This window comes from Corvus cornix, chromosome Z (genome assembly GCF_000738735.6).
Source record: "Corvus cornix cornix isolate S_Up_H32 chromosome Z, ASM73873v5, whole genome shotgun sequence".
NCBI classification, from domain to species: Eukaryota; Metazoa; Chordata; class Aves; order Passeriformes; family Corvidae; genus Corvus; species Corvus cornix.
In genome coordinates, this window is record NC_046357.1 from 51,496,715 (window position 1) to 51,568,803 (window position 72,089).

Consider the following 72,089-nt stretch of genomic DNA (forward strand, 5'->3'; position numbering starts at 1 on the left):
CAAAGATGCTAGAAATACAATAAGAAACTGCTACGTGTCTTAAAACCCCAATTTTATCTCATAGTGAGTTTTCTTAAACTCCAAGACCTCCCACAAGAACTGCCAACATAAGTAAGTAAAAGTCATTTTGACACGTGTGTATTTTTTTGGACACTCTTTAGTGCCTGTTTAAGCAGATCTCAAAATCCATGTAAGAACATCCCATTGATATCAATAAATCCAATGGTTTTTTAACTTTATTCTCAGCAACCTAACACACTCTTATGAAAAGAAGGCAAGATGAAGGTTAATGACTTGCTCATGGCAGGCTAAAATTAAATTTATTCTGCGCTTTCCTGCTGTGCTTCTCTCTCCTCCCACCATTAGTCTGGAGAGTTTGTAGGATAGATAATCTGCCATGCATTTGTATAGTGTCAGCACAAGGGGAGTGCAAAGGTCTTTTAATGATAAACCATGTAATGACAAACTTTGCAATGCAGCCTTGAGAACGATAGTGTCAGTGCCCTCGGTGTCAAGTTCATTCATCACTTGACAAGTTGATGAATAAAGGTGCCTTCAAACACAAATTCAGAGGACATTTGTGGTGTTATCCTTGATGCACATAATTCTGCCTCTGTGAAGTCTTATCCCAATACTCTCAATAGTGATCCTCTTAGCATGTGTTTATTATGTACTTTGACTTAGGTTGTTGGAGCAGAATATCGTTCTGGGGACACATTTCTCTGAGTTAACAAAATTAAATTTTCTCTGCCTTTCATTTTCCTGAGGTTGTTTTCTCTTTTTCTGTAGACCATCTCCATTGAATGAGGCTGCCTACTTCTGGTAGGTCTGGTACCTCAGCTGGCATCTATTCTCTACTGCTACACCCTTCTAATTCCAGCACAGAGGCCGAGGACTGATGAGACAGTCTGAGATTTGAAGATCTTAAAAGGTCTTTTCCCACCTACAAACCCAACCTCCTGTAAGTTAAACTTCTGCAAGTGATTACATCCCGCAGGTTGGTTGCAAAAAGTGAGTTGCCAGACACTCTTAAAACACTACCAGACACCTTGTCGAATCCCTCACCGCTTCCCAGGGAGTAACCGGGACCTCAAAACCCACCGGGCATCGCTCCGGGCGTTCGCGCCTCTTGCACGGAGGAGGACACACCCCCGGGATGGGGGGCTCAGCGGCGGGGAGGCCGAGGGCTTGCGGGGCACCCTCGCACCTCCCGGGCACCCCCGGCCGCCTCCCGCCCGGCGGCGTCGGGGGAAGGCGAAGCGTGGGCCCGGCCTCCCGCCCTCCTTGCGCCGAAACCACTCCCTGAAGAGAAAGTCACCAGGGGGTGGGGAAATGGTGACAGCTCCAGGAAGCCGGCGGCGGCACCGGGAGACACCGAGGGGACGCAGCCCGCGGGGTGGCAGCTCCCAGCCCGCGCCCGCCAAGCCCGCCGCCGCCATGGGCTCCCCGCAGCGTCCGCCGCTCGCCCACGTCTTCAAGGGGACCTTCGTGCACTCCAGCGCCTCCGCCCCCATGGAGATCCTCCACGGACACCTTCTGGGGGTGGACGATAACGGGACGGTGAGTGGGGGGCGGGGCGGGGTGTCGCGGCCGCGGGCGCGGTCCGGGCGGCGGGGGAGATGCGGGGCAATCCCTGCCGGTCCGCTCGGCGGGGGCGGTGGTCCCCGGGAGCCCGCTCTTCCGCAGGGTCCATCAGGGGCGGTGAGAACGACCCTTTTCGGCCCCGAGTCCGCGTCCGGGGGTGGTGAGGCGCAGGGCCGGCTCCGGCGGTCTTTGGGGAGAAAGCGAAAAATTTTTTCACTCCTGTCTATCGGGGCAGGCGCCGCGGAGAAGGGTTTTCGCACTTGCGGGAGCTGGAGGTAACCGGGATGGAGCATTTCGTCGGCACGAGTCTGCAGTTGGCGTAGATCTGCTTTTGAGGTGTGCTGAGTGTTCCCAGAACAGCAGCGTGCCTAAACCTGGCATTCTTTCAGATTTTCTGTTTTCTTTCAGTTTCACAAGCTGTTTTGTTTTTCTTAGGGTATCTAAACAGGGATTGTGACTAATTGCTGTGTACCCACTGCACGGCCGTCTAAATGAGGCTTTTTTGTCGTCTTGTCACCAAAAAAAAAAAAAAAAAAAAAAAAAAAAAAAAAAAAAGCCCCACGACATATACCCATAAAGAATTACAAAAATGGTGATGTTGGCATGTCAGTAGTATGAGCCAAGCTTAAAACAAGCATTGCACTTGCTGAAAATGCAGGATAGAGTCTAGCAGGGAAGCAGTGTCATTCCCTTTACAGTATCACACTTGAAACTCAGTTTCACAGTGCAGGTTGTGGAGGCAGACTGGTGATTTCTTATAGACTCCATAACATATATGGGCACCCTATACAAAATTTTTAAAAGTAATTTTCTTTCTTGTGGCTAAATAACAGGCTTCAGTGTGCCAGGCTTCAGTAACATTTGAAATCTGTGCAAAGCACATTTTGAGCCCTAACTGTTTGTTTTCTTTATTCACACCAGTCCGTGAGGGCCTGTTTCAAGACAGCCCTTTTATAGCTGTTGAGGAGTCTGGTGCAAGGTATATCAAGTCTGTGAGGAGCTGTATTTTGAGGTACAGGAGGGGAGTAAAAATTTGCAGAGGTATGTATGTATTGGCTGGTATTCACTAAAATAATAGATTTGAATGAAGAAAGGTTTGGGCGGTGTAACTCAGATGCAGAAGACAGAATTTCATACCCCATCACACTCTCTTTAATGGCAATTTCTGGAAAAGTGTCTCATCACAGCACTCATAGCAAATCAGATTTTTTAGTGATTTTCTTGAAAAAGAAGTACCTTAGTAAGCTACACCTAGGGATCTGTGCTCTTACTTATTCTCTCTCCTTCTCCTAGGGAACAAGGATTCACAGTACACTGTTTTCCTTGCATAAATTAGCAGGTGGTTTTGGTTTTTTGTTTTTTTTTTTTTAAATTTCCATTAAAACACTATCTTCTTAAAATAAAATTCCCACCAGAATACAGAAACAAGCCCTTTTAATTTCTTCTCTTTTTATTAAAAATTCTTGGCATTTTAATATTCCGGGGGTTGATACAGTGAGTATCCCATATGCTCTTTTCCTTCCCTATTACTCATAGTGTAGCCACATGCAGAACAACCTCTGGAATCACAGAAGAGTTGGCTTTTTGAGAAGGACATAGTGGCTAGAAAATGTCTTACCTTTATTCTTCAAATTTACACCAAAACTGCTTTTCCTTTCCTCCCAAAGATGTAAATTTAACTAAGCAGGTGCTTTTGCCTCATGTCGCTGACTCCATCATGGAAGATTCTTGCATGGTCTCTGATACTGTGAACAGGTCAACTTGTATGAACGGCTGGGTCCTGTTGTGTGAGTCCCTGCATATTCCCCAAGGGATGTAAAATGTCATCTTTCTCTGCTTTGACCCAGATGTAAAGGGAGTTTTATGAAGAAAAACATTGCTTTTGGGTATAAAAACCCAAATTATCATCAATTTAGCAAAGTAAAGGACCATGTTTAACCAAGTGGTTTGCAGAGCAGTGTAATGTCTCTCTTGAGGAACAGCAAATAGAAGGAACATCATTCCTTAGGGTAAAGAAAACAGACATGAGTGCTGTTCAGTAACATAATTGTTATTGAAATGTTGGTGTAATTATCCTACGTGAGTAGAATATTTAGTAAATAGAAAAAATATTAAAATAAAAGCTCCTGTGAAAGTCATGAAAAGCGCAAGAGTTGAGTAATAAGGATTTTAAATCTGAGGTTTGATTTAAGCCAGTTGGGACAGCAAGTGGACATGTGTCAGCTGTAAAAGGAGGAAGGTACCAAGGTACCAACATCCATCTGGAGTTCATTGCTTAGCCTTTCTCAGCAGGCTGGGCAGTTCCTTTAGCAGCTGGGTCTAGTAAGTGTTGTTGTCTCTCATTTAGCCTCACATTCTAGTTTTGGGAACCAGTCAAACAATAGGCGTCATGTCTATAATTGCAGAAGTAATTTAATGACTGTGGGAATAGGGAGGGAAGAGATCATGTGGGAGGGGGAAGAGGGATCACCCCTTCTCATGCTCACCTGTGAATGTCATAGCCAGAAATAAAGTAAGACTGGCACTGTTGGGTCCAAACAAACCATGTTTCTTCAGCCAGTATCATTCATTTTCCATTCTCTTGGCAGCAAAATATTTGCACTGTGGTGCTTGGAGGCACTCATGGTTTGCTACACTGGGGTTGATGCACAATTTAGTTGCCCAGCTACGCTTTGATGGAAGAGCTTTGGGTATCACTTGGTATAAAAAAGACCTAAGTTAGTCACAAGCATAGGGAGGTCTTTACCCCTGATCTTTGATGCTTCAGCCCCATTACAAGGGTAACACATGAGAACTTACAGAAGTGTTTGGTGTTAGCAGCCACTGATTCTGAGTTTTTTGATATACCTTTCCCAAAGTGCCAATTATTCTACTTGACTTTCTTCTTTAAAGCTGAAGTTCTTAGTATTATGCAATTCCATTGACCCTGTAGTGACACTGCTGTAAAATTTTTTCTTGCTTCTACAGTGTTGAGGTGCAGAACTAATTTAAAGAACAGTGCATCTAGTTGGTTACCTTGAATGTGCAAGCAAATGCTGGAGCAAATATCCAAGCATAGGATCCCAAAGAGCTTAGAGCATTCAATATCAGAAATGTGTCTAAAGCAAATGCATCCTAAAGCAATAGGGTACTACTCTTGGCTGACTAAGGAGTTCCATTGGTAAGTTTGTTTGAAAAGAGTGTTGATGTCTTGCTGATTTACCCATAGTGTCATTCGACCATAATGGACCAGGTGTCAGGTTTAGAATTGATTTCATGTATCCAGCTTCCTTGAAACATATTTTCTTCATTTTTTCGTGATTCAAGTATTTTATTTTTCTGCGCCCTAAGAGTACATAACAGCCACTGCTTTTCCATGGCAACGCCTGTTTCCAGAATTTGTCGTCTGGTGTTTCATGTTTTTCTCTCTCTCTTTTTTTTCCCCTCCCTCTTTACCCATCTCCCCCCCAGCAGCTCTAACATTGCTCATTGTACATCCATTTTGACTTCAGTATCTGAATGACATTTTCTTTATTGCACATCAGATATTTCAGTAGGTCTGTGTTCCAAGCCTTCTGCAGTTATAGAGTTAATTAAGTTGGCTGTATTCCTCTTTGGAAGGAAGATGACACTGCTTTTTGCGAACTATTAATGGAATACTATAATGTTACAATTTTTGCTAGTGCGGTATTTATTTATTTATATGGCATTATTTTAATTTTTTTTTCTGACTAAAAATGTTAAACATCTGCTCTTTAGACAATGTAAATCATACCAACCATAACTAATTTAAAAGACTAGGCAGCTGATAACTTCTTCTCTACAGTTTAACAGCCTTTAGAGTTTAGCAGCTTTGCTTATTTTTGTCTATAGAAAGAACAGAAAATGGTAAATTTCTATGCAAAAGAAACATACACATAAAAAAATGGCATGCAAGTAACTGCTAAACAATGCTTTTTTGGTCCTCTTGCTCTTCCTCCTAAGTTTCTCCCTATTGACATTTTACAAGTACAAGTACAAGTCTTGCCTTTTTTAAATGTGCTATTTTTTTTTTTTTCTTTTTAACTGTTGCCCTAGAAACTGCTGTCATGAGGGTGATACAGGCCCTCAGCGTGGACATCTTCCCAGGAGGAGAAGTATACTGGTAGCAGAAATAGTATTCCCTTGAACTTAGAGGAATGAGCTCTTACACCAAGGGAGTTGGAAGACCATGAATTGGTTTCTGGCGGAAACTGTGGTTAGGCAAGAATTTCTGTAAGCTCAGATGGGCAGTCATTGGCCAGGGGAGACTTTTGAGTCCTCTAAATTGTCAAGCCTTGAGGAAACCTGGATCCCACCTGGAGCCTGTAGCAGGGCTTGCAGTTCCTAGGCTCCACAATCTCTGTTTCCTGGGGAGTTGTCATGACTATTATTGACAGACAAGAGAATCAAGGAGTTGAGAATTCAGCTGCTAAGAGTCATTTTGTAGATTAAAACACCATGGAATTTAAAAATAAGTAGGAAGTATGCTAAAATTCTGACTTGGCAACAGCAACTCGTCATCAGTAGAGTCGATGTTCTCTAGGAGTCAAATGGGGTTGAGTTTGGCTCCAGATTGCAGTTTTTTGTTGTTTTTTTTTTTAATAAACAAAGATCTCAGCATCCTTTTAACTTGTTCTGTAGAATGAAAATATTATCCACATTTTCCCCCTCAATTTCTTTTCTTATCCTAGGCACTGAAAAAATTAATAAAGCCCAACACAAGCAGAAAATTAGAAAATACTTCGCTCGATGTCGGTCAGTTGTAGGCAAAGCAAGTAATTTGACCCCTCTGGTTGTGAATACTGTAACCTAATTCCTGTAAGGCTGTTGTGCACCTCCTCAGCAAGTGACTGTACTGCTAGCATGATGTTACGTTACAGGACACCAAGGTCTGTGCTGTTCTGCCTGTTATTACCTGAGAAGAAATTAATTGTTTCATTACAAGTTACAAGGTGGGTGCGATTATGAGAAGGTATTTCAAAATCATGCTTGACAGTCAGGAGGAGCAAGTGTCTCAATGTAAACCTAACACCTTTGTAGTAAGCATGTAAAATTGGTTTTAAGATATAACTTGTTTTGCCTTCACATAAACCTGATGAGGGATGCACGTTTAAAGAACCTAACTGTGTTTTCTTTTTTTTTAGATTGTGTTTGTGGAACAAGCTGATCAGCTAGAGGAACTGGCTAAGACGTGGGGGTTCAAAACATCTGACATAAGACAACTGAGTAAAAAGTATGTGTTTTGTTAAGATTAATTTCAGCAAATGCAGTTTATTCTTTGAGTGAGGGCAAGTGAGGCAGGGAGCACATTAAATCCACATAATACCCATAAATACAATGGGCAAAACTCTGTTTTGGTGCAGTGACATCTCTTTACCCAAAGGTGCTTGTGCTCTGGAAGAGACTTGGAGGATGGACAGTCCATGTTATTTTTGCGTTCCTTGGTTTGGGATGGCAGACATGGCTGAATTGTGCTGGCTGACATATGCTGCACAGAACAAAATGCCATATTTACTTTTCAGGCATAATCTCTTCTGTGCTCACAGAACTAAGTGCCATTCTTTCTTGAGATTACATTTTATATCCATTTTGTTAGCAGTGGGCTGTGCCTAACATGAAACTCTAGACGCAGTAAATGTAGGTAACACTGACACTGCAAATATGAAACTCATTTGCTTGGACTTTGACATATTCCATAATAAAAATTAATACAATTAGAAGATTTAAAACTTCTACACACAGAACTTCTGATTTCTCACTATACTGCAGCTAGAGGATTTCTTTTTTCTTCAGCCAGTGAAATGCCCCAACTTTATGGTGAAGTGAAATAGTTTTGGACTGTATCTACTATGCTTTGCATGTAGTAGCACTGTGAACAACTTGTGACTTAGAATTGAGAGCTGCAGCATCCTTCTAGTAATCAATTGTTAAAAAACTTGTATGTTTTGCTGAAAGGCTAATCATATAGTATATACATCAGTCATCAGATATTTTCTTCACCTGAAATAGCCTGAGGAAAGTGGAAGGTGCTGAGAATATGGACCAGGTTGAGGAAGACTTTTCAGCATTTATAGCCTGCAAGAAGACAGAAAGAAGGGGAATTAAAAAGAGATAAAATTCAGATCATTTAGTAGTCAGGAAGAAGGAAAGAGGAGTGAGAGAAATGTTATGCAGTAGGGAATTTCAGCACAAACCAAAATAGTCATAGCAACTTCCTAGTAATGTTGATATATTCATCCCTGTTATTGCATGAACATTACATGACAACATATAGTTTTACAGTTCCATTGTAAACATGCCTTTCCTGTCAAGATATTGAGCAGAGCTTTTTTCACCAGTGCCTGTGTCTGCATTTTTAGACACAGTGTCTGTTCTTCCATTAAACCTTGAAATTAATTGATTTTATATATCTGTATAGACATACAAATAATGTAGAGGAAAACTGGCATATAGAAAGGCACATTTTGTAAGTATTATGGTCTGGAAGCTAAAAGCATTTCATATATATCCATACTAGAAAGCAAGGCTGTGTACAAATATCTTTTTCAGGTGGATTCGACAGTGGAATAATTTTAGTTATTGTGAAGTCAGTTTGCCTTTTTGGCATTTAGGGTGGGTCAATATTAGAGATAATTGGATTCATCATGCTCTTGCACTGTTTTTCTCAAAGGTAGATATGTGTATTTTGCCATGTAAATGTACTACTCAATTGCTTCGTACCAAAAAATGGGTGTGGGTAGAGGTACAGCAGGAGTTACAGGCTGAAGCTGGAAGAGACAGGTTAATCTATACTTGCTATTTACTCTGGTGGATTTTACTCAAATATACTGTTTAAAACAAAGCTACTTACCATGGAGAATTTTGAGACATTTTGGATTACTATAATTTTATTTTCTTTCCTTAGTGAATTCTTCATGCCAGGATTGGTTGATACACATATTCATGCCCCTCAGTATTCATTTACTGGTACAAGAGTAGACCTGCCTCTTTTGCAGTGGTTGACTTCCTACACATTCCCAACAGAAGCCAAATACCAGGACAGTGGTTTTGCAGAAGAAGTGTACACCAGAGTTGTTGTAAGTCCTGCAAACAACATTTACCTGCTTGATGACATTAATTTTTTTGTAATATAGGTATGTTTTCAGAAGGTCAGCAGAAAGAATAGCGCATGTTTTACTGTCATGGAAACCAGATAAAACCAAGATAGCCACTCTTCTAATTGCTAGCCAAGATTGTCTGTTACTAGTTCAAGTCTCGTTCTGTTGTTGCTGGCAATAGAGCTCATTTAGTCACAAGGTTAACAATGAACTGTTTATCACATTTTCTGAATACAATGACCAACATTTAAGACTACTCGCAGAATTAGTACAGCCAGCAGGTGCAGACATAACCAAGCATAGTTAAAAAAAAAAAAAAAAAAAATTCAGGGGGTGTTTCCTTTGCTACACAAAAATCATCTATTAGGAACTCATCTTTTGCCAAAACCACATGAAAGAGAAGATGCTTCTCATAGACTACAAATCTGGGGTGTTTTGGAGAAGTAAAGGAAGACACTGCTGCTGCTGAGGTCCTTGTAGTAGGAATGTCTTTCACTGCAGGGCCTTTAGATGGAGTCTCTCAGTGGTATTGTGGGACAGAAACTGTGAGCTAGGCTGGTTCTGAGCAATGTGAAGCCTTTTTGTCCACTGGATGGACAATAAGCAGCTAGGTCATATTGCAGAGTACTAGTTCCGTCCTATAACTGAAATTTATCCTTTAATATGTGGACTGAAATATCTTCAACAGATTAAATTATTTGGCCAACATAATTTGCCTTGCATTTGTCTATTACTGTGACAGCATCTGTTGTCAACATAATATAACAAATCTGAAATAGTTATATTGTTCCTTGCCACACAAATTTAAAAAGAAATTACTTTCTGCCATCTGCCATGATAAAAACACGTGGGAGCAGCTTGGTCATAAGCTCTAGTGATAAACACATGTGCCTTCAGCTGCTTAAAACATCGAGGTGACCTCACCTTCGAGCTCTGTGCCCCCACATGCTATTACAGTGCAAACTGAGTGACCCCAGCACAGCTAGAGAGCTCACCGTGCAAGGTGTGTCACAACATCATCTGGAAAAGAGCTGCCAGAGAGAGGTGGAAGTCAGTGGTGGGAGCCTGGACACAACAGTTAGGCTCTCCCCATGTGAATCAGATAGGACAGGGTCAGGAAAACATCTTCACCCACAGAAGATGCAGCATACTAGTCACTCTGCAGTGTTTGATGGGGCCAATAATAACCTTCAGCTGTTAGAAACAGGACTAAACCTGCACAGAACAGATGATTTTTCGTAAGTTTCATTGTACTTTTGAAGTTGTAGTGAAAAAAAAGGTGGATTTTTTCAAATCAAAATCCTGTTTCCACCAAACACTTTCTATACTCAGAAAAAAAACAATTTAAGGTGAAATTTACCTGCTTTTAGCTGGAACCTCCTCTTCGTGCTGATGATTTGGAAACAGATTGTTTTTAGATTTCATTTAATAATGTTAGGATTTCAGAAGTAGAGAATTCTGAATTTTAAAAGCTAAGAAAGACAAAGGTAACTTGTCTCAGTAATGACATTGTTATTTTTGAGACTCATTTTTGGAATTCTTAAAGATTTTCATTTGAGTATTGTAAGGAAAAGACAGAGTTTGGCTTCATGTTTGTCAAATAATTAGCTCTAGCTTTTCTCAAACATTGTGTTGGATGTCCCACCTTCTATCTCACTGAAAAAACTTAAAGAAAATTCTCAAATTACTTGGCAACCAGAATCCAAAAATATGGTTTAAACCTATATGTTGGATAAGTAGTCAATATAGTTTGCATCAGTCCCAAGGACAAGAGAAGCTACAAATTTCATCATGAATGAATGTAACTAAAATAGCTGGTCATTTACTATTATGTTCCCCAAAAGTAATATGAAGAAGCGTCAGCCACCAGTTCCTTTCAAATGATGTATTAGATAAATAATTAGCTCACAGTCTGAGTGGTTGTACTCAGTTTACTTTTACAGTAAGTTTGTTACTTTGTAATTGGGGACAACAAAGATTTTAGATACATGAAAACCTGACTTGTTTTTCCAGCTAGATCAGGAAGCTAAAAGAAGACGACCATGTTCCCCAAAAGCCTTGCCTTGCTAATGCTAGATAAACAGTGCTTCACTGTACTGTGAAAATTGGAGAGCCTTTCATAACAAGGAAATAACAAAAATGACTAGTTGTTTGTATTTCTAAATATAAATTGGAGTATTTCCAGTTTGGGGGAAGGAATATAGACTGGTTTATATGGGTTTAGCCTTTGCAAGAGTTCTGTGAGGAATTCTTTGTATTTATTAACACTCAGACTTAAAAAAAGCTAATATGAAATTAAAAATCTATATTTTTACCTTCCCACTTCACTGCACAATTTCACAATAACTAAATGTTCTTGCAGTTTGAAATGAGACTGCCTGTTCTGCATTTTGGCAGCTTTATTGAGTTTTTTTTCCAGACAGTTGAAACTGATTTCTTTTTTTAGAGACGAACTCTAAAGAATGGCACGACTACAGCTTGCTACTTTGCAACAATTCACACAGATAGTTCTCTTCTTCTCGCTGAAATTACAGGTGAGTCTAACAGTGAATTCTGAAGGATATTGTGTGCATCGTATTAGTTGAAGGAAACAATGTTTAGGAGTTTGAGAATACCTAGGGATCTGTCTTTGTCCTAATTTGTTTTTTATTCATTGTACCTGTCACACTGTGCCCCCAAAGCCCACCTGTTATCCACATTCACTTAAGCACTTCTGTCCTACTGTTGCTTCTCCTTGTCTCTTCACTCCCAAACCTGCTGCTGGCTGAGCTTGAATTAGGTCTGCTGGAGCTATTCTCCAGCTGCAGCTCTCTGTTCTTTCTAACCTTTTGTTATTTGAAGTTTAAAAGGACTGCATGCCAAGAGGCCCAGTCAGTGAATTAATTTCCTGATACTCCGAGGTTTCAGCTGATAATCAATGTCAAAAATCTTCACACAGCCTCTGAAATTGGAGAAGTGGAACCTGCATCAGAATCTTATCCTTCCCTTCTGTTCACAGTTGCAAATGCCTGCTGTTTGAAAATGCTGTAGTTCTTGCAGGATTTCTCAAGGCTCAGACAACTCCCAAAGCAGAGAAATTTAATAAAAACCTCAGATTTCATAAAAAATTACCTTGTCTTTCCGATTTAGTAGAAAATTTTGAAGCCATTACATTCAACAACTCAAATAGTAAAAGTGGACAAAAGATCTGATTTAGAAACACATTTGACAGCCTAGAATTGGGTATTATATGCATTTCTTACACATGAGTTCTGATTTATTCATCTATCATGGGTAAATCTCAAGAAAGAGGCTAGAATAGATCTGGAAATTTCTCCCTCTAACTGCATGTGGGAGGCATGTTGGCAATCTTGCTCCTTTCCCTTAAGAAGACATGGTTTGCTGAAATCTTTGTGCCTTTTCTTATCTCCAGGTAGTCATCTACTACAGCTACTGTACTTCCATGCTGGTGTTTCTCATCCTCTATTTCACAGCCATCTTCATATACAACCATTATGAATTCTAGTTGTGGTTAAATTACAGTAATCTAGTTCTCATTTATAAAGTTGGATAATAATGTAGAAGACAGCTCCTATTTAAGTGTTGTTTGTTTCCTTATTTCTTCTTTTCTTTTTATCCTTAAAAGTCACATGAATGAGCCCAACTTAGAGCTAAGAAAAGAGTATAAACTCTGGTCATCTTAAATGAAGCTGGGTGGGGTGGAATTTGTTTTTTATTTCAGTACAAGTTTTGATAATGGTTTCTGGGAACCAGTGATTCTGAGTTTTTATTCTAATGCATCTCAACAGATAAATTTGGTCAACGAGCATTTGTTGGAAAAGTCTGCATGGATACGAATGACAGTGTGCCACAATACAGAGAGATTACTGCTGACTGTGTCCAAGAGACAGAAAGGTAAAATGATAAAATTGATTGCATAACCTTTTAAAATAAGATTTTTCATATGTCTGAAAAGTGAATGTGAATCTAAGAGATTACAGGTGTGAATTTATTAGCAACAGGTTTTATTCTTCCAACAGTACTGTCCGCTATAGTCCTGGCAATTCCTGCATATCCAGTTGCTGCACAGCCCAAATGGCATCTCTCTGGCTTTTCCAAAGAGATGGAGAAGCCACAGATCTAGGGTTTGAGAGAATATGTGTGTTTTCTGCCTCCTCTTTTCCTTTTCACAGCTGTGTATGTGGAGGTGGTGGACTTGACATACAATGGAGAGGTGGCAGCCAGTTCCTTTGTCCCCATCAACTTCTGAGCTCTTTCCTTCCACCATTTAGGTTAAGGCTTTATTCAAGCTGTAGGAGTCAGCTTTCATATACTCCATTTTAAAGATCTCTTCTCCATCATAGCAGCATTCAAACTACTCCAACATGCAGCTGAGAGAATAAAGGAGAATCAAATCAAGGCAATGTTTGTAGTGGAGGAGAACCAAGACTGGATTATGGCAGCTTACTGTCGTATGTTTCTCTTGTCTTTCACACCCATGCTCAGAAAACAATTAAGCAGACATACAGCTCTTCTCATAAGACTATTTATTTACTTGTATAAATATTTCAAATGTCATGCTGAAAGAGAAAACCCCTAAGAGTAATAGAAATATCTTATTGCACTCGTGTGAGGTCACTACCTTGTTTTTACAAATCATTCTAAAGGCATGACAATAAAAGTTAGAAATGGCCATGGATTTCTAACAGTGTTTGTATTTAAAGGCATTTTTAAAACATGTAGTATTAGTTACCTTCATTCTACTAACATTTATTTTCTTCTATGTAAGTCCTCAGCTTTCATAATACAGCGCAAGTCCTGCCAAATGGGCCTGAAAGCAGCAGAACTTCCAGTTCTTACAGTTTTAAAAGCTTCAGAATGATCTAAATAGCTTTCTTTTAAATATCTATCTTGTGCCTCCAACTCATTCCTTTTTGATTGTGTAATAAGAACTATTTCTCAGCTTTGGGTGAGAGGTTGCCACAAGTACTCCATAGCTGACTAGGGAAGAGAGCCATGTGCTTCTTGGAATGGATCTGGAGTACTTACCTGAATCAAAGCAATACAATTGCAGAAGGATGAAAAAGCTATTTCATTAAGAGGGCAACATTTTAGTTGTGTTTTTGCAATTTGTTTTTTTAAGAATCTAAGAAATGTGATCTGTCACACGGACAGAAGATGAACTACAATAATTACAGTTACTTACAGTTAACCTCCAGAAATATTTATATTGTATGCATGAAAATAAGATACAATTCCAAATGCTTTATATATTAAATTTGTCAAGAATTTGAATCTACCATTCTTTGTCAAAGAGGATTTTAAAAAAAGTTACGGAATTGACAGCTAGATTACCATATATGGTACTCTTAGTTATAGCCACCTGCAAAGATGAGAACCGACGTGCAAGTCTGTTCTTCTGCTACAGAAGGCATTGATTTGAAGCAGAGCTTCTTTCCTCATAGAGAAGTCCATAAGCCAACAAACTATAGGGTATATTTGCGAAACATACTTCATCACAATTCATCAGTTTTGAAACAGCTCACACTGTTCAAAGAATGTGAAAAAGAATGAAAACAGCCGCATTGAAGTTATGGCTTGTCACCTGACTATTATACTTCTGTTGGAGTTTCTGTTCAAATGAGCATTTTATTATATCAGGCTAATCAGTAAGAGGAGAGACAGGCAGATGATACCTAATTAACTTTGCATTTTGGCTCTCAAAGTTAGACAATGGTGGGCTCAAACTCCTTTGGTCATTGCAGAAGTTGAGGTCAGGTCTCTCACTTCCATTTGATGATCTAGCACAAGTGCTCTGTACCCAGCCTCTAGCATTATTTTCTTTTCTCTCTGAAGATATTTGATAAAATTGATACAACACATGTTGTGATCAAAATTACACGGTTTTCTTACTATAAACTATGAAACAAAAATTCACAGAGATCCTGCCCAGAAAACATCTCAAACTGTCTTTTGGAAGTCACTTACATACACCGAAAAAACAGGCTTTCAAAGAATTTCCTTCTTCCAAAGTCAGAGGAAGTTTAGTTTGCTATCTGCAGTATCCGTAGTGACTGCTTGGAGTTCTTTGTAGAGGTCTGAGATAGCTTCTTTTATTTAACAGAGCAAGTAAATCTTTATTTTCCAAACGGTAGATCATCTGTATATTAACATTAATAGAAGCATTTCCAGAAAATCAAGGGTTCTTTAAGTGAACGAGGCCATATGCATCTCCTGTAAGATATGTGCTGCATCTTTTAAAAATTGGATTTGAAAAGATTTTAACACTGCAATTTAAATTCATGGACAGGCAAATCTAAGTTTGGTTTGTTTTTTCTTTCTCTAATATTGCAGCTGTAGGTTATAATTATGTTTTCAATTCATTTAATGTAGCATGTGTTTGGTTTTCAGGGAAACTCAGAATAATTACTGCTTGTCTAATGCTAAGCATTGCAAATGAAAAAGCAATAGTCTACATGTTCAGGGTCAAATTCAAAATTGGCGTAATTTGGTGTCACTATCCTGGCTTCATTGTGTTCCCTCTTTTTATTTCATCTGAAAATCTGGCTCAACTTTCCATAAAAAATTGATCTATGTCTGAAATGTTTAACAGGGTGTCCAAGTATATATTTTTAATATTTTCCATAATTTATGACATTGAGGACAGATTTATAGCAACTTTATTTCTACCCTTTTTCAGGTTTGTCAAAGAACTACTGGAAAAGAAAGTAAGTAGTGTTCTTTTTGGAATTCACTTCTGTATTTAGAAGACGCTGTGTGAATACATTAAATAGTTAATCCTCCTATCCAAAGCTGTTGTCTTGGTGACAAATCAATAAATATACATCTTTCTGTGTAATAGACAGATATCATCACTCTGATAAATATTCTGCTAGTTTCATTGAGAAATGGACTTGTAACAGTGTCAAGTCAGTTTTCTGTGCTCAGAGCAGAGCAATGTCACACCTGTATGTTTCTCTATTGAGTTTGAAATATCTCGCTTCCTAGAAAGGAAAATTTTCTGTTAAAGAAAGGTGGAATTCAGTTTATCACTCTGTGGTACATAAGTAGACAGACTAATTAAAAGAATTCTCACCAGCAGAATTCATTGTTTTTTCAGTACAGTTACTGATCCACTATAAAATTAGTGTTTTGGATCAGCACATGTCTTAAAGTGTGCTTCTAAAGAAATTCAGGCTTGCGTTCCTGTGGTAAAGATAGAGGTTTACGCTCCAATATTACAAGCAGTAGTACTTTTCTTATGAGCCTTTAGTTTTCAGTGGCTTCTTTTGACATCCTATCTCAAAATATTCAAGAGCAGATGCCTTGAGTTTAATGCCTAAGCCATAGGTATTACTGGAGTAAGTTGGCTGATTTGCAAGGACCCGAGCTCCTTTTTTCTGGGAGATAATACAAGGAACTGCAGTCCAAGTTACCACTTACTGGCTTGTGCAAAACTCTTGCCTCTGACTCATGACAGAATTGCAATCCTGTTGACTATTTTTTATGAAAATTTTAATCTAGAGATGCAAGGTGTAAATCTCTACAGTTCTTGGTGTCTTCTCCCCTATTTCCTACTGTGTAGTATATCTGATTATACCACTATTCTTCCTACCTAGGGAGGAGTATAGGAGTTTGTTGCTATTATAAATAGAGAATGTTGAACAAGAAAAGGGCTTTGGTTTTGCAGAAGCTTGCAGTTTTGCAAGCTTCTTCAATGGTCACAGAAATGGGACTCAAAAATATCTGGTCATTCAACCAACTTATTTCTCATCATGCATATGGGACTGTCAGCAAATGTGAAAAAGTATCCAGTGCTGCTGAAGACTGGTAAAATCACAGTGACTTTAAGAGAGTTCTAATGAAAATAAATCCTTTAATAAAGTTCATTAAAATTGTTGTAAGAAATCCCCACTTTAATTCTCTGTTTCTGCAAAGAAATGTCTAAGGAAAGCAAGGAAATGACTATACAGCTTAATTTGAGTTGGCACTGATGCAGTAACCAATAAGCAATGAAGACAAAATGTAATTGCCATGTAAATGCTAGTCTTACTTACGGTTACTGAAATATATATATGTGGAATACAAACCCTGTCTTTTTATTATTCTCAGTATCCCAGAGTACAGCCTATAATAACACCCCGCTTTGGCCCCTCCTGCACAGAGGACTTGCTGAATGCCCTTGGCGATTTAGCAGAGACTCACGATCTCCATGTGCAGGTAAGCTCTGAGAGCTCTGTGTGCAATTTAAATGGTGTGGACAGAACTGACAGCATGCTGACCATCTGACGACACCTTCAGGAGGAGCTACCTATCTGCTGCCGTGATCTCAGCATCCACTCTGTTGTGGGCTGCTTCTCTCTTTTACCTCACAATCACATCATGTGTTATTTTATCTATTATTTTAACATCTTCCAAAAAGTAAGTGGGCCATTGTGTCACCACACTATTGGGATGGACATGTGTACCATCTCGTATCACTTTTAAAGGAACAAATGGAGCTACTTCTTTGGGTCCCATGGAAACTTCTTTGGGTCTGATGAAAAAAGAAATCCAAGGTGTACATCTAACTATAGGCTTTACAAACACTAGTTTCTATGAATGTATGTTTAGCACCAGTAGATTGCTCAGAAGGTTGTAATGTCAGGTTCAGTGCTGTTTAAAGGACTAACTGCTACGCATTTTCTTATTTCAGAGTCACATAAGTGAGAATGAAGAAGAAGTCAAACTTGTGGAGAACATGTTTCCTGCCTACCAGAATTACACCGACCTGTATGATAAAAACAAGCTGCTAACCAGCAAGGTAGCCACATAAAAATTCCCCCACCATAACTTACATTAATCCATGTAGAGAATAGGATGGTTTACTGTATTTACCTGAAAAATCTGTATTGTTCTTTGAAGGTCAGTGACATCTGGGGGAAAGTAAATTTGTTTTATGTTCTCTGTTGAAGTGTTGGATCTTTAAACAAGCCCACACTGTTCCTAAGTATTTTAGGGGAGATGAAAAATAAACATATTTTATGCTCCCTGATCCGTTTTCCAAAGGCTCCAAAGAGAATTAGGGCAATGGGATTAGAAGGAGACTAGATAACTGGTATTGTAGGAACTGGTAATTCTTGGACAGTACCCAGTTATCCTTATATTCCAAGGATATTATCCAGTTTTTGCTAACTGGTTTGCCTGAAGATTTCTTCTGTGGTGTTATGGTAGGACCAACTTCATTTTTTCCTTTGGAGAAGCAACCCTCCTTGTTGAGTTCTGAGCATCAACCTCACTTGCAGACAAGTGCACCTTACTACTCTATCCAAAAGCACTCTCATCTCGTTTTACCAGCTGAGTCTACCAAGCTTTGAGAGGCACACTAGCCTGAAGAGTTGAAATTCATTAATGCTTTATGCTGGTGAGATAAATGTAATATAGCTGCCCACAGTAATTACAGGTCGGAGTGCCAAGGCACACGTTATTAGACAGTGGGGTGGCAGAAGTGAATATGAACAACCCAGCTAAAGTCAGAATACTTAAATATCAGTCAAGTTAATTAAAAAATTTAGGAGAGAATTTTCTGAGGCACAAGGGGCAGCTGGCAACTCCCTGGGAATTTGCTATTGAACTCCCATTTCTGTGTTTGAAATTGAACCCCAACACATTACTTGTTTTCTGTCCTTTTTGCTTGAAAAATCAATATGGACTACAGAAGTATGTACACAGCATTAACCTTTGTTTTCTTGCACAGTCCTTTGCATACTGATTTGGATTGTGGGTGTTAGTGCTCTAAAGAGCATATTCATGCTGCAAAAGCATAGGTCTTAATTCTGTCAGACTTTTATGCACACAAGTGAAAATGGTCATGAAAAATCATGATTACTGGTGCCTTCTGGACTCAGGCTCCTGGTTGTTCGGGAAAGCATTCTATTAAACACAGAACCTCAGATATCGTCTCCCCATCCACCCAAACTGAGACAGCAAGTCAATTTTTTAAAGTGTTTCTAAAGCAGGGTTTTTCTGGAGATGTTGCTTTTAAAAAAGCAATACAGATTTGCAGGAAGGTAGATGCTTCAGCAGCTACCATATAACTGAAGATGTGGCTATTCTCCTTGTGTTTTCAGCTACACTGAACTTGATAAGTAGAGATGGGAGGGGTAGGAGGGGTACAGTGCTATTAGGAGACGCTCAGTGGAAACTGTCTCCGTGCCATTCTCAATTTTATGTCCAGATTGCAAGATCTAACTGAGCTCTTGCTCTTCTCTTTCAGTGGGCATTTGGCATATGAGGTAATGCCAATTAGATTTGTGTGGAAGTAATTGTTTTATGTACTATTAAATTATCCTATCCTGCACCTCTATATTTTGCTTGTGAACTTATTTTTGAAGTCAGCTATGTAAGCTAAGAAAACTAATTTATCAGTTGCATAAAAAATTAGATTATTTTACTTAAAGAATATTTAATATCTCTCTCTCTCTCTCCCTGGTGCAAAGCTTTAGAGAGCCAATAGGAAGCATGCTAAGAGTACATACATCTTCCATTGTATCTGATGTATTCCTAGCCCCAGTACTTAGTCTCTGTGTTAGCTAAATATAAATTGTAAGGTTGCTACAGCACTAGGACAATTGAGGAATTCTTGCTTTTGTTCATTGAAGGTCTTTGGTCACAGCAGTCACTGCAAGAGCAAGCACCCTGTATTCCTATATTGAAAAATGAAAAAAAGCTGAAGGAATGACATGTCAGGCACACCGAAGTTAATCAGTTTTTTCCATGTTGCTTTTAAGAGCTTCGTTCAGGAAGTGCATTACTTTCACTTGATGGTAACATGTGTCCTTTTTGGCTATTTAAAGCAGTGCAGCAAAACTCACAGCCACAGAAGTAAATGATATATTGAGTAAACTGGTGATTCTCTTTTTCTTTAGACAGTCATGGCTCATGCCTGTCATCTTTCTGAAGAAGAGCTGAAACTTTTTAGTCTTCGTGGAGCTGCAATTTCACATTGCCCCAATTCTAACTTTTCGTAAGTTTAAAAAAAAAAAGAAAGTAAGAATGGTGTATAATTAAATAAAGCTGTTGATCATGTAGTACCCTGAGTTGGTGCTACCATTGCAAAGCTATTTATATGATACCTCATTACACCATCAATGACATATTGGATTGAACGTGACCATTCATCATCCACTTCTGCATAGCATGCTCTGGACTGATTTCTGGTCTTTCAGTTTAGTTATTGACTCTATATCTATATCTGTATCAATATTTCTTTTCTAAAAATTTGTTTCTTTTGACTGTTCTGTCAGTGGTAGATTCAAGGCATCTCCCTTCCCCCTGAAGTGTGTTAATGTTTTGGGGGAATGGGCTGTATAATCTTTCTATTGAGCAGACGTGAGATACTGCATGGTATCCAGCCAGAATAAATAATAAACCAGATCTTGCAGACGTTAAGGGAGAATCTTTGTCATAAAATGGCTCTGCAGCCCTGCTCTTCCTGAACTTTTTCTGCATGCATCACACACAACATGTTCCTTCTCCAATCCAGGTTGCGCAGCGGTGTCTTAAATGTGCGAAAGGTTCTTGAACACAATGTGAAGCTTGGTCTTGGCACAGGTTAGTAGTTTCCTGTAGAAGTGGTTTCTTCTGGAAACCATTGGGAGATACAAAAACATCCACCTGTTCATATTTAAAAATCAGCAAGTCTCCAACTTTTGGTCCTCCTTTGTTTTCCCCACTAGAGTATGGAAGTCTAGAGTATTGAAATCTAGGGTTGGTCCAAAACTGTTTAAAAAGAAAACAAAAAATTAGTGAAGAGTTTTGTTGCTATTGTGAGCTTAAACAGGGCTTGAATAACAACTTTGCAGTTTTCTGTTTTTTTGTTGTGTTCTATTCACTTGGCTGTGTGAGAGAGCACGTTTATTGGGAATTATGCCTTCAGAGACAGTGCTTAGCAGCAGAACTTGTTCAGTTTACCACATATGTCTCTTCAGGCCTTTGAATTAAAGCTTATAGAAATTTAACATGGGGAATTATACCCAAAGCTTGTTTCTAAAAGTCTGATCCCTTATAGATGTTGCTGGTGGATATTCAGCTTCTATGCTTGATGCTATAAGGAAAACAATGATGGCATCTAATAGCCTTCAGATCAATAAAGTGAATGAAACAGGACTAACCCTTGAAGAAGCTTTTCAGCTTGCCACTCTGGGAGGAAGCCAAGGTAAGAAGAAAATTTTTTTGAGTGGACACAGAGAGCTACAACCCTTTTTTATTATATCTCTCCCTGTCTTCATGGGAGATTCATGGATTTTCTGGTGCCAGAGTGAAGTCTAACTGGTGGGCAGAGATAATCCTTCAGTCTCTCATACCCGTACTAGGCTTTTTAGAGAAGAGTACTCTATTACTCTTGAGAGTTTAATAATAAAATCTTAACGGCTTTTCAGGTTGTACATTTGCTTTGCAATGATCCTCAGACTTCTTAGTCATAAGGTTATAAGTGGTTGTCTATTTATTGTACCAGCTGGAAATTTGTTTTCTCAGCAACCATCACCTAGAAGAAAAACTGCAATTACTGTAAAATCATGCATTCTATTTGTCATCAGTTTCTAATTTTGCTTGTGATTTTTGAGCTGTTAGCGAGGCAGTTTGTCACAAATCAAAACATCATGCAAATCACACCTCCCTCAGGGAAAACCAGAAAATTTAAACAGGCTATCCACCATGGTTGTTCAAAATGCATTTGCATCTGCAGAATACAGTCATATAGTATGTGGGTTATCCAGTTTTGGATAACCAGTTTTGTTATGATCAGTGTGCACATACAAATATACACAATTAAAAATGTTTTAGTGGAGCCGGTATGATTTAGCAGAGAGGAAATCCACACATAAATGAAAACCCATTACTGTTTCAGTTAGCAGAAATGAGCTCACTACCTGCTAAAGCATGAGTCCCAAATCTTTACAGTGCAGCCTCTCCATAGCTGCCAAAAACCTCCATTGAGAATTATAAATGGACGTTTGAAAGATGTAGTGAAAATGTCACCGAACAGGTCTTGTCAGGACTATATCTGAATTCTTGAAGAGTGCAATGGGGGAAGTAGAGAAGAGAGAAGATGAGCAGGGAACAAAAAGTAATCTTTTTCCTGCAATATATACTGTTCCACAAAGTGTGAGAACAAACTAGCTGAGACACAGAAAGGAAGACTTATAAAAATCCCAAACTCCTATGTGGTTTCCCTTCCCAGCTACTCTTGTGCTTTTTCTATATTAGGTTTCTCTAGTAAAGTGTTAGTTCTGTATATTGATTTTAAGCTGGTTTATCCTTACTGAATTACTTTTAAAGGTAGAATATATATTACTTCTACAAGCTTTCAGTAGCCTGGATACTGAAAGTGAAAATTTCAGTAGCAGAATTTTAAATGAGTGGTTCTTTTGTTGAAATAATTTGCTTTGTTAAGACTCCTAAACACTTGTCACCCTCTTGTGTTTAATCTAAAAATTGCATTCTGCTCAAAAACCTGAAGGACTATGAGATCATTTTAGTTGAAAGTAATAGGTAATCAAATATTTCATAATTTGTAGGAGTTTGAATGTCTTTAAGATACTGTGATATTCCTGCCACTCACAAACTTCAGTGAAGACTGAGATTCCTTTGTCAGAGCAATCTGAAAATAAATGTACAACTTATTTGTAGATATTATGCTCTTCGATAACTTAATTTCAGAGCATTGGAAAAATTCATTTAATTCACAGATACTTTCGACAACTTAAAACCATCCTAATTTATTTCTAAAGAGACGCAAAGGCCTCTTTTTAGGTATTCTAAGCACTTGCAAGCACTCAGTTCTCAGCTAAATAATAGACCACAAGCCAAGCCTTACAGGTAGATAGATATGAGACCTTCAGATCTGGCTGTGATTATTTTTCCATGCCATACTATTCTTTCTTCCTGCTTACAATTAGTTATCCTCACTGGACACTTCTTTTATTATCATTTTATTATATATTACTATTGTAATAGGCCTATACAACCTTTCAAAGTTGCTTAAACTGTTTAAAAAATGCAATCTAATACTGCCTTAGCAAGGTGAGTGTTATTATATACTTTACTGTTTCTCTGACTTATTTCATTACCCTGTTTGTAGGTTGAATATTTTTGCGATATAACCAATTGCTTCTTAAGTTTCTTAAGAACTCAGGTGATAACATACTCAGTATTCAATTTGGTTTTGGGTTTTTCCTCATAATCATCTAAATTCTTGTTTGTCTTATGAATATTTCAAGTAAGTTGGTTGGTGCTGAAGACGTGTTTGTGAACTTGTTTTCTTCCTCAGCTCTAGGACTAGATGATGTGATTGGAAACTTTGAGGTGGGCAAAGAATTTGATGCACTGCTAATCAACACGAAGGCTTCAGATAGCCCTTTTGACTTGTTCTCTGCTGATGATTTTGAGGTAATCAGAACAGGATTGATGATCAAAAAGTTAATGGAAATGCTGTGGGGCAGGTCTGTGATACAGACAGAAAAAACCTCTTGAGAGTTATTCTGGTGACAGGAATTGGTGTACTACACCCCTGCTGTCTGTGCTTCAGCCTAGAGGTTCCATGCTTGCTTTTCTTCAGAATCTTGCTGACCCCAGTGACAGTTCCATAACACCATGAGCAAAAATGCATGTAATGTTTTTAATGCATGTTTTATTAGCCCAAGAAGACAATTAGAGTTATCTATTTGCAGCGACAAATGACAGACAAGAAAAAGCAATTTAGTTTTAGTCAATAGTTAGAGTTCAGGCTGAACAATGGCAACCTGTTGCCAGAGGAAAGTTAGGTTGTCTTTTCTATATTGCTGTTAAAAAATGAAGCAAGCACTTAAGATAGCTAATTTGAGTTAAAAGCACAGTTTTTATGCTAGCATTAAAGCAGTGTTGGCTTTATGGTATGGAAACACCTTCTCATACAAAAATCTCCTCTGACTAAAAAGATAATTAAGAGCACTTACTTGAATTTATAGATGTAGCCAGACTGCCTGGAAACAATTCCAGTTCTGTAAAAACTGTTATTTTTCAGTTTAAATCTAAACCTTTTAAGCTCAGTTATTGGTCCTTAGGACTTTAAAAATGTTTAAATTTTATTTTCAAAACGTAGATGATGTATGTTAAGTTTTGATTTCACTGTTACTAGGAATATTTAGGAGAACTGATTTATCTGTTCTTTCAAGCTTCAAATAATTATGATCTCGGACAACAGTATTGCTTTCTGAATTGTTTTCTCCCATTTTTCTATAGGACACTCTCCAGAAGTTCCTGTATCTAGGTATGTTTTGATTTTCAACTCAGGTAGAATTCTCATTTCCTACATCAAACATTATGTCAATTAATGTTGGGGTTAATATAAATGTATTTATATATAAGTAAGTATACATTTATTTGCAGTAATTAAATATATTTATTCAACTCTTATATAAACATTAACCTGTGCCTGATAATTATTATTATTTAACATTAATAAATAAAAATTTACTTATATTTATTTGTAAATATGCCCAGGCAGTGTCCGGACTGGGGCTGCATTGCCTCTGTGTTGTGATGTTGAGGTGCCTGGTGCCAGCTCTGGCCACAGCTGTGTCATGCTCTACCTAGACCTTAGCCTTTTTGAGGAGCTGTCTGGGTCAGACCAGCTTTCTTGCTCAGATATTGTGTAACAAATAATTTCCTGTACAGATACATAATATTTTTGGGGTTTGGATCTACTGACTATATGGAAAATCCATTCTAGTATTCCAGCAGCTGAATGCTATGTTTATTTTTTTAAAAAAGCATGGGTTGCAAAAACATTTATTGATCTTTTTGGTAGCCCTGGCTATTTCTCTCCAAATGGACTTTCTTAGTTCTAGGAAAAGGTCATTGCAAATGATGTGTTCCACAACTGATTTTGTGGACTGCATAATTTTCATTAATTAAATCAGTGCATGCATTTATGTGCAAATCTCTGTTTTGACCATGTTATTTCAGGTGATGATCGGAATATTTCTGAAGTGTATGTGGCTGGAAAGCAAGTGGTTCCTTTTTCAAGCTCTGTATAAATCCATTTCCCTTTTGCAAAATACTCTGCTGATCATTCTGCATCTGATTTGGAAAAGATTGTTTAAACACAGTGCCTGATCATCAGGAATGACACCTCACTTTTGGATAATGTTATAAAATTTGAAAACATTGAAAATTTTGTTAGACCTCTTGAGAATTACTTTACCAAAATTTTCATCATTCTAGAGGGAATGGCTATTTAAATATCTCTGTAAAAATCTGTGCATTAATGGGGATTTGATAAATACCTTATTTAAAGAGGACACCTGCTGTTCTGTTCAATAATAGTATAGGAAGCACTATGTGGAACAATGAGATGCTCATTGTCTATAGGGATTTAAAAAAACCCCACTGCTTGTAAATTGATGGTCCAGGTAATGGATATCATGGAAGAATGCAATTTCCATAGTATTATCATCAAGTATGGAAAAATTAGTGTCATTTTGGAGAATGTAGAGCAGTTTTCAGTTTTTCCCAGGAGCTTTTTTTAAAAAAAAAATTATTTAGAACATTATTTTTAAAGAGGAATTTAGTAAGACGTGTGTGTTTATAAATAAATAAGGATCCTTATCAAAGAGTTCAGAATTGTCATTTGTAGTCAGGCAGTCCATTGAATTACCTTGATCTGAGTGACGGCTGAATGAAACTTTTGTTTATTAGAAGCAGGCACTAAGATATCTCTGCAGGCTACACAATGGCAAACAAATTAAGAGGGTTTTCTGGACTAGAGGGAGTGCTTCATCTAGTTCAGCATCCTGCAGAATCTTCCCAAACTCATTTGCTCCTGACTGTTCAGACAGGATGATGATGTCCCTTCTCCTTTCTGCAAGGGAAGTGAGTGTATTTAAAAAATTTCCACGAGAAATGGTCTCTTTCTGGCCATTACCACCTTTGACTTGAGGTGAAAATCATCACTGAAAAAAGCAGCTCAGCTTTCATGTGCTCTTTGTGTCTTTCAATGTGGCAGCCATAATTCCAGCCCTGTACAATTCCAGGATTCCAGATAAAAAATATGCCCTTTTTGTTTTGGAAATCTGTGTGACTTCCTTTCCTAAAAAGGCATATTTCCCTGCTTTTTATCAGAGCCTTTTTTTTTTTTTTTGTGATATTTGTTTGAGGAGGGGATTACTTCTTATTTCTTTATTATGTTTTTGCAACACAAAGGATGCAAGCTTTAATTTCAGGGTCATTAGAGACCAATATTGTATTTAGATACTGTAAACATGTGTTGAATATGGTTTTAAGGCCTGCTTCAAGCTTCTTTGATTTCACTAAGCCTTGTTTCGCACTTTTATCTCACTGCCTGGGGATATAGGACTTACCTCTGTTCACAAAACAAGGGAAGTCACTGCACCAAAGTTTCACTTTATGTCTACTTCTGACAGAGTGCTTGGCCCAACGTCACTCACAATGTTCTGATTTTAAAAGCATTTTCAGAGCTTATTGTATTGTTATGATTACGCCTACATGAGACAGCATAGCATCAAGGGGAAGAGTAACAGCTAATTTGGGCACTTAAAGCAGTACAGTCTGTTCAGTGTGGTTTTTTTGCCAAAGCTGAGGGGCCATACCAAACAGCAGGGAATAACCAGGAGACGTCTTGCAGACATCACCTGGATGCAGCCGCTCACTGAGAGTTCACTCAGGTATCTTCCAGGTTGCTGCACTGTGCCACTGCTTGCCAAGGTACAGCCTTCCTACCCATTCAAAGACTTCTAAGGCTTTAGGAGTCAAGATCTAAGGATTAAGATTTACACATTCCATCAGGGTGTTTTCTCAACCATGATGTTTTTCATGTGTCCCAATCACCTACACAGTAGCACACTTGTTCAGCAAATAACAATCTTCAGCTCTTTCACTTGGTTTCCTGATTCAGGGAGCATTTTTTCTCATGAATTTTGACATGAATTTAATTGACCAAATTTCACATTTCAAAACCAAAGATCTGTGAGACACATGTTTTAATCCTCCCAGTTACTGTTTGAAACTATTTTTAGGAAATTACATGGTTTTCAGCTTTGGCTTTCCTGTGGTGGAGAAAGATCACACAGCCTTGTGTACAATGTATGCTAGTGCCCTACTTCTTTGCCTCCAGAGCTATGAATTAAGTCAATGCTTTTATTTTAGTGGTAGTCTTAACTGTCTCTGACTTAATTGTTTTCCCATTATTTTCTGGTGTTTTTAAGAAAGGGATTCAGATTTCTTCTTAAAATACTTTTGAGGATGGACAGGTTGCTTATTTAAAAACCAGGAACACACTAAAACTTTAACAAGTTCAGGACTACACTGCTGGCCCAGTAACAAAGGGACTCTCTAGGATAACTGCTGCCAGTGAGCTTTGTATCTGAATTTTTACTGTGTCATGAGCAGTTTGACTCTTGTTAAATTCAGGGACAAGGTAGGAACTCACCTTTTGACCAGGAGGAGTGAGGACCAAGATGGATAGGATTACCTTAAATGCTGAGGTGCTTAGGCATAAAGGAAAGAAGTCTGAATTTGATGTTTGAAGAGGCCAGTAGAGGAATTCATACAACAAATAAACTGTGAGGGTCTTTTGACAGCAACATCTTAATTAGAATTGAATGGACAAAAAAATGCACTGCCAGAAAAGTTAAGTGGGGTCATCTGAGGCAGTCCCAAAATCTTGTTCAGTGGAAGATTGCTTATGCACAGGAGTTTTAAAGTTTTAGGTCATACAGAGAACGTAGTAGTTGGATTTCTCTGACGTAATTTTGGGAAAGTCACTAAGGATCCCACTGTGAACTTTTAGTCCTTGGGACCCTCTGCCTGTGTGTAGATTGCCAAGATATTTGTTACAGTGGAGGAGGATCAGTGATAAGTTACTGCTGAGACTCGCACATCTACACCACATGCAGCTCAGGACCGCATATATCCCGTTTCCTTGGATAGATGCCGATACTGCATGTGCACTTTGAAGCAGGCCAAGTAATGGGTTTAGATTCTTAGTGTCTCTTTTAGAGATGAGTATATTTGGAAGGCAGCTGAGTTTTCAGTGTAGTTTCCTCCAAAACAGACTTCATTCTTGTATACCAAAACCACCCTGCAAACTGAATCAAAGTTCAATTAGGGAGAATGATTGGGAATTCAGAACAACACTATTGTCTCAAACCAAAATGCCAATGGAGGCTAGAACTCGAACTATTCTCCCTCTAAGCTCATCACAGAACTTAGTAGCTGAATACAAATTGAAGCAACCTTCTTCCACCTTCCTCCCTTTTCCCTAACCACCCCACCACAAAAAAAAAAAAATACAACAAAACAAACAAACATAACAAAAACAGAAAGAAAGAAACAAAAACAAGTTAAAATGAGACAACTGAACACTAAGGGGATATGAGTATGTGGAAGAAAATAAAGGGATAATTTTCAGTCAGTATAAATTGACACATACGACAGTATAAAATGACTGATTTAAGATAAAACCTCTGGAAAAATGCACATGCAACAGATTCCAGATGTCTCTCCCCATGAGTTCTCTTACCAGATGGTGGATGAGATCTTTCTTTCCTAATATGTCTTTATGTTCAATGGTAGCATACCATTCAGACAAAGGAAGAAAAAGGCTATTTGTGTAGAGCTTGCTTGTTGGGACAATATGCTTACTGTGCTGTATGGTCAGATGAGCACTTATTTATTATAAATAGAATGTATTTGAATTACTGTTATATGTTGATCTCATTGTGTCACTTTAGGTTTTGAAATACTAGCAAGAATTGCCTATGCATTATGCAGCATTATTTGAATTATTCATGTGTGGCAAGTGGAGTTCTGCACTTTAAAATGTTGCCTTGGCCTAATGTTTATATTTATGCTGTATTTTTTGTGCAGTCCTAAGGTTTTGTAGGGAAAAAAAAAAGTGTATTTTTTCACTGTACTGAAATTTTCAGTAAGTCAACTTTCTTTTAAAAAAGGGAACTTTAAAATTACCCTGTCTAAAAGTCTGTGCCTGATTATACACTCATGAATGGAAAAATTATAATGGTTTTATGAACTTGGATAGTAACATTTAATGTAAAAAAAAGTGCAGATAAATAGAATTTTTTAGAATATAATTAAGATAGTGTGGTGCAAGTTAGCAAAAGGTATTGTTAAATATCTATAAGTTTTATTGAGCAAAAGAGAACATAGTTATTATTGATTATTCATTTTAAAAAGATACATACGTTTTGAAAAACAAAAAGCCCAAGTTCTTTCAAAGAATATCCCAGTTTTAAAAGAAAAGGTATTAATGTCATTACTCAGCCTAGCTGTTTAAAAGTATTATTTTAAGAATTTCCAATAACAATCCATGAGAGATGGTCAGGTGGACATCTTCTAAAGTTCTGGATTTCTATGAATAAATGGTGCTGCTTTATTTGCAGCCCGGTATGTGTTAGGAGTCAACTCACCTGTAAAATTATAGTGTAGAGTCACAGAATAAGCTGAGTTGGAGGGGACCCTCAAGGATCATCATGTCCAGCTCCTGGCACTACATAGCACCGTCCTCAAGGACAGGGAAGTACGAAGAAATTTGCAGAAGAGTGGTAGTGGAACACAAAATACTGCAAAGTAGAAAGGAGATAGGTCAGAGGAACTCATAAAAAGAAGGTGATATGTCAGAGAAATTTTAGGTGGGAAATGCTCAGAAAAGAAGATACATTCTCAGGTGATGTTCTGCTAAGTCATGGATGTCATTCCTTCTAAAAGTCATTGAGGTCCAAAACCTGACCAGGTTTCCAAAGCAGTTACGTACATGCTTAACAATACAAGCCCAAATACCTGCTAATGGCGTAATTATGAGCTCTTCACAACTTTAAGACCTCTGCTTCAAGATTTAAATGAAAATTACCTGCAATGGCTCCAGAAGAAACATAATGTAAAGGGCACATTATGTTTTATCTACACCTGTCCTGTAAGACATTTAGCACTGGCCAGGACAGAGGCTGAATTAGTCTGGTCCCAGTGAACAGCATCTGTTCCTGCATGCCCCAGACATGATTCCCTGTCATGTGCCTGGTGATGCAGTGATAACTGAGTCCAGTACAGGACAAAGAGTCTGGTGTGACTGAAGTGACTGAATACAAATTGTTTTAGATATCAGATTGTGTAGAAATGAAGCTCATTGCTGAGACCACAGCACATTTTAAATTACACAATCATATGTATCTAACATTGAACTTCTAGATACTAGGACTTTGGCTTAAAGCTGTGGGGTTTTTAAGCCCTTGCACTGTAAGTGCAAAAACTCATGCTTCTCTTAACCAGCAAATGAAATCTGCAAGGTATGAAAATGAGTAACAATGTTGACAAAAACAATTCTTGGGAAGCCAAAAGAATATCAGCAACATTAACAACAATTTGTTGTTTAAAGTTAATAGAACTATTAGTTTATGTGGAAAGGCTGAGCAATGTTTTTGGGAGGCAGTTTCCTGGAAACTTCAATGGAAATTCTTTCTTAGAAAATGCCCAGAATCAGTCTGCTCCAACCAAGAAGGTCCCTTGTGGCTTCTGCAGAGGCAGTCACTTCTATAGGAGTGAATGCAGTAGCCATGCCTAGACCCTCACTTCTTTACCCTGCCATGACTCAGAAGTGTGTATTAGGTTTAGTTCTGGCATTGGTTTGTGGTTTCTCAGATTTAGTCTTAGTTTGAAAATAACTATGCTAAAGGAGTGGAGCTGGGAGAGGGATAAGGACAAAGGGCAATCTTACACCAGCCTGCCTAATGATTCAACCCAAAATATTTGTCCCACCATGTAGATGTTATTATGTTTGCACAGCTCTTAGATGCAATGATTTGGCTTAATGACTTGAGTGAACTCGTAACAATTAACATCAGTCAAGGCTAGGACATAAACTGTGAGCAGCTGATAAACACATAAAAATGTTTTACTGTGATCTGCATTTAAGTCACCACCACCTTGGCTTTCCTTAGCCAAGGGCTCCTAGGCACATTTAGGTACAAAAAACTCCCTGGAGATAAGCCTGCAGAAGAGGCCAGTGTTAGTGACAACTGAAGGCTGTAAACAGCATCCTGTCTGGCCTTGTTTTTTGGAGCTGGGTTGTGTACTCCTCTAACAACTTCTACTGATGAAGCTTTTAGAAAGCATTAGTACATGCTCCTTACCTGAGGATGTGTGCATCCCTTGCTTCAAGACAGATTTTCTTTTCCCAAAGGAGAGTTCACATCTTGCTGGAGTAAGTTTTTCTGATGCTGATTTGTCTGCTTGTCACCTGTTGTGCATAAGCTCTGGTTTATGTGAAAATGCCTAACTGGAGTTAATGTTGTTGAATTTATCCTTCCTTTTGTACTCGTGCAGTTTCAAGGAAGAACAATGTATTAGGAGAAACGGTATGTGCGATTTCCACTTTTCTGCTTGGTTTTGGTCATGCTAAATAGGAAGTCGTACTGTTGAACAAAATAAAGAGGCCTTGTGTTTACACCAAACCTTGTCTCTGTGTCTGACTTTTGAGAAGAGAGAAAGCTGACAAGCTGACTAATAAACAGCGAAGGCCAAAATACACAGCAACATACCCTGTTTGCTGGGGAACCTGGGCAACGCCCCATCACAGGAGTTTGCAAACTCTGCTTAGTATGTACGTTATTTTAGGGGATCTTTATTCAGATTCAAAACTCTTACAGCTTTTGATGTATCTTTGTTATCAGACTTGTGGGCTTCATAAATAAAAGCCAGCGCTTTGGTAACCACTTTATTTTTTTTTGTATTGGATTATACTGTCCTGAAACGCTTGCTTCTTGTGGTTAACAACAGTCACAGCTCCTTTGATGTGTGTTTCTTCACTTTCTTACAAAGCTTAGGCATAAAAACGTCCCCAGTCTAAGCAGCTCTGAAACTAACCAGAAGTGGGTTTTCTTAAAACAAAAACTGCCATAAAAGGACCAGTAATTATACACTGAGGAATTGTATACTGAAATGTTGAGAATTATGTGCAAGCTGTTACCAACTTATCCAAAATTTTGTGCACAAGAAATAAAACTGTTCTGTATTTTCATCAACCAGCTTACCAACAAGTCATCGAGCTACAGAGAAAAGAAAGTGAAAGAAAACTTCTTTGTAGACTACTGTTCTGAACAGGAGGGTCCATTTAGGCTTTCAGCCTGGGAATTTGGCTACTTAAAACTTTACTTTTGAAAAACAACAGGAAGAAATGCTTTTGCAATATTTCACTGGAGAGCTGTGTTGAGACTTACCTATTTAGGGCAGTATGAGCCCCAGATGTGAGCACAGTTCTTATGGTGTAGAGGGTTTCCAAGTAAATTTGAAAATCTGAGAGCCTTTGGTATGCTCTCAGTAAATCTCAGGCTACAATTACCCATTTCACTACAATGACTTGATGCAGGCACAGTTTCTACAAGTGAAAACAGAGTTTGCAATCTCAAAAAAAGTCACCGAGTAATCCTGAACACTTTATCAACATAATTTTCATTAGTCTTCTCCCATATAAAGAAGGAAACAAAGATTCTTCTTGGTTTGAGATCAGATACTGGATTGCATAATCTCAGTTTAATTTGCAGTTAAAATTTGCAGTTCATGACTTAAGACCATAGTTAAAATGCAAAATGCAGGTTGCTTGCCCTGTGCTTGTACTCTGTAATCAGCTGTCTTCCTTTCAAAGCATTAGAATTCTCGTATTAATTCTAATTAAATACTAGAATTAATATTTAAGAGTTTAAGAGTTACCTTAAAATTATGGCCATAAATGCCATGAAATCAAGCTGAAATATGAGTAATGCCTCTTCCTTTCATAATTGCTCTTAGCTGTAACATCACAAAATACAGAAGTATTTTTCTTCTTAGAAATTGAAAATATTAAACAGTAGATACATTTTCATCTCCGCCCCTGCTTAAACCAATCTCACCTTCCAGCACACTGGTGAAGAAGCTTCATAGCTGTCAGAAACCCGTATTCTCTGATAATTCATAAAGAATATAGATTCCAGCTAGCTGTGGGCAGCATTAATACTTGTATTCTCTCGTTGCTCTAAAAATTAATCCCTGGCCTTCTATTTTTGAGAAGGAATCCCCATTGTTGTATTTTGGTGGCTTGTGAAATAGCAAACATGTGCCAATAGAGATCAATACTGCCTTGCGGGACAAAGCAGCCAGTGCTGAGCAATCCTCCCTATCCCAGCTCAGGCGCTGCATCTGGGCATTTCCAGCATTGTTATACAAAAATTCACTTGCTTCAAGGGTAACAGGAAGAAGAAAAGAGTTTGAGCTGTGTGCAGCAGATGCTCTTACAGAAAGAGAGATTCACAGATTTTAGAAATATAAACCTGTCGCAGTGACTACTGCTGTCTACAGCCCAGGCTAGCTCCAGCGGTGTGTGGCAGGAGTGGGGAGCAGCCGGAGGCGCAGAGCTTTAAAGCTGCTCCTCTGAAGCCTCAGCTCTACCCAGGGGAGCGAAGGCCCCGGGCACTGTAGCAGCCAGCCGCCCTCGAGGAAGGAAAAGACAAAAAGTAGCAAGGAGGCTTGCCACGGGAGGGAATCCAAACTCATTAAAGGAAGTCCACAGCAAACAAGCAACAGTTGCAGTGTCGCTACACCTTATAAAGGAGCGTTGAACAGGAGGAGTAACCCAGTTAGGGACCAATAAGCGGGTTAGGAGGGAGGGACGCTGAAGGGATGGACTCACGTCTGGTCCAATGGTCTTGGTGGGTGGAGGGAGAGGGGTCACATGCCCCAATGGGGCATCGAGGTTTGGGGGATTTCCAAGAGGGGCGGTATCCGAGGGGGCAGGATCTCGGGGGATTGACAGGGACCATATTAGGGTAATTAGGGAGGGCTTGGGTGACAGACACAGAACAATCCAGAACTCCGGGAGGGCTTTGGGTGATTGATAGCACTGGGGGAGCGGCTGGGGTCTGGGACAGACCAACTGGGAATAGAAGTGGGGAAGGTAGGGACGAACATACAGAATACTATAAAAACATCGCGTCACCAGATAAACCTATAAAGAATTGAACAGTTGCAATCCTCTGCTCTGACCTTTCCAAGCCAGAGGGGGTGGCTGAGGCATCCCGTGAGGCCATGTCTCATGTCTTCATCATGTATCCCCCCTTGGGGCCGAATGCCTCAGTGGAACACACACTGAGTGAATCTGAGTGACCAGGATTAGACTTGTTTCAGGCACAGTGCATAAGAGCAACATAACACTGCACACATTCTAAACGCTCAGTTTATTAAACCCCACTTACTATGGGTCTGGTTCCCTTAAGTGCAGTGTGGTGATGGACCCCGTGCTAACAGTTCGGGAGGTTGCTTGGACACCCTGTTGCTCAGCCAGCCTACAGAAGCAGCCCAAACTCTTCACTGGAGGCCTGTTGGAGAGCAGGAAGATCCCATCATCAGGGCATCCTCATCTCGATCTCTCAAGAGTAAAATTAAATTCAAATTGCTGCACTTGCACTTCTTCTGATATAAAAGCTATCTCAGTGCAGTTTATGTGCACAGACAGCTCTCAGCTGTACCCCTGCCTGGCTTGGGAGCTGCTGTTGTCCTCTAGCTGCTGCCACTTCTGGCTGTAGGTGCTGATGTGGAACTGGGACACGGTGAGGCAGCATGAGGTGGTGTCATGAGCTACCTTCATAAACTCCTGCACTTCAGTTTTTCCTCTCTTTAAAATGAGCAGGGCTTGGCAGTATTACCCCTGCTTTGTAAAACCCTGTGAGGAGTTAAAGGGGAAAGAAACAAAATGAAAATAAGAGAGAAAAAGGAAAGAAAGAACAAAAGCAATCATGAAAAGAACAGCAGGAGGGGGAAAAAGCATGTGTCCAGCTTTTTCCCACTCTATTTCCTAGGCTGTATCTTACTGAGGCGCTTCATAGCAGTGGAAGCAGCCAAGAAGAGGTCTTCTGCCTCTTCTCCTGGAGCATGTCTCCTCAAGGCTGGCTGGCAGGACATCTACAGAGGTCCTAATGCCTGGTAAACCCATGCCATAAAAATCTTCCATTTAAAAAGTCCTCCAGCCTTCTTGTAGTACTGAAAGCTGCACTGGAGAAAAGGACGCAACCTGCCCAAAGAAAAACCTTGTTGTTTAGGCCACGAAAATTGAATTTATAAAGTCACTGTAACAATAACAAAAAACAGCAATGCAGACCCTCCAGGATCTGTGGAATTACCTGATGGTTATTATCCAAAGTGCAAATGTTGCACAGGCTGCAATGCTGAGGGCTACAGCCTGTGGAAGCATGAAATGAGGGTGGGCCATGGTCTCACCTCACACTGCTTCATCTTGCCCCAGTCACACACAAGTGTGTGACTGTGCCATCATATGTGGCTGCAGGATTTGTGCCAGGCTTCACAACAGCTCCTTCCAGGACTCGGGTGTGCTTGTGCTTGCAGCTAACCCTCTCCATTATATTCTAGGTCTTTCCTGCAAAATGCAATTTAATTTAAAGTGCCTGGAATTGGCTTGGTAACATTTTTCCAAAAAGAGATTTTCTGCTGAGTGGGAAGGAACTAGATGTAATTGTAAGGTGATGACGAAGAGGTACACAGTGGTCACAAATGAGTGGTTTAGGTCACTTGAGGAATCACTGTCAAAGGTATTAAAAAAGCAAGTTTAATATAAATTTCCGGAAGCACGGCTTAACAAAGTTCAGTGGCCAGGTTCACTGCATTAAGTACTACATGGATGAAACATACAAGGAAAATCAGGTTAGAATTGATTTTAAATGATTTACAAGGAGACGGGAGACATAAAAAAGGTTAGGATGCAAAAGGGGAGACCCTCCTTCTGAGTCATGAGGTTTTAGCTCATTTGCTAAACTACCAGCAGATACCTGTCATGTTGGAATCCCCCATGAGTACAAGGGTGGCCCGTGTGAGATTTCTGCCAGCCTCCTGTAGAATGAATCATCTGCCTATCCATCCTGGCTGGGCAGTCTGTAACAGACTCCTACCAGGACACCCGCTCTGCTGACCTTCCCCTGGTCTTTACCCACTCAACCGGTTACCATCATCATGGGTTTCAATGTAATCTAAACAATTTCTCACAAACAGTGCTACCCCACTGCCCCTCCTGCTTCATCTATCTCTTCTAAAGTTTTTATAGCCACCCAAGTAATAAAGTAAAATTTCATCCATTGCAAAAAAACCCCAAAACTTCTGCAGGGAAATGTTATCTGTAAATCCTGCTGGAAGTATTAAACTGTTGTGGGACTAATTAGGCATCAGGCTGGCTTGAGCAACGCTTTCTCCTACACAATACCCATTCTGTGAATTCACTGAAGTCTTCAGCCATCACACTGATGACCCTGGCCCTTCTGTCTTAAGACCAAAAATCCCCATAACTTTCTGATGTGTTAAAAACAATTGATTTGGGGGAAAAAAAATACAGCAAAGGGAGTGGGCACAAGAACGCCAGAGTTGTTAACAGTATAATATTCTTCACATGGACAGCAGGTACATCTCCATGGCACACCACCCTCTCCTCACTGTGTGTCCTCTGCAGGGATAACTGCATTCTTCATTATGCAAGAGTGTGAAAGGGACTGAGCTGGGTCAGACCAAAGGTCTATCTAGCAAAACTGTCCTGTTTCTAGTAAGGATGATAAATAATAAGGATGTGCAGGAGGAAAGCAGGACACAGCACAAGCCTTCCCTTGCAGACACCCCTGCTTTCAGCGAGCAAGTCATATAAGGTCAACACTGCAGTAGAGAAGTTTGTTTTAGCTCTTTAGTTTGTCCAGTGCCTTTCTGATACACCCATGTTTTTGCTCTTCGCAAATCCAGCGACTGTGAATCCCACCTGTTCATTTTGTGTTGGGTGGCACAGTCCTTTCTTCTGTATGTTTTACTGACTGCCTAAACACATCCCTGCTTCCCAGACTGCAAGCTCTAGTGAATAGTATAGTGTCAGCTTTTCGATTAGCATCACTGTCCTTAAAAATGATTTCAAGGAAGAGTGAGAATGTTTTGTGCTTCTTATATTTTTGGTTCAACTTATCAAACAGGTGTGTTCATGTATTTATTTTGTAATTTGGTTTGACAGAGAAAGATTAGGGCTGGGCAGTAAATTACATGTGAAGTAGACTGGACTGGTTTCACAGAAAGCAAGGAGGAACTGCCAGTACTACCTGTGCCCCAAATAAAGCAGACCGTTTCATAGACCTGGAAGCAGCAGAACATTTTGCACTTTTGCAAGGGCCAAACAGGTTGTCATTTGCCTGAAGCCATTAAAATATCTTATTTGTTTATGCCAAAGCTGACAGACATGCTGAGCTGGGAATTGCTAAAAGATGGTGTCAGATTCAGGGTTCACTGCACTTTAAAAGAGATAATGTGCTGCTAACACTCTTTCCTTGATCCAAGACTGACTTAGAGCATCAAGTTTCCACCTTTTCCTCCTTCCTGTATAAATGTACTGTGTGGTATGAGAGCCGTTATGAAGAGGATAGCAGAAACCCTATGACAGGGAATACGAGAGGAGAGAAGCAAGAGAAGGGTATTTCCTTCCTCCCCACTGGCCCTTGTGTATATAAGCCCTAATTCTTAAAATAGATCCTTTCTGACAGAAAAGGAGTACAACAAGAGTATGGAATGTTGCACTCCTAGTAAGGACATGAGAGGAACAGGCAGTACAGCTGGCAGTGGTGTCACCTTTTGGAGATGTTTTGTGAGTTCCTGCTAATGTGCATTCTGTAAGCACTATCAGAACTTTACATTCTGGCACAAGTTTAAAAATTTGTGTCAAACTACAGACATATTGAGCTCTGGCCTCAGTGAATTTAAAGCTTGACGGCAAATGGATGCACAAAGTGCAAAATATCCCTTTGGATCATCATTCATACTCACTTATGTTATTCACGTGAGCACTCAGAACAATTTTTTCATAATTGTCCTGATAAACATTCAGATCCTGTGGTGACAAATGTGGAATGCATGGATGAACTACACGAGATTATGGTATTATGATATCCTTACAATAGCAAGGATAAGCATTTGTAACTTGTTTTCTAAACCCAAGATTACCATGCAACCTCAATATCCTCATAGATGCAAAGACCATGTAAATATCAGCTGCCCTTCTCTTGGAATAAAGTCACAAAACCAAGGTATTAGACATTACCAAGAATTACCTCATAATAACCACAACAGCCTTTTGAAAACACTCAGCATCATTTTACTCTAGAGGGCAAGAACAACAGCACGGCCCGACTGCTTTTTATATCTTTGGCAGAGCCCCGGAGAGACCAGCTGGACACTATTGCTCCTCTGCCAAGGCAGGGGGTACAACAATGAGCACCTCCCTTGGCCGTGAGGATTCACCTGCCAGCTCTGCCCCTCTCTGGAGCAAAGGAAGACAATGCTGACTGCTTGCAAAGGTCTAAGCAACTTGCTCTGATAGACAGTGAAAGATTGCACTGTATTGCTCCCCTCTGTAATGTTTGTGCTGCTTTGGGAGAGTTAAACCTTCCTGCAGGCATAATTTAACCAACCACTTCCAGTCTCAACAGCATGTGAAGATTTTTATAAAGAGGATTCTTGCCTGTTCAGTAAACTCTACACCCTGGTTACTAAAAATATCTATATAATTGTTTTGGGTCGTTCTGTTACTTAGGCAGGTTTCTGAAGTGTTAATTGTGATATTAGTGCTAAATGCACTGAGCTGTCTTTTGCATTTACTGAAATTGTGACTCTCTGAGCTGACTAAATCTTTACATGTTTAACTTCAGAACAAGACTGAGCTAATGTATTTCCAAGTGGTATTTGATAAGCAGATTATTCCACTGCCTACAAAAATCCATACTAATAATTAGGTAAAATTAAGTATGAGAATGATTTGCGTGGTATCTCTCACTGACATAAGTAGTTCCCACACTCTTTTCTGCATTTCACTTGGTCTATTCACTATGCAGAAGGTGAGAACCTTGAAGCAACCATGGCCTCGACATTGTATACTGGACTTTGAGACTTCTATTTTAACATTTTTTCATATTGTCATAAAAACATAACAAATACTCTTATCTCTTATTACTGCCATTTGCATGACAATTCACCTAAACATGACATAAAACTCCTTGTTGCAAATCTTTATAAAGTCAGAAAACAGGAAAAAAAGTACTCCCCCTTTTCTCACAGGTCAGATCACATGTGGGCAAAATTCACATGGAGGCATTATAAAGAGCAATCATACTGCAGACATTACATCTTCCTTTTTGTTAAAGGAAAAGCGTTGCTTTGAAAATTGAAAAAGGGACTTGAAGCACAAACTCCTTCTGTGGACGATCCGATCCACATGGCTGCTTACAGGGCTTTGTGCAAGCTTTTGTGGTATTTGTGCCTTGCCTCTGAACACAGGTAAAAGTGAAGTTAGCATGTCTTGTTGAAATTTGGTATTCCCTGGCACTTGCAGTGAGTGTGGAGGTGTGAGACTGCTCATGCTGGAGCAATGGTGATGGAGGAGGTGTTGTCCTCCCCTCTTGAAGGCTCAGCTCTGCCTGGTGACTTTGAAAATCTTCTCCATCTGATAGACCCTTGTTGCAGCATCCTTGTTGCAGAGGCAATATGTTGGGCATAAATATTCATCCCCTCCATGGTGCCCTTGGCAGGGCCTGGCAGCTGACTGCATGCATATACTGCTGAAACTCCACATCCGTCATCATAGTGGTGGTGTGGGACAGACAGCCCCATGGCACCATGCCCTGCCCTTTTGGCTTACTCAAAGTCTTTCTGAGCTCTGGGGCTTAGCAGTATATGGTCAAAGTGATCTGATTGTGCCAGAGCTTGGCACTATCAGCACACATAAAACAAACGTACCTGCCTAAAATATTTACTTGTTCCTGGAACTTTGTTCTGGGGCAAGCCAGTGTGACTGACAACTTCTTTAACTGAAAAAATGGGGTTGTTTTAACCTTAGTTTTTAGCCTTGGAAAGGGGGGCCTTAAGACACCAGTTAGTTTCTTTTATTCTAGTATTTTTTTAAAAGCAGTTTCCTTATACTGAAATTCCATGTAGGTACCCAGGGAGGAGGAGGAAAGAAAAAGGCTGTTATTTAGATGCTGAGTCACCAAAGGGAGAGGTTTGCAGTGTGAGGATGCATTGCTGGGATGGTGTGGGCTGGAGCTGGCACTGCAGCAGGTGTGGCTGGGACCCCCACAGCCCTGCCAGCCAGCCCGGGACTGCTGCAGTGACACAGGTGGCCCAAACCGGGCTCTTGAGAGGCATGGCAGGGGGGATTCCTGCTCACATGGGGATGGCAGTGTCAGGGCTCAACCTGCAGCAAGGAGACCCTGCTGGGCTGTCCTGGACACCCTTTCTCTACAGCTGATTTTTGTGAATCACTTTCAGACATGCCAGAGGGAACCTGAGGCACAGTGAAGGCTGTGGTTAGCCACTGGTTATATTAAGCTGAATCAAACTCCTGAGCTGGTTGCGTTTCTACATTTGTGGGCAGAGGATGGCTCTTTCCTTGAAGGAGGAAAGAAAAAAAGCTATACAGTGTGCTCATGGCTGTAACTCTGCATTCACAGAAGGTTTTGAAACACAAAAGCATCTATCTGATCTCTGAACATAAGGCTTTGCTTCTCTACACGCAGCTTTCAGATGACTGAGGTGGGAGAGTGAGGGGCAGGGATTTTCAATGAAGCTCTCACCTAGAACAGAGCTGAGCAGCAAGCAGGTGTGTTTGAACAACAGGCTTTTTAAAACCACAATGACCAGGTTTGGGAAAAGAGAGCTTTCAAACAGTACTCTTTGTCTGTACTCCACCTAACAAAATTGTGTTTAGTTAAAAAAAGACAAACATAAGTTAACAACTTAACCGATGTTAGTAAAACATTCCCTAAAAGAGGCATATTTAGCAGAAAAAGAAGTGGAAGTTACCCTGACTGCTTAGGACTTGCAGTCCATAGTGGCATTCTTGCCTTCAGCTTTTTAAAAAATTTTTCTCAATTTGTAGCCCAAACCAGCATACTACTTATACTGCAGGGTGTGCATATATTAACTTACTTTCTTCACCACTAATAAGGTCTGCAAAGATACGTTCTTGGCATAACCTTTTACCACAGTTAAAAACACACACACACAAAGCAGCTTTTCAAATTATGTGAACTGCTTTAAGAAAATCAGACATGTTTGTTTCAGACTGTTAAAGTGCTATCGTGAGTGGGGATGAAATAAAAGAGAAAAGGCCAGCCAAAGCTTGTGCAGGAGTTAAGTTACAGTGAGGGTGTTCCTGAGGTCTGGCAGCAGAAGTATATGGGTATTCTTGCCTATTGGTGCTTTTCTTGTTTGGCGTTGGTGTGACACTGTTGTTTCCTGAGCTGAAGTGCCAGCAATCAAAGAATTTTAATAGCCTTGTGAGGACCAAGTGTGGTGGTGGATGGATTTTGGCCTCCAGAGAAGCATACTGGAGTTCACAGACCTTTTGGGGCAATATTTGCTGTAAGGTAAATATAGAAATGGCAACTCTAGGCTTCATCTGGTTTTGCCCACCAACATCATATGGTGGAGCTGCGTCTTGAGTAGTGCCCAGCCAAGGGGCTGCTGTTCCTCCCCTGGCCCTCTCTTATACCACTCTGGAGCTTGGGGGAAGCAGGGATGCCACAGTGACCCTTGAAGAAGCAAGGAGAGCTGGGTCTAGAACCTGGCACTGCTACTTTTCATGGCCAAGGGCAGTGTAGAACTCAGATGTTTCACTCCTCTTGCTGAAAGATGGGTTTAGTCAGCATTTAGGGCATCCCTAGATGTTGTACATCTGCTTCTGGTAGCATAACTCACCCACCCTCTCTGAGATCTGCGACATTGCTCTTTAAAATGTGGCTTTTAAACTTGGATCACTTGACCAAAAGCAAATCAGGAAGCAATTGCACAAGTTAGGGTAAAACTAGTGCTCTAGGACAGTCAAGTGACTGGTGGCAGCAGTCCGGTAATACAGCACGACTGGAGCCAGAACTGCAGGACCGTGTCCTCACTGACCCTTTTCGTGCTTTGTCTTCCCCTCTGTGCACTGGGGACAGCAACCCTTACCCACCAGCACGAAGGGCTCTGGGAAATGAAGAGGCAGAGTCCGTAAAAGTCTTGGTGTTACTATTCACTGATATAACCTTTGGTCTCCAGCAGCTATTTGCAGGCTGAGTGTTACATGCCTCTATTTACTGAAGGCTGGCCAACACTGAGAAATGACTCTGTGCTGAACTGTGATTCAGCCTCAGCAGATGACAAACATAACCACCCCTGCTTAGGTGAAATGATGAGTAAATTAACTTGAATCTCAAGGCCACTCCCTAACGTAGCACAGTTTTCAAACTCTAGCTTAGAAAATGTTTCTGAGGAGCCAGTGAACTACTACTGTTGGACCTTTATTTATTGGCAGGTCCAGATATGTAATTACTAGCTTGTATCAGCAACAGTATCACCTTAAATGTAAAGCTATTTCTGCAACCGGCAGGTGACTGGCTCACACTCAGCCAGCAAACATTGAAGTCACAATGGCAAATGCTAATCTTTGCATCACTGCTATGCTTGAAGCTGCCAGCCAAACTGTTTCAGCACTGAGACTGAAACCGTAATTCCTCAGCAGCGTGTACAAATCTGTGTGTCGTGGTTTCACCTCTCCTGCCTGCCTGTGCATCATCCTCACACTAGACCCAGCACTCAGTGAACTTCCTGCAAGCTGCTGTGGTGACTGAATTGACAACAAAACATCCAAGACTTTGGTCATACAGGGTCAGTCAGGAATTCTAGCTGAAATACACAAATCTGTATGGGTATTATCCATCATATCAGTCCAGCAATCAAAGGAACCATCTCAGTCTCACTCTGAAGACTGAAACCAGACTGAGAGGAATCAAGATATTGCCAGGGTCATAAATCTATTTTCCCCTCATAAATTCCATGCTACTTAAAATACAACTAAGGAAAATCTATTTTAGCCTAATCCTGTTTAAACCTAATCTGACCTGGTCTCCCAGAAGCATTATCAAAGTCAAATAGCCCTGTACACAAACTGTTTCACAGGCTCCCTTGGGAACTCAGGGTACAGTCATCACGTACCCAACTTCTCACTGATCCACTAAAGAAAACTTCAATCAAATCTAAAAATGTTTTTCACTCAAGGAAAACCCTCATCAGAAAATGACACAGGTTGGGTGGATTTTAAACAATATACATCTGCACTATGGTAAAGAGTTGATGAACTAGAATGAGCAATAGTGAATTAAATTGATTTTCTTTTCTTCACATCTGTGCTACAATCTCAGTGATACTACCAAGTGAAGATTACAGTGGGACTTCATTCTCTTCTGCTATATTGGAAAATCATTAACCGGGCAAAAATATTAGAGACAGGGATTGTAGGTCTCCAAAGGTGAAAGATGTGAGCTGTAGGTAGCATTTCTTCACCTACATGCTTGCCATGCAAGAGCTCAGCATATGCTTTCTGCTTCTAACACCTCTCACAAGATTATGCCAACAATGTCAACAAACATCACCACCAAATGCTTTCAGACAACAAAATACATTAACTACCTGTCAAAACTGCTATCAATGAAATCTGAAAACAAACCAATAAAGATAAGTCCAAATACACATCTCTAAATAGGCCCAGCTAGCATTTAATGACACCTTTCAGACACTGGATAAAGGGACTGAGGGATATGATTGCAGTGGAAACATGAAGCTGACAGAAGAGTTCTGCAGTGAGCAGGGCCGCATATCGAATAATGGCTTATCTTTTTTTTTGATTTAATTATTGCAGCATCTAGGAGGTATAGGAAGAATCTAGAAACACATGGACCAGGAAAAGCCTAAAAGTGACTTCCCATCAATAGTGCTCACTGCCCTATAAAAATAAACTCAACCCCCTGGTAAAATCCCCAAACAAAGCATTTTAAAAGTATTGATTTTTCCCTACTCAAACCAAACCATGGTGAGCATGGCTGGATATGGAGGAGGGTAAAATCAGTTAAGACACAGCCACATTGTACAGCAGATTAGTAGGCAGCTAAGGTGTCTTGAGTCCAGTTAGGCAAGTACATTTGGCTACTATGCAGTCTCTAACTCTTTCCTTGGTTTTCAACACTTTTCATGAAACATGCCAGCCTTGGTAGTTCATTTAGCAAACAAGCCTCTGGTCTATCAATAGAGAAGATCTCACTACACTGATAAGTGGCACACACAGTCCCCTCTACATTTTATAAAAAACCCCACACACGCATAACCATTAAAAAAGCAAACAAAACAAAGAACTTGATCCACAGTGACAGTAAGATAATTGAGAAATGTTGTCACCTGTGCATGGATCAAAAATAGAATCACAAAGCAATGGTAGTAATGTGGCATTTACAGGCATCCCAATGGGAACTTGAAAGGAGGAGGAGGGTTCTGGAAGTGCCTTCTCTTGACAGAGGTCATGAGTAACCTGTAAAATGCTGACAAAGAGGGAGGCACTTCACCCTGCAACCCTCTCAGATGCCTAAAGTTAGTTAAGTGAGACCTAACCTGCCTTGGACCAGGACTCATCACACAATGATTAGAGAATCACCGAATATTCTGTGTTGGAAGGGACCCACAAGGATTATCAAAGTCCAACTCCTAATCTACCCTGCATTACTTGTACTTGGGTACAAGAGTAGATATAATTATCCCATTTATTTTTTGTTTTCTCTCCATAGTGAATAAACCCAGATTGTGATAAGCAGGCTTATTGCTGCTTGGAAATAAAGGCTGGTTGTAGATACAGGAAGAAAAGAACTAGCACGACAAGGGAGTTTAATAAAAACACAGATATCTTACTTAGGCACTTTGAGCCAAAGTAACACTCACCTGAGAAACCTAACTTCCAACACTGCTACAATGCTGGCCATGAGCTTACAACAGAAACACACCGTGAAATGAAATTGGCATTAAAAAAATAATTTGCCATCTGCATCTTACCATCTAGTATAAAAGGCAAGTACAAGACAGCTTCTTCAGGAAGCTATGACATTAGCAATTTCAATTATCAACTTCTTTTTAAATGGTAGGTTTTACCTATGCAAATAAAACAGTCAAGCCAGTGTCTTTGGTTGCCATTGTAGGTGTTGATTCTTGCATTTATTTCAGTACTCCCATCTTTACCCCTACTTTTGTTTAATTTATATCAAATCACAGACTGCTGATATTCTGCTAATTTGTATCCTACAGAACTCAGTTCTTCATATCATGAATGATCCAGTCTTCAGTTCTGTGTTACTAGGCTGATGTACCTTTCAAGCAGAAATGGTCTCTGTACTTCCTTTGGTGAAAAAAACCCCAAACTCAACCCTGTTTCTTTGGTCATCACTAAATTACTTCTAAAATAGGCAGCTTACAGGCTGAAGCACTTTCTGCTAAGTGTTTACAGTAGATTAAGCAATAACTCAGTTCTGCAAAATGGCATTTAAAACTCCCTCTGTCGTGGTAACTCTCACTACACTCACAGACAGAACTTTGTTCCTGCACTGTATTTTGACAGTCACTCACTATTCTTCCAGCTGAAGTTTTCTAACTATTCACATGTGTCCTATGTCAATTCCAACACCATCCAGGAACTTTCAGGTGTACTGCCAAAGCTCTTTGTGTCTCCTAAATCAGAAAGTAGTCGATCAAATATCCTGGGTGTTTAATTACAGAAAAAGATCAAGAGAGTCAGTAATACATAATTTATGAGAAAACGCTAGCTCAGAAACTAATGAACAAGCAGAAGAATCACACATCTATACAGAGAGCAAAGTTCCATTTGTGACTGAATCATAGCTACTTAATACAACTGGATACCTGAAACAAACCAATTCCTTATTTGCTGCGTATTTCTTCCTTCAAGCAATGCATTAGATGATACTGTAGAGCAGGTTAGGAACACAGGAAAAATGACATGCATTTTGACTCATTAGACACCAGACCCAAGTCAAATCCTTAAGTACCCTTTTAGTGACTAGGAGCCGTGACAAATACAAGCACCCTGGACATTACACTTGCGAATAATCATCTTCCAAAGGAGAGTAACCAATGCTTTCAGTAGCATGCTTTCAAACAGCTAAGTATCATGAAGATAGTCATCAGGGCTTCTTGACCCCATGGCATCCTTACACATCACAACCAACAACCAGCCAAAGCATCTGGCAGTTCATCAGCACTGGAACCACCACAGGAAGGCTATCCTTACTTCAAATTTCAGGTTTAACAGTAATAGCTATCAGTAAGTTTGCCCAGAATCCTGTGGAACATAGTGCACAGCCATAACACTTGAGGCTAGGCAAGTATTTCAGAGATTGAAGATTATCAGTTTTTCATGACCTAGGTGTTTTCATTTACTCATGTGTTTATATGACCCTTTTTGTTTCCTAATCAAAAAAGCCTCCATCATTTAGAAATGTTGTTTAAAACAGAGTGAGACTCTTTCCAGAACATTATGCTTATGTATGAGTTAAAAAGATCTCAGTCTAACAGACAAATGTTAAATGAGGAAGAGTGATATGTGAAGCAATTATGTTTTTCTCTTGGAAGATGTACCAGTGCAAGTCTAAACAGTGTCCCCAGACATAACTTTGCCAATACCTGCTCTTTTCAAACAACCTTCCCCTCCTTTGTTTAGTGAATCGTAACAGAATTAGAGCTCAGGAGTGATTATACACACTACAAACACTATTAAAAGAACAAAGCTCTGGCCAGCTTGCAGACTTAACTTTGAGGACAGGCTCACACCCCACTTAAGTGTAATTTACATAATACAGTTCGCAATTTCAGAGGAAAAAGAGGGACTTTTCATTTCGTACTTTCCTGTACAGATGTGCCAAGATCAAGTATTTCAACAATGTTCACAAGTACAACCTTTGCACAGAAAAAGTCAGACTGAGACCACCATAATCATTAACTAACAGTATCAGTACTACTACCAGTCTTAAGCCACTCTAGCCAAGACAGTATCAAAACCAGACAGACAGTTCCTCAAACATCCAGCTACAGCGCATTCTCAGGTTACAAAAAAAAAAAAAAAAGACAAACAGCATGTTATTCTTATGGAGCCACTGACATCACTTTAATACAAAAGGTAGAAATACTGTAATTTTGGTGCTTTAAAGCAGTTCCATGATAAAGTCCTAACATTTATCCAGGAAAATGAAGTCCCAGAGCACGCCTGTGTTCCCTTATTGGAGGTATACACACAGTGGCTGGAGTATTAACTTATCACGATGACTATCAGCTGACTGGTGGGATACACATTATCCATTTCTGATATAAGCAATTTTTATGGATTATCCGGTATTAAAGATGTCTTCCTCCATGGCAACATGTGCTCTGTACTGTGTCCTTTTCCTTCCCACTGGAATGCATAAACCAGGCATATTTAACACCTGTATTTGGTTGCTGTCACTGACAGTAGTAACTGCCCAGGTCTGCTGGTTAAGATGTAAACAGAATAGTTTAGTCAGTGTACTGGCTCAATCACGACAGATCCACTGAAAATAAGTTTGAAGTTTATTGCTAATATTTTCCTTTGCTCCCTTTAAAGCACATTGTTGTTTGCTGGCATTTTCGTCAGGTCATCAAGTAGTTACCTGTATTGCAGTTGCTCATGCAAGTTGTCTCAAGAGAAGTTGGTATATCCAAAGAAGGACATAGGCAAGCTCAAGTATACGACAACATCTGTAAGAACTTGTATTAAACTTTGCACTTGAGCATCTGCAAGGTCACATTCTCATTACAGCAAGAACTAAAACCAATGAACTACCATAAAAGGAAGTATTTCCTTCTGTACATTATTTTTATTATTTACATAATACAATATAGCATAGATGCGGGGTAGCTTATGTGCAATACATAAATATGAACTATCTGTACATGTTTGCATATCTAATAACTCAGAAGTACAAAGTTAGAAGCGAAACCTGATGCTTTTAATAGTGAAGTAAAAACCAAGACTGAACACTGGCAACAAAAATCATGTCAGGAGTAGTGCCTTGTGTACATATGTAACTATTTACAGATGAGAACAGGCATTACCACAACACTAGTCTAAACCGTATTTGTTTATATAAAAAACACAAGTTTCATACATCACAAAACCCCCTTCCATTATAACACAGAAGTGATATATATTACCAGACAAGCATCAGTGAAGAATACTGCCTTTTCTAGAGTTGTTATTGTACAATGCCGTAAATAACGCAGCCCATGCAATACACCCAAGAACACTACAGTCCTATACCCAAGTACAATTAAAAATGATAAAGCAGCCCTCCAAGAGTTGTTCCAGCTACCATTTAAGTCTACAGCAGCCATGTTAGGTATGGTTTTCCATGCAGAACGGTGCAACTGTTACATTTAAAACTAGAAAAATTAATTCCTAATATTCTTCTGAACTTGGAACACACAGAACATAAGTAGTACATGAATAATAAACTGCTCTAATACTTCAGCAACTTATTTAGATCTGTGTTGCTTGATAGAGATGCTGTGGTATGTCTAGAAACATTTGTAACTGTTTTTTGAAAACCAATCTTACAATATTGTGCTACACAACATTTTTAGCTATGCAAGGAAAAGCAGACAACTCTGTTGCAGGCCAGTTCATAAGCTCCTAACAGGACATTTCCTTTGGGAACTTTTTTTTCAAGATTCTAAAGTTCATATAATCTTTTCCAAAACAATTTCCTTCTCAAGTGCATCTGATTTTTTCCATTTTTCTCAGTGCAGTTGTTAAGTGACTTAAATATGGCATTGAAACTCATCTTACTAGGATGGTGGACCCCTCTACACAGCTCACATTCTGCTGGAAAACTAAAATGAAGTGTGGCAACTAAAAAGTAGAATGAGATTTTAAATGATAGAAGTAGACTGCCAACTGTTTTGATGTATCCTTCTCCAAAACAGGCATATAACATTAGCCGAACATTAAATACCTCATGCACATCTCAAAAGGCAGAGCTGCTGCACACATGCAGATTGCATACATCTGTTTGGCACATGTGAACTAGAGTCTGTCCTCTGTGCATGTGTATTCCTGTGCAGGTTTCTGATCATCCATCTATTCTGGGGAGGGCATATATATTTTCAAGGGCTGTATCTATCCAATTCTGCCTGTAACAAACACCTGAACATTTGAAATATCATTTAGACAGACAGGACTAGAAGTAAAACTTTGGAAAACAAAGGAAAATGACCATGCACCTGCTCTTTTCATGTTTTTTAGGATGTATTGAAAAAAAAGCCCCACAAAAAGTCAGTCTTTTCATAAGCACATTAATTTATATTCTCTGAATTTTTTCAGCCACCACAACTGGATTCTCTTTTCTGATTTTTGCTGCAGCTTCTGCTTTGTAATCATATGGGCAGTTATGCTTGTCAGAGTAACGGTGAAGTCCACAAAACAGGTTTCCACATCGGCAGTCAAATCCTGTACACAGAAAAAGAAGCAACATTACTAGGAAGATTAGTTTTTAATTAAGGTATTAATTAAGGGTGCAGTCACTACAAAGAGGATATGTTTGTCTACTATGACATAAAAATAAATGGTTGTACTAAGTTGTTTGAATTCTGAAGAAGCTTATAAGGTTAATAGAACACATATTTTATCAAGTAAGAGGTAACTAATCATGCAAATTTGTTTAAAATTGTCAGTGTTCTCATACCTGTAAGGCCAACCTTCTTCCTGCACATGAAACATCTGTTCTTCTTTGGTTTCGGCAGTTCAGCACCTCTCTCTTCACTCTCTGAAGTACCAGGCTGAGAAACTGATGGGCTTGGTTGAGTAACAACTGTTAAAGCAAGCAAAGGAAATATGGGTGAAATTTGCTTTTTTTGACTTTATCTAAAGCAGTTCACTGAGACAGCAGCTAGGAAGCTGCTAATTCTGTGACAGATCCAGAACACAGCTATAAAACACACAGTTCAAAAAAGCCCTCATTTAAATAACAAAGTGCAGATTTGCATTGCATATCTGTATTTTTTGTAGTTTATTCAGTTTTAGTGTTCAAGTAGGTACAGTCAAAATAAATACTTTCTCAATTGCCTCTTTAGACATCTTTAGAACATCTTTAGACACAGCTATTTTATTGAAAAAAAAAGGTTCCCTCCCTGAAATTTAGTTTTCTAAATTGATGTCCTCTTCATATCCAAAACTGGAACTAAGGAAAGCTGAGAGATGCACTTGTACACCACTGTAATACCTGTTCTTGGCACAAGTTTGCTGAACACTCCCAGAGTATGATAACATTTATCATAATGTCAATAACTACAGAATGCATTTCAGAATAAATGGAGTATATAAGCCTCAAGGACTTATTTGCAATCAACTTCATACAAATATGGTTTGTTAGTTGTGATTCTTTTGAATCAGTACTTGTTTTTCAAAACTGTGTTTGCACTGACACTCAAAGGTATTCTAAAAACACCCAGAAAACTTCACAGTTCACCTTACAACAAGAAAGGCCTCAGGTGAGACATCATAATCTAAACAAGATTTATAAGCAACAAATGCTCAGAAGTAACAAGGAACCTTCAGTGCTCATCACCAAAAAATTTCATGCAGTAAAACAAATGGTTGCTAGTATTTTCTTGTACTTCTACATTATAGCAACAGCCCCAATGAACAACCAAGGTCATTTACAACCTGGGTTTTTTGTCACATCACAGATTTTTTATATATTTTCTTTTGTGAAAACAAATTTTTTTGATAAAGATTTTCTAGATGAACAAATATGACACTCAGAACTTGTCTTTAAATCTTAAGAAAATTAGTGTTCAGTACCAGTTTGTCTACTTAAGAGTCTGTGACTAAAAACTGGCTTAACAACCAGCAGTATCACAAACTGAGTGTACCTGTTGAATGTTACATGCCTTGGCTAACAGCCTTTAACTATGGCCTTAAAAAAAATAAAAAGACAAAACAACTCCCCAAAAGCATGGCCACATGCCTTTTTAAAGATTTGTTATATTGCTAGTTGGTTTCAAAATGAAATGCTAATTGTAAGCCAAGAGAGATAAGTAAGAGGAACCAGAAACAGGCACATTGCAATTTGGTGTGTAGTTAGCTATGGGAAACTTCATCTACATCAGAACCAACTTAAAAACTGAGCCCTGGGAGCATGCATGCTGTTTCAGTCACATGCAAAAGAAAATGCAGAGGGGGGCAAATCAACAGTGACATAAAGTCACTCACAACATACATTAAGAGAAAACGGAAATGAGAAGAGAACCATTTATATCACTGCCTAACATGTATCAACAAGGAAGCAAAAATGAGAACAGCAACTCCCCAGGAATTACCAAGGCCAAGACACAGCCTCGTAGAGCACCCTACCACAAAACAAAGCCTCTGAGAACAAATGCATCTAGGGCAAATGTTACCAATTACTACAGGTATACTTTCATCTTTGCATCAAGAAACTGCAACAATGGCAGCCCACAACCTGTACAGTGATGAAAGTGATCCTAAGAAACTGCAGCAGCACATTTCCTGAAAGGGCTGCTGAACTGGATCCTTCCCCCATAACTAAAACGTCTTCCAAGGAGGAAAAGCAGTACACAACATGCAGTAATGGTCACTAGAAGGTACCAAGACAAGAGGGAACAAAGTTCCCTAAATCCAAACTAAAACGTTCCATTTATTACTCTCCATGAACAAAGGATTCTCCTATTATTTTATGCCAGCAGATTTAAGTCTGATTTGTTTTTATGATGTTAAATGTTCATAAATGTGCTTCTGAGTGATGGCTAGGACAGAAGAAAAAGCTGTCTATCCTGCCCCCTAAAGCGCAGAACAAAACTCCTTTTTCTTCAACCTGTAGATGAAAAATATTGAAAATTGTAGTTTTTCTGACATGACATCAGGAGCTCATGTAAATCAAAATACTATTCTTACAATTGCTTGTCACAAAAGGCTTCCTTTAACACAAAGGACAAATCCAACTGGGCAATTTGTACAATTCCAGTCCTCAAGATATCCAATTAAATTCATGTCAGAAATCACACAGTGTTAATCAAAGTGCTCTAAAGTGATTTCTGTATCACCACGGAACAGGTAGCTGAAAAAATGCTGACAGCTGGAAAATAGTGGTTACTGGTACCTGTAGACCTGGTTCCTCAGTAACAGTGTTCAGATGAAGCAAATTCGTCACCACTAAAACACCTCACCACTGCAAAAGAGCTCCTACTGGCATGCATGCACATTCTCATCCTGATCTCCAAACTGGAGAAACATGGATTTTAAGGATGGACTATGTGGTGGATGTGGAATTTACTGGATGGACGCAGCCAGAGAGGTGTGGTCAATGGCTCTATGTCCAGGTGCAGACTGGTGATGAGTGGTGTCCCTCAAGGCTCTGTCTTAGGACCCCTGCTCTTGAATATCTCCATCAGTTACACAGACAGTGGGATTAAGTGCACCTTCAGCATGAAGGAGGGGATGCCAGACAGGGAGAACTGGACAAACTTGAGAAATGGGCTCGTGAGAACTCAAGCAATTCAACAAGTCCAAGTGCAAGGTGCTGCACCTGGGTTGGAGTAACCCCAGACATGAGGACACACAGTGTGGCTCATTGAGATCCCTCTACAGAGAAGGACTTGTGGATTCTTCTGGATGAAAAACTGGACATGAGCTAGGAGTGTGTGCTGGCAGCCCAGAAAGCCAACTGCATCCAAATAGGAGTCAGCACATCAAGGGAGGGGATTCTGTCCATCTACTCTACTCCTGCCAGACCCCACCTGGAGTGCTGAATCCAGCTCTGGGGTCTTCAGCACAGGAAAGATGTGAATCTGTCAGGTAAACACCAGAGGAGGAACACAAAGATGCTCAGGGGGCTGAAGCACCTCTCCTACAAAGACAGGCTGAGATGGGGTTGCTCAGCATGGAGATGACAAGGCTCTGGGAACCTCATTGAAGCCTTCCAAGCTTAGAGAGCTTACAAAACAAGGATAGATTTATGCATGGGCAGATAGTGATGGGACCAGGAGAAACATTTCTGAATTACAAGAGAGAATTATATTAGATATTAGGCAGAAATTCCTTACTCCGTGAGTAGTGATGCACAGGAACACAGGGGTTGGAATGAGATGATGTATAAAGCCCTTTCCCCCCCCAAACGGTTCCATGGTTCTATGTAGCCCTCTCCATCACCTTGGTCATGTCCCTTCCCGTCTCTGGCTCAAGATCTGCAAAGATTTACTTCGCTTGAATTTTACCAGATCAGTTCTCCTACTACAATGCCAAAAACTTTAGGCACAACTGATTTTCAGAACTGGGTAGGCTTTTATTAACTAGTATTTTGGCCTTAAATGATTGCCTGTAGGCACTATAAGATGCATTCCCATCATGCCCAAGGACAACTATTATCCTAGCAAATTAATGATAAACACTAACATAATTGAAGTACTGGAGGTGGGTGCCTGAAAAACTCCACACAAATACAGGCACTTCATCATGAATTTGGGAAAATTTCCTTCAAATGTAGCCTAAAGATAAGATCCATGAGGAGCAGCAAGGCCCCTGATGGAAACAGTTAGCCACATGACGAAGTAAAACAGCTACTCAACCTATATGCAGAAAGGTTCTACAAACTGGGGAATAAAGTTCTTCTCAGACCCCAAATTATTAAATCACAGTGACTACATGGGACTGCCACTCAAAATTGAAAACCACTCTAAGAAAAGAATGTTTAAAGCTGTCAGTAGTTTTTCTTATACAAAACAGTATGGCTGCTTCAAAAAAAGCATGTGTATTATCAGTATTACAGAGATTTCACACTGGAAAGGAATGAATATGATGTTTTGGTTGAAAAAAACATGCTGAAAATAAATCAGTGCTATTTTCTAACATTCCCCATATCAAAAGTAACCAAAAAGGGATATAAAAGAATAAAGTTTTTAGAAGCTTCTCTGACTAAAGAAAAATTCACCAAAATAAGATCTAAACACCTTAAACTTCAAGGATAACGGGCACAAATTCTTGAAAGCATAGGAAAAAAGATTGATTTAAGGACTGTGACTTGATGAAGCTAACTGCCAACTCCCACCATTGAAGAAATGGAAAAAACAAAACAAGAGAGATAGAAGGTAAACTCAGAAGTCATCCAAAAGACATTAGATGCATTTCCACAGTTCTGGAGCTGAAACATAGTAGTAGTAGTAGAAGTACTAGAAACAATACAGTCCTTATGCTGCAGCCAATGCCAGCTGGCTCCAGGACAGTTGTGTCACTGGCCAAGGCTGGGCCAATCAGAAATGATGGTCATGGGCCACTCTTCCATGGGTGCTCCCAGGCTGGAGTAGCCTGTCCTTGAAGGACTGCACCTCTGGAAGAGCAACCCATATTGCAGCAGTTTGAGGGGGACTGTTGCCTGTGGGATGGACTCACATTGCAGCAGTTCTCGGGGAGCTGCTGCTCGTGAAATAGACTCATGTTGGAGAAGTTCATGGAGAACTCTCTTCAGTAGGAGGGACCCCATGATGCAGCAAGGGAACAACTTCTCCCTCTGAGCAGGAGGAGCCTGAAGTGACGAACTGACCACAACCCCAATTCCCTGACTATGGGGCAGGAGGTAGAGCTGGAAGGAGGGAGGAGTGGGGGGAAGGTGATTTTAAGGTCTGTTTTTACTTCTCATTATCCTGTTCTGAATTTGTTAGCGTAATAAATCAATTTCTTATCTCTAATTACAACCTGCTTTGCCCATGATGGTATTTGACGAGGGATCTCTCCCAGTCCTTCTCTCAACCCATTAACCCTTAGCTAAATTTTCTCTCCTCTGTCCAGCTGCAGAGGGGAGTGAGTGAGCAGCTTTGGTGGGTGCCTGGCATCTGGCTCAGGTCAACCCACGACAAGTGGTTACTATTAACCCAACTCTATCTCTTTTACACATCTTTTATTTCCACTTGAATATCTGCTAAAATAATAATAAACCAAACAGAAAAGGGTCCACCATGCTTCACCCACTTGGTGGATATACTGCTCTAATAGCGTAACACATAGAAAAGAAAGAAGTTCACTAAGTTTTGCATTTAATTCCTGCAACTTAGCAGGGCAAAAAAAGGAACTATGAATCATATTTCTAGAATACTTTGGGTATAGTCTGTCTTCACTCCTTAAAATGTGTAAAAACTTATCAAAATCCTATAAAATGTATTTTTTTAAATAGCACCCATTTATGAATTTGAGGACATAAAGGTCCCCCTGTGGGGGACCCATGCTGGAGCAGCCTGCCCTTGAAGCACTGCACCCCATGAAGAGTGACCCATGCAGGATTCATGGAAAACTGGTGCTTGTAAGATGGGCTCATGCTGGAGAAGTTCATGGGGAACAATCTCCCATGGGAGGGACCCCACTCTAGAGCAGGGTAAAGACTCCTCTCCCTGAGTAGCAGCAGAAATGTATCATGAACTGACCTAACCCCCATTCCCCATCTCCCTGTGAGCTACTGGGGAAGAAGTAGAGCTGGGAAGGAGGGAGGCACGAGGGGAAGGTTTTTTTTTTTAAGATCTGTTTTTACTTCTCATTATTCTGCTGTGATTTTGTTAATAATAAACTCCATATCTCTAATTCAAATCTGTTTTGCCTGTGATGGTATTTGGTGAGTGATCTCTCCCCATCCTTATCTCAACCCATGAACCCCTCATTTTATTTTCTCTCCCCTGTCCAGCTGTGGAGGGGAGTGAGAGAGATGCTTTGGTGGGTGCCTGGCATTCAGTCAGAATCAGCCCACTACAAGAAGTTACAAGAAAACAACAATGTGAGTTACCGAGTTACATCCACCATGCCTTTCTTCAAATGTTAAGATACAATTAATTGTCTTAGCACCAGGTTTGTTCTGAAGGTGCATCTAGGTTGTAACCTCAACCTGCACCAAGAAGAAAAAACCCAAAACCCCCCAAAAAAATCAAGAAAAACAAGCTCGTCAAACTTAATTGTTTAATTTTTTCTCAACTCCTCTACCTTCTAGTCAGTTGTTTTAATTCCAAAAGCAAACAAATATAATTTTATGCTATAGACTACAAAAAAAAAATAGTTTACCAGATGTAATCCTTCTTTTAAACTTTCTAACTTGTAAGGGAAACATACAAAATTTCTTTTGCCAATGAACATCTGGCAGAAGAGCATGTGACTTCATACTGTTGAAGATACAGTTCATGGTCTATTATCTGGTTATGAAATTGTCCCTAGCGTCAGGCTATGCTTACAGCTACACTGTGTTTCACTAACTCCATGATTGCATTATCTTAGAGAATCACACCTCAAAGTATGTATTAACTTTTGTTGCTATTAGGTGATTATTTACCATTGTTCCAGTTTGTCCTTTAGAGACCAACACATAATGGATGCTACTGGAAAAGAGGAAGATAAAAAAATCTGTCTAGTCCAGACCCACCAGGAATTTTTTTTATAAAAAGTCTAGGCCAGCTTCTCTTGCCTGCAAGACACAGAGTAATGTACCACTGAATATAGCCAACACCTGTTAATTTAAGATGTCCAACAAACACTAAGAATAGTATATAAGGACATTATCTTATGCTGTCCAGGATCTGTGCCAAGCAATAATACTTAAAAGAGAGCTTGGGCATTAGAGCAGCTCAGGCTGCCTCACAAATTTACAGGTATGATCTCTCAGGAGGTAGCTTAGTTCTTCAAGTTTTTTCCAGAGGCATTTAATTTTCCTGGTAGTTTTTCCAATCATCTCTACACACGCCTGTGACAGCTTTTACTGGTTTTAACCTCTGAGATAATTTACTACAATTCGTGTCTTTGAGCTGCTTTGGATTTTTTCCCCCCATTCTAATCAATAGTGAGCTGTGTGACCTAACATACAGCTGACCTGAAAAACAGGCTATATATCAAAAGTAACTATTCTTTGCAGCTGGCAAAATGACAACAGTTCTAAGAAAAGTAAAATCACCTATTACTTCCTCACTACTACCATTTTATGTATTCCTATTTCCTTCTTGACACATTCCAGTGGGATTTCATAACATGGCACAATGGGTTAGTGAATATTGTAGCAAAGTCTAAATTACTTTTCAGTCACATAATGAAAGCCTCTTCAGATGACATCAGTTAAAGAAATTTAGTAATTGCAAAAATTCCCTCTCAGTCCATACATAATGAAAAATGCAATATATTGTATAACTGTACTTTAGTCCGTGTCACAGAACCTTGACTTAGCATGACTTATGAAAATGGTAAAACCCCCTGTGCAAATACCGAGCAATTAAACACCAAGAGGCCAATCAGCCCGTGTTGGCAAAGATATAACTAGATAAGAATCACTTTGATACAGTGCTGAGTAGCATCCGCTGCCATTTTCATCTCATTGACTTCAAAACTGAAAAATGGATTTTATCTTCAGCTTGAGTGAATAGACTTCCTACTATACATCAGCTTTCAGTTTTTAAAACTGTTTTAGAACCGGTAAATTAAATTAAAAAGTCTGGATTTGTTAAAGTACAAAACAAGTGTGTTACAATATCCATTTGAACAAACTGGTATGAATTCAATTGTTCACTGGTTAGGTTAAGCAAGCTGCCCCTCTCTCTCTGCCTCACTCCAAGAAATGGTTTACACGTTGACGTTTTACTACTCCAGCTGCAATTATCTAACAGCAAGAGAATAAACAGTTAAACAGACAATTCATGCACAGCAATTAAAGCTGCAACTATCCTGTGTCCCTGAAACAATGCATTGGTTATATCTACTGAGTACTCAATTAGTTCAAGAACCCTAAGCAACTTCTGTTAATGTTTTTAAACCACACATTGTCCCTTCCCCCACAGCCCCACTCCTCTGTTGAATGGAATTTATTAAGCACCCTTCTCCAAATACAAGCCATTTTGCCTGCCATGAGTCAGCTGGAATCCCAACAGTTTGACTTCAAAACCGAACACCTTAACCTAATGGAATTTTAGAGTACCTCACTTCCAAAAACCAATGTTCGGGATCTAAAAACACCCTGGTAAGTGTCAATTTTTTTACTAACAATTAACATATATTTTTAAAGCTGTCCTGGAACTAGTCCTTTTTCTTGATTCTGAGGAGACAAGACTCAAAAGCATCCTAAACACATTTCTCAAGACCATTGCAACAGGAGATGGCTACTCAGAAAGTAAACAAACCCTCCACCCATATTAAGTCACTGGTTGTGCCCAGTGTCACTCTGAGAACATACCTGGCTCAGTCTCTGTTTTCGGTGTTAAGTCGTCTTCTCTTGAAATGCTCATTTCTGTCATTTGCTGCGTTACAGGCAAAGCGGCAACAGGCACATTTCTGTTTAAGCACAGCGGAACACATAATTTACATCAGTTTTACATTCCTAATAAAAGCTTTAACTGTCCAGACCCATTAATGAACTATTGGTGCAGTTACTACTGATACGTTTTCCAGACCTATGCTTCTACTATCTTCAAAACACACTTCTTTACTCTGTTTTGGTTTCCCTAGAAGAAAACAGGTGAGCCTGTAACAAATTATTTCTGTAGATAAATAAAACCCATTCTTTTTACTGCAGCTCTACAACACCAAATATTTGAATGATTTTTCAATTTACATGGATTCATAGAGCCCTGTCAGGTCACTGGTCCTTTTTCCTCTGCAGACACTCACTGCAACAGGGGAGGGTTGCTGCAGGCTGTTCCTGCACACTCACAGCTCATTCAACCCTCACAGTACAACCTTAATTTTACCTTGTTTTTTCAGATGTGCTGCCAGCAGCACCTTCACAGTTGTTTAAGCTAGTGTCTGGTCTCTGTGCAGATGAAGATTCTGAGGTAGGACTGTTTGAACCATTGGTTGTTCCTATGTAACAAGAATTTGACAAGTTATGAACAAATTGCAGAAAACACATTAATCAAATAGTCTCCTATACAGCTATGAACTGTCTGCATACAATCTTCACTGCTACTGCTTATTACTTTGTACTTAAAGACACTTTTTACTTAACCAAAATACAGATTGCGTAAGAAAATGCTAACAGAAGAGGCTAAGTGGGAAAGCAAGTTATGGTTGAATGCCAAGCAAACCAGAACACATTACACAGAAATGTATTTTTATCTTTACTGTGCTTTAAAGTAGTATTGAATATTCATTCTTTCAGTTCAGCTTTCAAAAGTCCTCCTAAAAAATGTTCTAGTATTCCTTGTAATCCTCTGTACATTTTAATTTAAAAGAAATAAAGAAGCCCCCAACAACTCCCCACACCCTTACCCATTGGGCTGATTCTACCACTATTCTGCTGTCGCTGAAGATGTTCTTTGTAGCAAACAGAACACATCCCATTTGTCCTAGGATTTCCATAAAATCCACATCCTGTACTACACAGCATAGGCCCTGGGGTCTGGTTTGTCTCCTGAGTCATCTCGATGCTGTAAATAAAACCAAAAACTGCATTAGGAGCTGGCATGCCACCAAAATCAATTACAGGGTTAAAAGTATTAAGAATTAAAAGAATTGTAAGAATGTCTGCTCACCCTGCCCTACCAAGTGATATCATTCTTAAAGAGGGTTATATGAATGTTAATACACTGTTCAAGACTGCAATTTATTGCTAAGCAACATCATTATGAACTTTTAAGACAAGAAAAAGTATCATCATACTAATACTGAGAAATAATATACTTGAAATAATATACTGAGAAATAATACACTGGGCACTGAGCTGCATGTACAGGTTAATTTAATTTGACAGCCAAAAAAACCTCCTTATGTACCAACCTCTGAGCACTAACAGGGATATGCAGAATAAGTAAGACCAAGTTCATACCCACAAAGCAGTTCTGGCAAATAATATAGCTTATTTTTCCTTTACTCCAGCAGAGTCAAGAGACTCCAGCAGAAGAGCTCTGCTTTTTTAGTGCCAATTTCATATAATTTTGAAGCTAATTCCACTATCAGCAGTACTTACTCTCACAGTACTCTTCCAAGGGAAATAACACTAACAACTCCAAACTGTTGAGTATGTTCTATTACATAGCTTACGAATTTACAAAAGACAAAAACCCTTCTCTAATCAAGTTGTATAAAGACTTCTAAGCCTCCCAGAGGCAGTCACTGCTAACTTTTGCAACGAACCGCATGTTGGACGTAAGGTTTTCACCTTCACTGCCTGTTAACCTCTGCAAAGCAAGGTTAGTAGAAAACTGCACAGCAGCCAAATCCTTGATTCCCAAGGGCAATAAAACTGGAACACAGCAATCATGCATTTGCTACAAATTGAGGACATGTAATAATATTGCACTAAAATTCAAATTTAGTAGAAGCTGTTCATATGGCATCTGAAGACATTTTAGTATAAACTTTAGATTGATGTTTTCCTACTCAGAAACTGTCACAGTAAGAGATATTTGACAGCTGACACTTGCCAGAAGTCAAAAGTGCCAAAAGTGAATTCATTACAGCATATAGAAAAATACCTCTAATTAAGAGAGCCCACACTGCAAGTAGTAAACTTATGTTTCTCTAGCACTACAACTGCAACTGTGCCTTTAGCTAAACTAAACTTCTGGGATCACGGTAAACCAAAACCAGGAGAAAGTAAACAAGCAAAATTCATCTTGCCTGCTGGTGGTCACAGGACCCAATTTTCCAGGTATAAATAGCTGTACTATTTATAGCTTTGTAACACCTTCCAGGTATAAATAGCGTCCTTTCTGGCTACAACACAGCTTCACACTTACTCTGATACAATTTAACAGCCAAACACACCAGTCAAGGGAGCTAGAAAAAAAGCCTGACCCACCTAGAAAAAATCTAAAAAAAATCTTCTTATCTGTATTGTAGACCAATGTCTAGATAATACAAAAAAAGACTACTTCTGCCCTTTTTATTACTAACCAGCTAAGACCAACATGCTATCAAACACGCTGCCAACATCAAGTGACCTGCTTAACTTTCAAGTTAGTGTGCTAAAACAAATTTCACCACTTACTAAACGTTGCTTTAGGAGCCAACTCTAACATCCTAATACAAACTAGACACTCAGCAGCTCCTTTGGTCTGCACAGTCTTCCGTGAAATGCATGCCCCTAACGGAACGATCAAGTCGTTCCTACCCATCGCTGAACAAGCCGTGCTTTTCCAGTGTCCGGGAGGTGGCCCGGGTTTCACCCCCGTTCCCTTCTAGGGCTCCTCCCGACAGTGGGAACCCCTTACCGCAGCTCTGCGCCGGGCGCACGGGCGGCAGAGGAGCCCCGGGCTGCCCGCTCGGCGGTGCCGCTGCCGCCGCGGCGGGTCGGTCACATGGGCTGACGAGCGCCGGCGCTTCCGCCTGTCAGGCGGCGGCGTGACAGGGCCGGGGAGCCCGGCCGCCCCCGCCGCCCGCTGAAGTCAGTCCCTATTTATATCTCCCGCAGGCCGCCGGCTCCGGCGGGAGGAGGCGCCGGCGAAATCCGACTGCCTTCCAGGCGGGAGCGGGGAGAGCGGGTGCCGACCTGCAGCCCAGAAAATGCGGCATCACCAGCCCGCCGCCTTCCGCGATCGGGGCCCTGGGGCAACCATCGCTCCACAAATGCGCCCCGCAACCCCGGGCGGGTGGGGTTACACCCAACCGCTCCTCTTCGAGAGGAGGGAAAAAGATAATTGAAAAAGGTCTCCTTCCACCAGCACCCTCGCAGTCACCAGCCCAGCTCGCGGAAAGGGGCGCGTAAAATCCCGTTAGCGACGCCGGCCGCGCACCTCAGTCACCCCTGGGCGCCGAGGCCATGGCCATGCCTCCTCCGTCCCAACAGGCGATGCCACACTGGCGGCGTAACGACAAAAACGAGGGCCCCGACGCGTGCGGAAACCAGCCCCAAAACCCGGGCACTGCGTTAGCAACGGGCTCACTGACCTGAATACCCAATTGCCTCAACATCCTCCTCCTGAAAAAGGATCACGATCAAACGCGAGAAGCACAGGAACAAAACAAAAGGAGAATGCACAACACCTACGGGGGTCACTCGCCGCTCACGGCCGCGCTCGGGCGAGGCAGAGCCCAGTGTCGCTACGGGGGACCCGAACCAGCACTGGGCGCTCCCCAGGCGGGTGCAGTCCGGCGGCTGACTCAGACAAAGGGGGGGCCCCTGCCAAGCGCCCGCAGTGCCGCGCGTCTTAACTGCGTCCCCCACCCCCTCGACCTCCTTCGACACCCGGACACAAAAGATTCGCGAGGCTGCCGGGCTGAGGAGCGGTACCGGGGGGGGATGTCCGGCCGGGCCGCTGCTCGCAAGCGCCTGAGTCACGCTCGGCCTCGCCGCCGGCAGGCCCCACGCCGCCGCCAGCCACAGGAACCTCATTGTTTCGCCACCTGCGTTGCCCCGCACCGGCCGCAGTGGGGACCGAACGGAACGAAGCCGCCGAAGAGGAGGCCCAGGCACACGCCGTCACGGTGAAGGCCCCGCGGAGCCCAGCCCAGCCTGCCATCCCTCACCCACCTGTTCCCGGCGGGGGCCACAAACCCCGCGGCGGGTGCTGGAGAACGCGCCGCGGATAGCTCCGGGCGGCTGCGGGGAGAGCGGAGGTTGCGGGGGGCGCCGGGCTGGCGGCCGCGCCGCCGCCGCTTCGCTCCTTTGTTCCCGCAGCGGCAGCGGCGGCCGTGTCGGCAGCGGCGCGAGGCGGGACCCGCCGTGCGTGGAAGGCGGGCGGCGGGAAAGCGCTGGAGGAGGGTGAGTGGGGAGGGGGAAGAAGAAGACGGCGGCGAGGAGGAGGAGGAAGAGGAGGAGGAAGAGGAGGAGGAGGAGGAGGAGGAGGAATAGGAGGAGGAGGAGGGGGGGGAGGAGGGAGGAGCCCAGCCCGCCCGGCGGACGCGGCTCCTCCCCCTGCCCGCCCGCCGGTGCATGCGTGCTGCCGCCCTGCGCTCCGCCCGTTGCCGCTCTGGGGCGGGGCGGTCTCCCCCCGCGCCGGCCGTTCCCACGGAGCCCCGTCACGGAGCGCGGGAGCCCCGGGCGGGGAAGGAGCCGCGGGCCGGGCGGTGTGGGCGGGCTCCGCGCTGGCGGAGCGCCTGCTCACCGCTAGGTGTCAGGGGGACGGAGTGCCCCAGCGCCGGCGCGCTGCGGCACATCGAGTCTTAGAGAACCTGGGTTGCCTTGAAAATACAATTTTCTTGGGTATTTTTTTGGTTTTATTTGACCTAAATTTGCTTACAATATCTGGGCGTCTTGTGAGATGGAAAGTAAAAATGTAAGAGAATTGCCGCGAAACGGAAGAGAACTTCCAATTTAAATTACCGGTTATAAATGTCATTGCCAGTTGTCTGATAACATAGTCCTTTCACTGCTCTGAAGAGCAGACCTTCACAAAAAAAGAAAGAATAAAAAAGCAACTATACGTTTTACTTAATCCAATGATAAAGAGCTAATTCTGCTTGCCATTTTGGACACAATCTTATCTTCTAAGTGGTCGCTACCTTCAGGAATACCGTGAGATTCACAAAACTGCCTTTTTAAACTTGTGATGTTTGGAATATCAGGGACCCATAAAAGGAGGACACTCCCAGGGTAGCCTTACGATTTTACCACAAAGAGCAAAAGAGTGTGTACATCCTTAGAAAGCGCAGCTTCAGAAGATGGCGGTGATTTTGGACCTCCTGTTGTTTGCTTAGCAGCATCACAAGCAAGGTGCCTTCTGAGGAAATGGATGACTGGTTAGAGAAAGACACACACTTTAAAAAGTCTTCTCAGGTGAACATACTCATTATAGATCAGAAACATACAGCTTCCGTTGTCTTACAGCTGTTGTTTCCGGTTGTATGTTGTGAATTCTTCAAGAATGTGGGTACCTGGAACTTGGCAGATGAGGGAAGAAGGAAATAAGTGGTTTGTGAATCTGAGCAGGGTTCCAGGCATTCCTTTGAAAGGCTGTAAGCTCACCTCCTGATGAAGGGCACCTGCCCTCTGAAGAGGTTTGAAGTGTAGCATTCCTGAAACATTTTGGTGGAGATACTTGTTTTTAGACATATATGGTGAGCAGTCCAACAGAGGGGATGAGTGACCATCTTTCCCACAGATTCTTCTCTAAAATGTGTTGGACTCCCTTACGGCAGTTTAAGATACTTAGATGATCTAAATCAGTATTGGGTGTAAAGAAGTCAAAATGATTTTATGACAAATGTAGAGCATTTTAAAGGATGGAGTTTTAAAGGCACAGCTGAAACTTGCCTATCAGGACAAAAGTGTTCCTCAGTAACAGGAAGAAGACAGAGTACTGCTAGCTTCAGAAGACTAGAGCTAATATGAGGCATTACTCAGAGTTACTGGTCTTTGAAAAATTGCTTCCTGTTTACGTTTTCAACAGGCCTTAACTAAGGAGTAGGGACTATGCTGACTTTTCACTGAAAGATGCCTTTTGTGGGAAAACCAATTGATAGCCCCTGATTCTAATAGTTATTTATATTATTGTATTGTTTTATAGTATTACTTACACTGTGCATTATGTGTTATTTATAGATTTATTTGGATTTCATAGCTACATATGGATAAGTAACAGTCCATGAAGTTTGTGACTACAGGAAATAATAATCATTACTTCAAAGAAGACTATTAAATATAGTTTGATTTCAAAGGAAAATAAACACATTACAAGAAGTATGTTCAGATGCTTTAGGTGGACATACATTTGAATAGAAGGGCAGATTTTCCGTTCTGATACACCCTTTCCTTTTTTACGTCCTTGCACTGAGGAGAGACTACTTCTGAGTACCGGACACTTAAAAGTAGTTTGTTTAAACTTTGGTTCAGTTCTCAGGGGTGTCCACAAATACATCCATCCCTGCAAAACTTGATAAAAAGGAATCAGTACACAAATAATTTCTTTCTGCAAATTTAGGGGGTTTTATTTTAAAATGTTTTTCTGGGACGATAAGGACTGACTGAAAATTTGGTCTATTTTATGTAAAGCATATCACCTTCAGACAGCACAAGCTGCTTGGTGAAGCATCCAAGCACCCCTTTTAACGAAAATGCTGACATGGTTCTGAGGGCTTGCCCATTTTCTGGATGTTTTAAATGTTCAGTGGCCTGTGGAAGATGGAGTTACAGTATTTCAATGTGCTGTAGAGTATGCATGTTTGTGAGAGGGCATCATAGCAGCTATTGTAATTTAAGGTGACTTAAAGACACTTCTCTGTAACCACAGGTACTCCTTAGCAGAGTTTCATTAACTGATAACACCAAATTTGTATGTATCACTAGATTTGCAAGCACACCAGAAATCTCAAGCGTCTCCATTGTATGCCTTAGTATTTCTGCTGTAACTCACATAGAGGTTAAAACAATGCATCCCCAGAGAAGCCAGCTGTCTGATGCATAGCCAGACTGAGTCAGTCTTTAAAGAAGATGCTTTGGCAAAGTTCCTGTAAACCCCACCCTGAAGAGAAGCCTGATGTGTCCTTCAAGGTATCCAGGTAACAACACCTAGAGGTCCATTTACCTAAAATTCTTAAAAGCTTTTGAACACCTTGATTTAAGTGACTTTTAAGAGGTATGTAACAACTCACGGAAACCAAGGTGTTCGTTAGTCTGATTTCCACAATGACTTGTTTCCTGTAGAGGCCAGTTTTGGCTTTTGCATAAGAATTCTTCCTAATGCCAGCCCAGTATTCTTGCTGTGGCAGCCTTGGATGATGTTTACTTAACTTGTGAATGTAAAAACCTTCACGAAGAACTTTCTCTCATAAGCCATTTGCATCAGACTCTTTTCAGAGCTGTCCATGTTCTTGTTTTGGCAAGTCTTTAAACTCTCTGTAACTTAGTGTATTTAAAAAGCCTTGTAAATGTAAACAAATACAGGTAATTTTCATTAAGATAGTAGTTTGATATTCATGTTTCATTTCCAGAATGAAGATATGTTTGGAAAAAACAGCTACTGCTGAGAATGCAGTTTGAAACATAAAGAATATGCAAAATTAACAACTCTGAGAAATTTACTTCATGACACTCCAAAGTCACTGCAAGCCTTCACGTTACCTGCTTAATTTCTCAGCACTTGGAGATTTCTTTGTCTCTGCGTTCCTGACCCATTTCCAGATATCTGATGGCATCAGTTTCTAGATTCTGCTTTTCCCTTTGGTGGTCTTACTACTAATTAAAAAAAAAAATTAATTTATAGAAGAATAAAGGTAGTGTTTACCCATAATATAGGATAATGATGATACAGAAATGAATGCAGATGGCAGCAGGGAGGACTGTCTATACAGACGCACTGTCTTGCCATTTTGGGTAATGCTGCATGCTCCCTTGTATTTTAATCTGAATTAAAATGAAAAAAAATCCAGTGATTGCAATATTGATCTATAATATTGATACATAAAGCATACAACATTTTCCCTGCTGATGATCTCATTACATTTGCTGCTTCTTTTATATAGCCCCCACTGCTTAGAAGAGGATGCATTTCTCTCCTGGGATGAAGAGGGCCTGCTGTACTGGGACCAAAGTGGGAATTACATTGAACATTTCTAGAAATCAGGTTAATACCCAAGTATGGATTTATGTACTAACTTTAGTTGAACATATTTGTCTAATAGACTGGGACAAGAGCATGTGTGGTGACAGTGAGACAATCAAAGATCCCTGCCATTTGTTTAATCCCTAGGACACTGCATCAGTGCTCACAGTACTCCTCCTTGTTAAATATTAGCCCAGCCTGCCATGCTAGTTCACAGGCTCAGTTAAACCTGTTTCTAGACATACAAGCCTGAGAAACAAATTTACTGATATGAATGTCTCTCCGTGGGATCAGATTACTTTTTCTACTGTGCTGATAGGTGGGATTGGCCAGTTTAGTTTGTTTTCTTCATAACCTGGAGGTTGAAAGCTGCAGAGGCAGGGAGAATCTCCACTGAGAGCTGGCACTCAGAGTGAAAGTACTAAGGGAGATTTCCAGGCCTATCACGAGCAACACCAGGGATACCTCCCCAGGCACTTCAGCTTCATTCACTGAGGCTCACTCGTGGTCTTGCAAACTCAGTCACCATGAAAATCCCTTTATTAGTCCTTTAATAAAATAAGCACTCCAAAAATAAAATACAGTAAAATAAAATAGTATTATAAAATATTGATTCATCTGGGAAAATATATAAATTACCAAAACTCTAAAGAAGCATTCATTCTTTGGACATTCCTTGTCTTCTCTTGCTTCTTTTTCCAGTGTGTCTAAGCATGCTATATATCCTATATTTCTTTTGATCCTGTTAGGTTTTCAGTACCTGGACTTAATTTACTTGTTTTAAACACTTTTTAATTTTCAGCATTATCCTTTCTGATGGGTTTCTGTTGTTGATAAACTTTCTATTATCCTCTGGTTTCGTCATCACATCTTTTTTCCTTGTATCTCTCAGTTTATTACTGAGGCAGATTTTAAAGCTAGGTAGCCAAGGGGCAGCTTACTGAACGTGTTCATACTGGACTGAATTCTTGGAGCTTTCGATTCTTAGTTCATTGGAAGTTGAAGTCCTTTCTTGTCCATCCAATTCTGTGTCCTCATGGTCACAGCAATAGTATGAACATTTATGGTGCTTTTTTAAAAGATGTTTTTTTATCATCAGAATCCAATCAGAAAGAAGCTGTGCAAGGTCCTTTTGTAAATGTTGAAGAAAGCCTTCTTTACAGTGTGTTCCAACTATGCACATTAAGAGAAACTAATTATTTCTTTTTTTCCTGGAAAGAGATACAGTGGCCAGATACCTTTTTTAAGTGGTCAGTTTTTAAGAAGTAATTGAATATCACCTCATTACCCTGGTCTGTTCCCTTCTTTCCTAAGAGTCAAACTATTTGTTGAAGGAGGTGTATGTCTTGGTTTAAGACAAGTTAAGGAGGTTTTATAAAATGGGTTACCTTCCATGTAGTTTAACCAATCCCTTTCCACCAATAAGGAGAAGCAAATATGAGTGAAAAAAAAAAAAAAGTTTACAAAAAACCCCCAAAACAGCAACAGGCAAAAAATATCAGTAACAGTCACTAGTTACAAAGGTGCTGAAAGCTCACTGACCCTGGGGACAAAGTGACACTCCAGCTGGCAGAGCAACCCCCAGGATGGAGGCCCCACTGCCAACCGCTGTGGGGAGACGAAGGGAAATGCCGACAGCCCTGCCCTCCCCCTCCATCTCTGGTGGCAGCAGCTCCGTCTGCAAATGCAGCTGGCAGCTCTGGCAGCTGGTACTCGGTCAGGGGCTGGTACTTGGTCAGGGGTTGGTGTTTGCTTAGGGACTGGTACTCAATCAGGGACTGATACTTGGACAGAAAACCACAGTAGTTACTAGGTCTAACCAGAATCATGTAGAAATACCTGTGGATGATAACAAATACCAGTTGTTCTCTTTTGGGGAAGCTAATTTTATGGCAAACAGGTAATCAGGATGAATATTTCTTCCCAAGGAAGGTATGAACGATGCATAGGTGATAAAGCATAGAAAACAGCATTAACATTTGCAGGGCATCAGGACAACTGAACCATGAAGAGATTATAGTTTGCATTTTTCCATTGTCTGTTTCTCTTTGCTGTATTTTGGGAAAAAATACCAGTGTTTTGTTAATAAAGGAAACTGTGTTTACCCTCTGGACTTGAGGTTGTCTATCCCAGAACATTTTAAAAGTAGTCTAAGTGTCATTACTGATAAAATTCCAAAATAATATTGAGTAATGAAACTAGTAATGAGAGGAAAATACAAAAATCTATGGAAATTCTGCCTACAGATTTTCTTGTTGTGTCTCTTGCTTGTAGTTTCAGTCTTTCACAGGAATTCACCTGGAAAACATTGATGACTTTTTGGTCATGATATCTCACCATGTCCTGCAAACAGACGCTTAGAAAGTTTTGTATCTGAGCATTGCATATTGATCCCTTCCCTCTGCATAGCAAAACTGACCCAAGTGTTTGTGCAATTTTGTTGGTTTCTTCTACTATTAATTCAGGTTCTGGGACTCTGTCCTGTAGCAGAAACACAAGAGAGAGAGGCCAGACCCTTTCTTGGGTGCAGGTGAGCCCTGATGCCAGCCAGGGCACAAGCTGGGGGGTGCCTGTGGGTGGTTAAGCTGTGAGTTAAGCAGTTCAGAGCAGCCTTTTGGTGACCGGAGATCTGATTTACACTGCCAGCAAGACAATATTATAGGACTAGCAGGGAAGGTCCTGAGCTGCTCTTGCTCTGTGTTTGCTCAACAGCACAAAGGGAAAATCCTCATTGTGTTTGCTTACCCACGGTGTAACCAGCTTAGCTGGCTTTATTTCAGTTTAGATGTTAGTGGTCTTTCAAAGGTATTAAGCTGTACTGACAGAGCTACACTGAGTGGAAAATAATCTTGTTTTAGATTTCTAGCCTGGGCCTAGATTTTAAAAGTCTAGTGCATAGGCAGTAGCAATGGGGTAAGTTAGGAGAAGTCTCAAAGATTATACCAGTGGTATTTCTGTGGAGATCCTGAGAGTGGCACAAGTGACCTGAGACCTCTCTGTTTGGGAGTGTACCAGAAGCTTTTCATTGATGTTTTATCTGGGGATGTCTCTCCCATAAACTTTCCCGAAAACAGGGTCATGGAAAGGCAGTGTTGAGATACAGCATGGCTCTGTTTTCTGCTTTCACATGGTGGCTGGGGCCTGCCTAGGATTCTTGCCCATTTGCATGTGGTGACCAGAGCATTGCCTTTCCATTTTCTTCTTCTCACGTCCTCCCACTGTGATGCAATCCTCCACTGTAGATGATTCTAGATGTAGATGATGGAGGGTGATTCTGTCCCTGTACCCCTCCTGAGATACAAAAATCACAACAATCCTGCCATTTAACCCACACATCTCATTCATATTGGTATGAAGACTCTTTACTTTGGCTTTAGAGCAGCCCTGCAGCCATTAGAAAAGATATTGGAAAAATATTTAAAAAGCCCCACCAAAAAAAGATGTCATACCTTATGACTTTGAAACTCAGCGTGGCACATCCACTGCTTAATTGATTTATTTTACCATTCTCTCTATAAAGAGAAAACCAACACACACTCAAGCCCACCTCTGATTTTTGTTTTTCTCCAATTTCCTTGATGCTGCCTTTAAATATCCAGGAATTATTGAGCGCTTCTGGCTTGACTTCTGGCTGAGCAGATGAATGTGAGTGCACTGATTTGCGCTTTCCAGCTTACAACTGTTTTGTAGCAGTGCTAGTGTGTGCTCCAGGAAAAAAAGCAGACAAAGAATTGGCTTGTCTGCATGCTGCTGTCTTTTCTTGTGTCCAGATTTGGGCAGGAGGGTGGTGGAAGGCTTTCCATGCTTTTGGCTCTCATCTCCCCTTTGTGCAAGGACTCTTCTATTTCAACTGTAAAATTTGTCATACTTGTAAGTGCTTGTGCCAAGCCGATGGGTTAGTGTCTTTGTGGAGGTTACAGTCATGAACCCTGGCTTTTATTAAAGGATTTGAATGGATTGCTGGCTGCTTACAGGCTTAAAACTGCAGAGAATAGGTATGCAGAGCCCATTTGTATGCCTTTGCATGGTATTTTACCTGGTGCCAGTGTCTGGACATTCTTCTTGCTCCTATTCCTCTCAAAATTTCAAATCAAAATTTCAAATTCTTTCTTATAGTGTAGGCAGCAGATTTTATATTTTTGGATTAATTTCTTCTACCCATGTTTTAACTGCTGTTTATACCTTGGAGGAAAAATGCAGCTCGTTCCTATCAGGTCTAAAATACCTTTTGGGAAGGTTTTTTGTGATCTCTTCTTTCTCTGCCCTTTGGCCACAGATGTCAAGCCTCATCCCTATCGCAATGTAGTACAAGTAATTTCTTCTTTTAACTGTGGCATGTAAAAATGCCTCTCTCTTTGCCTTTCTGTGGTCAGGGTAATGTGAAATTACATCACTTTAACAGGGTATCAAAGTGCATAGATAGGGCACAAAGGAAGCCCACCTGTTGTACAGTAGTGAAGGGCTGACAAAAGGTCCAAGTGGGGCTGTGGTCATACCCTATCAATTGAAGGAGTTACCTGGCAGCTCACAGGGGCAGGTGGTAGAAATAATCTTGTAGACCATCTTACTAGAAAACACAGCATTATAAAAATGTGTATTTAGCTGAGTCCCCAAAGGCTGAAATGATAAGAACAAAACAGCTGCAAAGATTTATATTAATCTTTGGTGTACTGTTTTATTGCAACATGTGGAATATGTAGAAGTTTTCTTAAGAAACAATGTTCTTTGATGTTTGATCTTTGTATACTTTCAAGCCTAATCAACAGGAAGGGAGATTTAATCTGGGAAACAGATAGCAGCTAACAAGCAAACTCTAAATGATGCCCATGTATCAGAAAAATAAATCCTTGTTTAAGTTTAGGGTTGACATGCTTCAACGATCTCAGATCTAGGGGGAGGTTTAACAAGGCTTGGGAAGAAAGGATGTTCACTGATACTGGACACAAAGAATGCAGAATTTATGTGACATCTGCTAGAACTCCCAAGATAAGGGAGAAACTAATAAAGCCAACTCAGCAACTGTGCTGAAATTAGCTCTGACTGGGTAAAAGGTAATTCCTGCAGGGGAATCTGTGACCACCGGCTCACAGACCACCAACCTGAGAGGCCCACTGACTCAAAAGAAGAAAAAGACTGAGCATGCAGACTAAGTAGCATGGGAAGTGAGAGTCATTAACCAGTGGAGGAGAGGATGCTGACTATTAAGAACTATGTAATAAGAACTAACTTTTAGCAAATGAACACTAGTTCCCTTGTTTGCTAAAATGTATATATAGTCAAAAGCTTTAATAGTTGGGGTGCTTCATTTGTGGAATTCCATAAGGCATCCAGACTTGTGCAACCTTGAAATAAGCAATCAATGCCTCTCTAGAGTATATAAATATTGGCTTGTTGCAAACCAGAAAATGAATCTGATTTTGGCAGACAACAGTCTATTTGTAAATAGTCCACCATTACTGAGTCACTGTACATGACTGCATCTCCAACGATGACTTTTTCTGTCTTTTTTTAAAAAGTTTTTTTTTTAAACTTTTTTTAAAAAAAAGTTTATATTAATGATTTTTAGTATATGGTACTGCTTACATTACTGAAATAAAAATTTTAGGTTAAGTCTTACAGCATGTTGTAACTTTAGGGATCACAAGACCGTTAATCCACACATCATTGCATGTCTAATATAAGATGAATTCTTACTGGTTAGGGGAATGAACGGAAACTGTCTGTTGGTGTTCTTCACCCACTGAAGAATCTTAGCATCTGCTAATAGCAATTTTGATTTTTCTGAAATTGCCTGTGGACAATCTTCATGAGTGTCCCTTGGCTCAGGAGCTCTGGTGTTACACAGATTTTTTTCATCTGCTTTTTCTAAGTTTACCCGAACACTTCCTAATTTTCACACTTTTTCTGTTCCAATGGATAGTGAAGCAAGAGATGGAGATATGCCCATGAATGTGTGTTTAGATATGTGACACAAAGAATCACCCATCTTTA

The 72,089-nt window shown here is 40.4% G+C and overlaps 2 protein-coding genes across 2 annotated transcripts; one reads left to right on the top strand and one right to left on the bottom strand.

Annotated features, from left to right (window-relative positions):
* The first annotated feature begins 1,329 nt into the window (after positions 1 to 1,329).
* On the top strand, positions 1,330 to 31,165 carry GDA (guanine deaminase). Its single transcript, XM_039567267.1, has 14 exons — positions 1,330 to 1,560; positions 6,729 to 6,817; positions 8,489 to 8,660; positions 11,128 to 11,215; positions 12,470 to 12,575; positions 15,361 to 15,388; positions 16,773 to 16,880; positions 17,356 to 17,463; positions 19,568 to 19,665; positions 20,185 to 20,252; positions 20,710 to 20,856; positions 22,972 to 23,090; positions 23,922 to 23,949; positions 24,648 to 31,165. The coding sequence occupies exons 1-14, from the start codon at positions 1,333 to 1,335 to the stop codon at positions 24,716 to 24,718; spliced, it is 1,458 nt and encodes a 485-aa protein (XP_039423201.1). The 5' UTR covers positions 1,330 to 1,332; the 3' UTR covers positions 24,719 to 31,165.
* Positions 31,166 to 47,162: 15,997 nt separating this feature from the next.
* Positions 47,163 to 62,358, bottom strand: ZFAND5 (zinc finger AN1-type containing 5). Its single transcript, XM_039567164.1, has 6 exons — positions 62,090 to 62,358; positions 58,888 to 59,045; positions 58,368 to 58,479; positions 57,854 to 57,951; positions 49,337 to 49,462; positions 47,163 to 49,101 (listed from the first exon to the last, which is right to left on the bottom strand). The coding sequence occupies exons 2-6, from the start codon at positions 59,036 to 59,038 to the stop codon at positions 48,953 to 48,955; spliced, it is 636 nt and encodes a 211-aa protein (XP_039423098.1). The 5' UTR covers positions 59,039 to 59,045; positions 62,090 to 62,358; the 3' UTR covers positions 47,163 to 48,952.
* Between the last annotated feature and the right edge of the window lie 9,731 nt (positions 62,359 to 72,089).

Excerpts from the sequence above, each read along its gene's own strand:
- GDA (XM_039567267.1), top strand. The coding sequence starts at position 1,333 with ATGGTGACAGCTCCAGGAAGCCGGCGGCGGCACCGGGAGACACCGAGG. Across the intron at positions 6,818-8,488 it reads ATAAGACAACTGAGTAAAAA|TGAATTCTTCATGCCAGGAT; the intron begins GTATGTGTTTTG and ends TTCTTTCCTTAG. Across the intron at positions 12,576-15,360 it reads TGTGTCCAAGAGACAGAAAG|GTTTGTCAAAGAACTACTGG; the intron begins GTAAAATGATAA and ends ACCCTTTTTCAG.
- ZFAND5 (XM_039567164.1), bottom strand. The coding sequence starts at position 59,038 with ATGACTCAGGAGACAAACCAGACCCCAGGGCCTATGCTGTGTAGTACA. Across the intron at positions 58,480-58,887 it reads TGGTAGAATCAGCCCAATGG|GAACAACCAATGGTTCAAAC; the intron begins GTAAGGGTGTGG and ends CTTGTTACATAG. Across the intron at positions 49,463-57,853 it reads GAAAACAGAGACTGAGCCAG|TTGTTACTCAACCAAGCCCA; the intron begins GTATGTTCTCAG and ends TTGCTTTAACAG.